The sequence below is a fragment of the Schistocerca piceifrons genome, chromosome 3, assembly GCF_021461385.2.
Source record: "Schistocerca piceifrons isolate TAMUIC-IGC-003096 chromosome 3, iqSchPice1.1, whole genome shotgun sequence".
Classification (NCBI taxonomy): domain Eukaryota; kingdom Metazoa; phylum Arthropoda; class Insecta; order Orthoptera; family Acrididae; genus Schistocerca; species Schistocerca piceifrons.
This window is the reverse complement of record NC_060140.1, coordinates 597,533,849-597,605,937: the sequence shown is the minus strand read 5'-3', so window position 1 is coordinate 597,605,937 and position 72,089 is coordinate 597,533,849. Positions and strand designations below refer to the sequence as shown.

The following is a 72,089-nucleotide window of genomic DNA, read 5'->3' as shown; positions in this document are numbered from 1 at the left end:
AAGAGCGGGTTCGCGCGACAGCGCGCTGGTGGGAGATTCAAAAGTACCGCATCTCAGGTGTCGGGTGCGTCTGTGCGGTCGGTGAAGATACCGTCCAAACCGCAGAAGCAAGTCGCCTGCAATGCAAGAAACGTTTCTGGAATTTACAGTAATCCTGTGTCCTAAAATGTCACTATAGCACGTTTAAACCCATTTTTTAGGAAAAATAACATCTATGCCTTCCACACGCAAATAATAATAGAAAACGAATACATTGGTATCAGACGCTAAGAGCTTAAGATTTGAAGTAGGAAATTTACATGTTTGCATGCCAGGATACTTTCAGTTAATTCCCAATATCTTCGACAGAAAAAGTATTTTGAATTCCATGGATTCCATATTCTGCATTAAGTATTGGCTGAGTCTGGATAACATGTGAGCATTTTATTAGTATTTCTTGTGGTTCTAGGTACATATCTAACTTTCGTTGGCTCTTGTGAAATCCACGTCTAGGTGGGGTCTCAATGCGTGACAAGACTCGTCTGTGGCTTGCTGCCTACAAGGCAGCCGGCGAAGTTGCTGCTCAGTTGCTGCCCAGAGGTGACCCAGTATGTGCGAAGTGCAATTAGACTCATAGGCCAAGTTAGTACTGATGAAGTTCAAACGAAGAGTTAGAACGGATCGATGTAGAGTGAGATGGATACTGAAGTGCGTTAATGATATCGCGATAATGCATACCACAGCGTGCAATATTATCTAAGAAGAATGAACACCCCTGAGAACGAAATCACAAAAGTTCGATGGATAAATATAGGTACTAGGAAATTACCTGTGAATTATCCTTTTATTTCCTTTCTTGACAAATGAAGGAAATACAAAAAAACGTTCTGAAAAAGAAAGGGGCATGCTGAATGACATACGATGTGGGAGGATTTCGCACATAAATTTAGAAATCTAGGTCGCACAATGTATGTAACTCATCCGTTTGGATAATGGTGATGACGAGCCTTATCTGCGACCATCAATAAGTAAAGAAACTTCGGAAGGCGAGCACACTAAGCCCCATCTGCATTTGCCACAGGACTATGAAGGAAGTTAGGTATTCCACAATTCTCAGCTTCGAAAATACCGCAATATAGGTCGATACCATGTCCCATTTGAATAGGATTTAAGCCGAAGATTGTGCAGCGCGGCAGCCTATGTGTTTTCAGCTGTGACTGTTTGTTGAAAATTAGAATATCATAGCACATGTGACGCAGTAAAATTCCACGCCTATGGACATGTGAATACACACAATTGCAGATTATGGTGGAAAAAACAAATACACTCACTGCAAGACTGGAAACGGGACACCATCAGAGTGAATGTGTGATTACAGATAAGAAGGACTAACGTCTATGCAACTTTAATGATAGCAGAGGAGCTAATAAACAGACGCATATGTCTACATACGAGAAAACTTTCTGGAGCCACAGTTCGTAGGAAATGGGATTAGTTATTTTTAGCAGCATTGGGTACTTTATCATTTTGCCTCAGAAGTCCTTAATTGGCTCTGAGCACTATGGGACTTAACAGCTATGGTCATCAGTCCCCTAGAACTTAGAACTACTTAAACCTAACTAACCTAAGGACACCACACAACACCCAGTCATCACGAGGCAGAGAAAATCCCTGACCCCGCCGGGAATCGAACCCGGGAACGCGGGCGCGGGAAGCGAGAACGCTACCGCACGACCACGAGCTGCGGACCCTTAATTACCTGATGCAATTTTTGCTGGGTTGGACGTCGTTCTCAAAGGCCTTGGACACCTCGTTCTCCAGACCTGGGGAGGTGGTGACGTGGAGGGCGGGGGAGGGCAGGGATTTAGGAAGGCGAAAGTATACCACGAAAAGACTAGCAGCACAACACACTTGAAACAACGAAATAAAGACGTAGTTGATCAAATCTCTCAAGCTATGATGACTACAGTGTTTCGGTGCATGGATGAGCTCTGGCAGCTTTGCAGTCACGTTGACCTGTGACGATTTGTGGTTCTATTGCGATACATGCTGTATTGTATATCGCAAATGTTTAATAAATGTGCGTTTCCAAAGAAATGCATGGAGATATTTTGATCACCCTGTAAGTAACTTACCAATAACTTCAATAGGAACTGATGGAAGCTAATGTGAAATGAGTAAGAAAATATTTAAAGAAATCGAAAAAGAAACTGTAGTCAGATTGGCAGATTCAGAACCCCAAAAACTTAAAAGAGTTTTTGGTGAAGGTAAAATAAAGCTGTTCCATTGCTTCTTGCTGGAACATGTTATAGATCATAATTGTGCATTGTTTATTATTATGTTTGAAAACAGTCTTCAGTTGTTACGCCTTTTTCAGATACAAACATGAAACATTTTAAAACAGTGCAATGCAAAGTATCTAAGTATCTCAGCTGCAACTTGCATGAAAATAATATGAGATGAAGCGGCCATTTGGATGCACTTTTGATAATATTGCTTTTGTCTTGACTACAATTTTGTTTTTCAACAACCTTACACATTTCGACTTTCTGTCATTTTCAAAGGCCAGAAAATACAACACAAAACTGTTATCAGGAGATATGAAAATATGATACATTTCTCCATTGATAATAGGCATAGTACAACGACTAGAATATGGTTTCCTAACTTACCAGTGATATGACAGTCAAATAAAATCGTTTATCAGATACACTGTATCATGTCAACATTATCGATCACGAGACAAGCACAAACTGCTACCAAGGGAAAATTTTTGAAGCCAAGTGGACTAAACCACTAGGCTGCGCTTGGTGCGTGGTACAAGTTGCTATTTGTTTTTGTTTACAACAACAATTTTTATGGTTACAATGTATAAAATAATTCCATGAGCCGACATTGAAATCATTTACAATGTTTTACAAAAAGGTAATACTTTTCAAAACAATGTGTAATAGGTTCTTTTTAATTTAATACATTGGAAGAACGCTCTGGTTGGCACTGGAGCCAAATCTCTGTTAACCAACATATCTTTTGGTTCTTACGACTTAACAGCACTTAAACTACTACCATTAGTAAAAGTTCATAAAAAGTTAACAAAAGTGAAAATTAGAGAGATTACTAGATGGTTGTAAGAGCACTGATTAAAGCTGGCTCATTTGAGATAATGTACATAAGATCTTCTGTGATTGTATAACCATAACACAGTTTTCTGTGAATAACAAACGTTGTAGATCGCCACGACGCAATTAAAGAATGGGGGAGGGCTAAAGGGGTACACAGTATTAAACTTGACATATTACAAATCCTGTGAAACTGTTTGTAATACTGTGACTACAAACGTTTATAAAATGACCACTTAAACAAAACAAAGCGAAAGCATTTTGAAATAACTATAGTACCGCTGTTGCCAACAGTTTTCAACTCGATTCATGCAGCGTGAAGCTTTTTTTATATCGAAATTTCATTCCCCCGCCCTGTATGGACAGGGGAGGGCTGCCATCGGCACAATGCGCCGCTCTTCAGCAGAGAGGCAATACAGTTGTTAAAAAGATGAAACAAAATATATAAAAAGATGATGAAAAACGGGAACATAAAAACATTATAAGTGGGGAGACAATGGGAGTTAAAACATACACTTACACCGAGACGTTCATTGAGGGACACAGTTAAGAAAGGTCCACGTAAAGATAAAGACGCAGATGGCGATATGCTTAGCACCTGAAATACACCGGAGTCACATGCACAAGATAAAAGTTGGCCACAGTATTAAATAACACTCCAGAAGGAAGGCACCTTGAACCCACTGTACGAAACAGAACATACACGATATAGAGAAAAAACTACCGGGCGGGACCTGCCGAGGGAGGAGAGGACTGCAGCGGGAAGCGCTGAGCAACCGTTTATGAACACTCTGTCAGACTAGGACCCATCCGCGTGTATGATACTAGCTATGTAGTAAATACTTCATCTTATACGCATTTTGCACACAAAACAAAACATAAGAGGAAGCCGTACAAATGTGCACAGTCCAGAATTATGCACCATTTATCGCCAAAAGAATACTGTATAGGGCGAACAGTAGAGTGTCTCCATCTACCGAAGCAGAAGTGGCAGAAGTAAAAGTGCTCCCTAAATAGACCGAAAAACCAGTTCTTGGTGAAAAGTATTTATTTATTTAGTATTTCTGACGAAAATTTTGTTTTACATTGAATAGCACTCCTTTGGGGCTCTGTGCAGAATTTTAAGATTAGTTTGAATTTCGTCGAATAAGTGGTTGTTTCGTAAAAGATGCCTTTTTTATCATAAATATAACAAAACTTGCTTTATACACCCCCCCCCCCCCCCCAATGATTCACCTTCTCCAATATGCTTATGACACCGCCCTCTGGCTCTCTATCCCACCCTTCAACGGCCCCAACGAACCCTCTAAACCCACCTATAGCCGTTCACTACTTGGTGCAACTAGTGGATCCTTCGTACCAACCCCTCCAAGACCCAGGCAACCATCACAGACCGCACCTCCCGCTCTTCCCGCCTCCATAATTTCTGCCTAACCATTTGTGCTCGTCCCATTCAGCTCACCCCCACCCTAAGATACCTTGGCCTCACCCTCGACTGATACCTCATCTGGACCCCTCATCTGCTGACAGTCCAGCAGAAAGCCCATACCCAAATCTGCCTGCTGAAATCCCAGTCCAGCCAGACATGGGGATTGCATCCTTCCACCATCCTCCACACCTACAAATCCGTCATCCGTCCTATCCTCCGTTACGCCAGCACTGCCTGGATCTCTGACCCCCCCGCCCCCCTCGCTTTTATAGTGCTCCCCAAATCCTTGAATACCACGCACTCCGCCTTGCCTTTTCAACCTGCCTTCCGTCCCCCACACAGCTGCTGTATGGCCTCATCCCAGTCCCCCACCTCCTCCTTTTCCTTCAACAAATCTGCATCGTTTACACTGTCCACAGGTTTGATCCCCCACCCCTGGTGTCCTCCATCCTGTCCAACCCCCCACGGATTGCCGCACTTTTGTCGCTGTATCCCCCTTCTCTCCACCTCCACACACTCCATATACTTCATCAGGGCAATTTCCAGCACATCCCTCTCCCAGATGATGATTATCGCTGTGATGTTTACCCTTCCTACTAACTGTAGCCTGGCCTTGTGTCCCCTCCCCAGAGCTACCCCTTCCCCACCCCTCATTTTCCCAGAGTAGTTTCTCCTCCTTTTCCCCTATTGAGTCTCTGCTCTCCATCCTTGGCTGTTTTCCTCTCATGTCCTTCCCTCCCCTTCTCTCCTCCCTCTAGCACCACCCCTTCCCCCTTTCATCCCTTCGCCCTCGTATCCCTACCCATGGATGATCCTGCCAGTTTGTTCCTCATCATCAGCGTCCTACGTCAGTGTTTAGTTTGGTGCCAATCTACAGTGACGTCGAGTGCTACGGTTTTAATCGCGTGCTTGACTGTATCCTCCAGCTGTACTTAGCCTTGTGTTCTTTCAATCGATACAGTTTGTGGTTTTTGTGTAATATACTTTATTTAGACTTTTATCTCCATTTTTACAGTCACCCTCTATTGTAGGCTCTCTTCCATAATGTTCTTTCTTTATGTATGTTCCACCAATTTTCTCCTTCATGTTGTTTTAAATGTCTTCCTGTTATGTACCTTCTGTCTCTTGGCTGAAGTGCAGCACCTATGCTGCTGCCATACGTGGAATTTAAATTCAATAAATAAAAAAAATCATTCTACAGATCAGAGCATGGAATATTACATCCCTAAATCAGGCCAGTAGGTAAATAAATTTAGAAAGGAAAATAGTTTGGCTGAAGTTATAGTGGGAATTAGTGAAGTTCGGTGGCAGGAGCAACGGGATTTCCGATCAGGTGAATCCAGCGTTGTAAGTGCAAAGTCAAATAGGTGTAATGCAGGAGAGGATTTAATAATGAATAAGAAACCAGGAAAGCAGGCAAGATACTATGTGCAGCATAGTGAACGCAATATTGTAGCCAAAATATGCAGAAAGCCCATGACTACCACAGTAGTACAATTTTTCATGCCAACTAGCTCCACCGATGATGAAGAGACTGAAGAAATATATGATGAGGTGAAACGAATTATTCAGATAGTTAAAGGAGACAAAAATTTAATTGTGATGAGCGACTGGAATTCGACAGTAGGAAAAGGATAAGAAGAAAATTAGTAAGTGAATTTAGATTGGGGAAAGAATAAAGAGGAAGCTGCATGACAGAGTTTTCCATTGATCATAATTTAATCATCGCTAGCACTTAGTTTAAGAATCATAAGAGAACGTTGTATACATGGAAGAGACCTGGCGACACCGGAAGGTTTCATATTGTTTATATAACGGTTGGACAGAGGTTTAGGAACCAGGCTTAAAATTTAAGAAATTTCCAGATGCAGATGTGGACTCTGACCATAATTTATCGATTTAGAACTGTAGATCAAAACTAAAGAAATTGTAAAAAAAGGGAAATGTGTGTGTGAAATCTTATGGGACTTAACTGCTAAGGTCATCAGTCAAAAAAAAAAAAAAAAAAGGGAAAATTAAGGAGATCAGATCAGGATAAATTGAAAGAACCAGAGGTTGTTGAGAGCTTCAGAGGGAGTATCAACCACCGGTTGACTAGGACAGATGAAAGGAAACCAGTAGAAGACAAATGGGTTTCTTTAAGGGATGAAATAGTGAAGGCAGCCGATGCACATATAGGTAAAAATGCAAGGCCTAGTAAGAATCCTTGGATAACACAATAGATACTCAATTTAATTGATGAAAGGAACAAATTTAACAAAATGCAGGAATTCAAGCAGCTGGAAGAGAATACAAAAGTCTAAACAATGAGATCAACAGGAAGTGCAAAACTGCTAGACAGTGATGGTTAGAGAACAAAAGTAAGGGGAAAGATAGATACCGCCTACAGAAAAATTAAAGAGGCCTTTGGGGAAAAGAGAAACATTTGGATGAATATCAAGAGCTCAGTTGGTAAAGCAATCCTAAGCAAAGAACGGAATGCTGAAAGGTGGAAGGGGTATATAGAGGGTCTATGTAAGGGAGATGAACTTGAAAGCCATATTATGGAAGGGGAAGTGGACGTAAGTGAACATGGTACTGCGAGAAGAATTTGACAAAGCTCTCAAAGATCTAAGTCGAAACAAGGCCCCGGGAGTAGACGAATTCCGTCATAACTACTGATAGCCTTGGAAGTTCATCATGACAAAACGCTTACTTGTGGTGTGCAAGATGTAAGAGACAGACGAAACAGACTCAGAGCTCAAGAAGAATGTCGCAGTTGCAATTCCAAAGAAATTAGTTGCTGACATGTGTGAAAATTAGCGAACTATCAGTCTAATAAGCCATTATTGCAAGATACAAAACGAATTCTTTTCTGAAGAATAGAAAGACTGGTAGAAGCAGACCTCGTGGAAGATCAGTCTGGATTCTGGAGAAGGGTAGGAACACGGTAGGGAATACAGAGCCTACTACTTATCTTAGAAGATAGGTTAAGAAAAGGCAAACCTACATTTATAGGATTTAAGGACTTAGAGAAAGCTTTTTATAATGTTTACTGGAATACTCTCTTTGAGATTCTGAAGGTAGCAGGGGTAACATAAAGGGAACGAAAGACTGTTTACAATTTGTACAGAAACCAGAAGGTAGTTGTAAGAGTGGAGGGACATGAAAGGGAAGCAGTGGTTGGGAAGGGAGTGAGACAGGTTTGTCTCCCACCTGCGATGTTATTCAGTCTGTACTTTGAAAAATCAGTAAAGGAAATCGAAGAAACATTTGTAATAGGAATTAATTAAAATTCAGGGAGAAGAAATAAATACTTTGATGTTCGCCGATGACATTGTTATTCTGTCAGAGACAGGAAAGGAATTGGAAGTGCAGTTGAACGGAATGGACAATGCTTTGAAAAGAGGATACAAGATGAACATCAGCCAAAGAAAAACAAGGATAATGGAATGTAGCTAAATTAAGCCAGTTGGTGCTAAGGGAATCAGATTAGGAAACGAGACTAAGTAGTAGATAAATTTTGCTATTTGGGCAGAAAAATAACTGATGATAAGCGAATTAGAGAGAATATAAAATTTAGACTGACAGTGTCAAGAAAAACATTCCTGAAAAAGAGAAATTTGTTGAATACAGATTTAAGAGTTAGGAAGTCTTTTCTGAAGGTATTTGTTTGGAGTGTAGACATATATGGAAGTGAAATATGGACAATAAGCTGTTTATATAGAATGAGAACAGAAGCTTTCGAAATGTGGTGCAACAGAACAGTGTTGAAGATTAGATGGCTCGATCACGTAACTAATGAGGAAGTACTGAATAGAACTAGGGAGATAAGAAAATTGTGCCACAACTTGACCAAAAAACGGGATCGGGTGGTAGGACACATTTTGAGACATAAAGGGGTCGCCAATTTAGTATTGGAGGGGCGGTTGGGGGGTAAAAATAGAAGAGGGGGATCGAGAGAGGAACACCGCAAGCAGATTCAGAAAGATGTAAGTTGCAGTAGTTATTAGGAGATGTAGAGGCTCGCACAGGATGGAGTAGCATAGAGAACTACATCAAATCAGTCTTCAGACTGAGTATTGCCGCACATGACAGCTTGAAGGTTTAGTATTTTGAAACTAGTGCGCTGGCATTTACAACTTTTAAAGTTCTTGGTTCATTTACTTCTGACTAAGAAATATAGTCTGCTGTCCTTCATCTTAGATGCTTTACTGACACTAGACGTGGACAGATCAGGAAGGGTAGAGGGTTCAACACTCGCTTTTGAATTCCCAGGCAATCTCATTTTACACTAACTCGTTGTTGTTTAGGAGAATTGCAACTTTACAGATTTCTGAATCCTTGTACTCATAAACGGGACAGCAAGAGGATTTTGTACGATGCGCTGACTGGTGAAGCAACACTGATTGGCAAGAACATTATGACCACATACCTTATACCCGTATGTTGACCCATGACGCGGGTAACAGTGGCGATGCGTCGTGGCATGGAAGCAATGAAGCCTTGGTAGGTCGCTGGATAGAGTTGGCACGACATCTCTGCACAGAAACCACTTAATTCCCGAAAGTTCTGGGCAGGGGGCGATGAGCTCCGACGGCACGTTTAACCACATCCCAGATGTCGGATTCAAATCTGGCGAATTGGAGAGCCGGGACATCAATTGGGATTCGCCATTGCGATCCTCGAAGCACTCCATCACACTCCTGGTGTTGTGACATGGCCCATTATCTTGTTGAAAAATGCCATTACCGCGGAAAACATGATCGCCATGAGGGGGTCTGCGTGGTCTGCAACCAGTGTACTATACTCCTTGGCCGTCATGGTGCCTTACACTAGCTCCCTTGGAGCTGTGGATGCCCTCGTGAATGTCTCTCAGATCATAATGGGGCCACCGCCAGGTTGTCTCCATCCGGCAGTACAGCTGTCAGGGAGCTGTTCCCTCCCGGAAGACGACAGATTCCCGCTCTCAGATCAGCGTAATAAAGAAGGTGTAGGGATTCCCCAGATTATGAAACGCTCTAGCACTACGCCAACGTCCAGTGCGATGGTCACGTGCCCATTTCAGTCGCAGTTACGAATTAGTGATATTAACATTGACACATGCATGAATTGTCAGCTGCAGAAGCCCATCGTTAGGAGAGTTCGGTGCACTGTGTGTTCCGTACATTTGTGCTCTTCCCAGCATCAAAGTTTGATCTCAGTTCCGCCACAGTTCGCCATCTGTCCTCTTTTACCAGTCTGCCCATGCTACGACGTCCGACATCTGTAACGAGGAATGGTCACCCAGCCCACCACGCCTCGACGTGGATTCACCGGCTGTTTGCGAAATCCTTGTTCCAAGCCTGCGGGCCACCACAACCTGCCCTCGGTCAGACACAGACAGAGTGCGTGCCTTCCCCATTCTACACACGGACAGCACGCCCACTGGTACTACACGCACCGTGCGTGTGTTTGACTAGCAGTCATTCCTCGCCAGGTAATGCTGCTATCCCCAAGACGCCTTTATATCGACTGTGGCGTGGTAGTCACAATGTTCTGCCTGATCAGTGCATGTGACATATTCTAGGTTGAGTGTACATGGAGTAGGATTGTGTCCTTTTTATAAAATAATATTCTGAAAACGAAAGTAGACGAAACCATGGTGTTGGAGGCTACCAAATGGATCAGCTGACGTCTACGGCAAGGCACGCTAGTTGGGCCACAACCACGTGTGACATCACGAAGTGAGTTACTGTGGAAGTGTTTTGGGTTAATCTCGGGGCAATGGTATGTACCAAATAAATTAATAATAGAGGATACTGATACCCCATGGTGCAAAACATGAGTCAGAACACTTTTGCAAAACCAACGAAAAAGGGAATGTCCAGTTTAAAAGAAAGGAAAATCTCCAAGTTTTCACAACGAAATTCTGTCTCGGAATCTGGCAGAAAACCAAAAGAGATTAGTGTTATATTTAAAGTACGTTAGCGGCAAGATGTAATCAATACTTTCACTGCGCGATAACAACGGTGACATTACTAATGACGGTATCACTTGTAACACCCCAAGGACAGAAAACCCCAATTAACAAACTTGGTGGAAACTTAAAGTAGGGAAGTGAGTCATCTTGTCAGTGACGCCAACTATTGACGATAAAATCTACACTGGTAATAATTTGATTAACACCTGTATCATGCAAATACTGAGAATAACATACAAAAAGGGGAGATAAAAGGAAAGGATTATCATAGATTCTTTATCAAACATCTAGAGAACAAATTCAAAATCATATGAACGAGGGTTAAATCCAAGAAAGTAATTCAGTCAAAGATAACATTTACCATGGAAGAAAGTTGTAGCCGCATCGAAAAGGAAATTCAGTGCGACTACAATGCAACTCGGATATGGAAATGTTCAGTTAGTTAGTTGCTCTTGAGTCACTCTAGAGTACTTTTGCGATAGTTGTCTGGACGCAAACGATATTAGATTGTTTGAGTTTTGGAAGTTTGATAATTCGTGAGGTAGAGACTGAAGTATTGCTCAGTCATTCGACTGATGAAAGTTAATCTTTAACGTTCTCAACGCAACTGTACAGTAAGACGACTGTTAGACTTTAATTGCGTGATATTGGTTTATCGGACCTAGCCTTCGTACTTATGAACTGTTACAAACCTTGAGAACAGTGGATCAACGACAGAAAGACCATTCGTAGTCTTGAGTAGGACACAATAAAGCGAAGACACGAAGAAAGACAAGTACGCCGATTAGTCAGAAGTTGTCGTCAACGTCACGATTACTGAACTGAAAAGAAGTTAATGTTGAATGATATATCGGTGGGCGTGTGTTGCAGGGACAAACAATTAATTACAGAAAGAACAATAAAATCTGAATCAAAAGTTAAATCTTACGTGTCGCCTATCTCATTAAACGGACAATACAATGTGTATTAATGCAAGTTGATTGACTCTTTAAACATTTTAAGTGACTAAGTGAGTACATGAATAATGGACAGTGATAAGTAATTAGTTTAAACCAATATTACGGCGCCTAAAAAAAAAAAAAAAATACTCCAACATAAGTTATCTCTGGAATTACGTGGGACCGTTGTTTATAACTTGACGTAGCAACGGCATAGCAACGAAATACTAGACAGGAAACTTTCATCCTCGCTACGTATGACGTGAAAAACGACCGTAATGATGAAATCAAGAACGAAGATTTTATTTCATCATGGAACTAACCGGGCATAAAAATAAAAATAAACGACTGCAGTTTACCAGTTCGCACAAGATGAGAAGACTATTGCGGACAGGTGACAGAATATTTCTAAACCACGCGAGCAGTTGTGATCTTACGAGAGTTACGGGTGTTGTTCCACTTCATACCGACGGGGACGAACATCGTTACGACTCGCGTCTCCGCCTGGCGAGTATGGAAGGAGGGAAGGGCGTCACACACTAAAGCAGAATTACTAACCTCGGTTTTCCGAAAGTCCTTCGCCAAGAAAGACGAAGTAAATATTCCGGAATTCGAATCTAGAACAACTGTCAGCACCAACAGCGTAGAAGTGGGTACCTTCGATGCAGCGAAGCAGCTTAAATCACTTAATAAACGCCAAGCCTCCGGTCCAGATTGTGCAACAGTTCGGTTCGTTACAGTGTATGGTGATACAATTGATCCATACTTAGCAATCATATTCGACCATTCGCTCGTCGTAAGATCCGTACCTAAAGAGTGGTAAGTTGCATAAGTCACATCAATACGCAACAAAGCAAATAAGAGTAATTCGCTGAGTTATAGACCCATATAACTAACGTCGATTTGTAGTAGGACTTTGGAACATATTCTGCGTTCGAAACTACGGATTACCTCGAACAAAACTATTTATTCACAATAATAGTCAGCACGGATACAGAAAATATCGTTCTTGTGTAACACAACTACCTCTTTATCCTCACGAACTAATGACAGCTGTCGACAGAGGATGTCAAACTGACACCATGTTTTTAGATTTCGAGAAGGCTTTTGACACCGTTCCCCACACGCGACTTCTAACTAAAATTGCGTGGCTATGGAGTATCGCCTTAATTGTGGTACTGTATTCGTGAGTTCTGCCAGAAAGGTCGCAGTTCTTAGTAATAGACGGGAAGTCATTTAGTAAAATAGAAGTAATATGTGGCGTTCACCAAGGAAGTGTTGTAGGTTCTCTGCTGTTTCTGATATATGTAAACGATTTAGGAGACAATCTGAACAGCACTCTTAGAAAGTTCGCTGGAGATATCATTCGCCGTCTTGTAAAGTCATCAGATGATCAAAACCAATTGCAAAATGACGTGTACACGATACCCACGTGGTGCAAGAAATGGCAATTGATTCTAAGTAATGAAAAGTGCGAAAACATCAGCATGAGTAGTGAAAGAAAAATGCTGTGAATTCAAATGGGACTGAAAGTACGAATTGGAACGATTATGTAGATAATGTTGTGGGGAAAGCAAACTTTAGGCTGCGAGTTTTTGGCTGATCAGAAAATGTAACTGGTCCACTAAAGATACTGCTTACACTACACTTGCACGCCATCTCCTGGAGTACTGTTGTGAGGTGTGCGATCCACACAAGTTAAGATTGACGGCAACCATCGAAAAATTTCAAAGTAGGGCAACTCGTTTTGTAATATCAGGAAACAGTGAAGATGGCTCTGAGCACTACGGGACTTACCTTCTGAGGTCATCAGTCCCCTAGAACTTAGAACTACTTAAATCTAACTAACCTAAGGACATCACACACATCCATGCGCGAGGCAGGATTCGAACCTGCGACCGTAGCGGTCGCGCGGCTCCAGAATGTAGCGCCTAGAACCGCTCGGCCACTTCGGCTGGCAAACAGTGAAGAGAGCGCCACGGATACCATAGGTGAATTTTGTTGTCAATCATTAAAACAAAGGTAGTTTTCGCTGTGGCATGATCTTCTCATGAAATGTCAGTCACCAGTCCTCTTTGTTGGTGCCCATCCACTTAGCGAGACATAATCGTCATAACAAAATAAGAGAAATAAGAAGTCACACAGAATGATTGAAGTGCTCGTTTTTCCCGTGCGCCGTTCGAGAGTGGAACGGCAGACAAATAGCTTGAAGGTAATTCCATGATCTCTCTGCTAGGCAATTAATTGTGAATTACAGAGTAACCATGTAGATGTAGATGAATGGCGAAGAGAATGTGTTCGCTTGCCCCCCCCCCCCCCTCCCTCTTCCCACAGTACAATTTTTTTCTAATATTTGGCTCTGAACCTGCCATCTTCTTATAAGAGGCACTGCAACAGGCTGTGTTTCTGTTCTCGGTTTCTGCTACGCTGCAACGAAAACTGCAACGAAAACAAAATCTGCTGCGGTAAAGTTGCTGTTTTACCTGTAACACCCTTTCAGATTGAACATAGAGACTTATTCGCAACAGAAAATAGGAAAATTAAGTCTTCTGTCTCACCGTTGCTGCTCAGTTGCCTGCGTGTTTCAGGTCAGAGGCTGAACAGGGAGCGTTATTCTGACAGAGATCTGCGCACCACACCCACTCACGCGCCTCCAGAGTCAGCCAATGAACGACGCTGCGCCTCATTGCACATACACGTAACAGTCTCTTATCCTGCCCACGTACGTACTGTAATGCAGAGTCATCGTGCCACACCAAGGTGCGTGGCTCACGCGTGATATTCGTAGGGCAAACGGAAAACTTGGCAAACACGTCGACAGTATTGTCTGAGCCTACGCTAAGCGGTCGCTGACTTGATTACGTTGAGAGGCTAAGCTTTTCTAAGCCATCATATTTTCGTGAGCGTTGACATTAAATACCCTCATCTCCGAGAAATTCATTGTATACTGATAGCGAGGCTGTGCAATCGGTGTAGAGGATAAGGTCTGCGATAGATAAAGAGTGATTACTGAGGTAATGCATTCATGTTAGTCAATACCGATGTACCACACCTGAATCAAAAAGCGACATTTGTTCTAAATAGTCAACGACAGTAGGAATAACTACTCAAATGAGATCATTTAAGTGTGTGCCAATGGCTATTCATACAGTGTGGTCATAAACTCTCTAAAAGGCTTGCAAAGTTGTTGTGGGGCATTTTGCGCTGAGAAGTGGCAGCCTCCCAGAGACAGTGTCAGCAAACGCATTGTTCGTCATGACTCCTCAAACTGAATAAATGCAGCTTTTGCTCGCCTAGCTTAAATGTATCGTTTCCGGAAAAGACACCTTTTTACTTTTAATGAGCATTTGAGCACACGGACCCACAGATGTCTGTGCAATAACGGATTTTAGCACATGCAAGTGCTTGAATCTGTGCGCGCGACTACCTGATTGCCTAATGTCAACGCTCATAAGATCAAAAAGGGCGCAACCTATTGATTTATTTTATTAACAATTACATCTCAGTAGAACTTACCCTGCAACACCCTTAGAAGCTTTTCAGACTGTTTCTGACCACGCTGCATAGTAGTTCAAATGGTTCTGAGCACTATGGGACTTAACATCTGAGGTCATCAGTCCCCTAGAACTTAGAACTACTTAAACCTAACTAACCTAAGAACATCACACACATCCATGCGCGAGGCAGGATTGGAACCTGCGACCGTAGCAGTCGCGCGGTTCCGGACTGAAGCGCCTAGAACCGCTCGGCCATCGCAGCCGGCACTCTGTATAATGATTCTAACTAAATCCGCTGATAGTCCACTGAATATGAGATATCTAGAATGCAGCGCTTAACACCTATCTCGTGTCTTGTTATAGAAGTGATTCGATGCCATATAGTCCCCGCTAGATGTAGCTTGTTAGACACTCACGACTCGTTGAAACTGGTGAGTGTTTGCACGTAAGACTCGCCCCGCAGCAATCCAAATGTAATTGATAGAAATGAGATTCTGACAGAGCCCGCGGGTCCGTGGAACTTTCACCTATACACACCGGCATTAATTAAATGTCCAACACATCCTAAGCGCTTTCTTACTCTATACCATTTACTTTCTAAGACTCATTCCATCGCCATGGACCTCATTCGCGGCTGTCACTCATAACATGTCGCAGCGAGCTGATGTTGTCATTCGAGAGGACAGGTGCATTTCGACTCTGCAGTTGGCGCTGCATCTGTCAATCAGAGAAGAAAGAGTGGATGCAATTATCCGCACTCTTGGAAATTCAGAAGTGTGTGCAAGATGGGTCCCGTAGTGTCTAACAGCGAATCACATATAGCACGGAAAGAAACATTTGGCTTCATTTATTGCAACGATTTGAAGCTGAGGGGGAGGCTTTCTTGTACCGGATTGTGACAGGTGATTAAACCTGGGTTCACCATTTTGAGCCCGAAACAAAACGACTGTCAATGGAATGGCGCCGTTCCCACTCCCCACAGAAGAAGAAATTCAAGACAACTGCTTCCACCGGTAAGGGCGTGAACACCGTGTTCTGGGACTGTGGAGGTGTGATTCTCAGTGATACGATGCCAAGAGTCGGTACTATTAATTCAGAGACATATGTTATCTCATTAACAAAACTGAAGACGCGCTTCCGGCGACTTCGACGCAACAGCATCCCAGGATATGTTTCTCTGCCACACGATAACGCTCGGCAAGTCTGAGGACTGCTGAACACATGGCAAAACAGGGTTGGATAGTGTTACCCGATTCACCCTACAACCCTGACCTAGCCCCCTCGGACTTCCATTTGTTTGGGCCATTAAAGGATGCCATCCGAAAAAAATGGTTCAAATGGCTCTGGGCACTATGGGACTTAACATCTTAGGTCATCAGTCGCCTAGAACATAGAACTACTTATACCTAACTAACCTAAGTACATCACACACATCCATGCCCGAGGCAGGATTCGAACCTGCGACCGTAGCAGTCGCGCGGTTCTGGACTGCAGCGCCTAGAACCGCACGGCCACCGCGGCCGGCGATGCCATCCGACGAAGACATTTTGTGGACGATGAGGAGGTGATACATACACGCCATGGTTTCGCGCTGGATGAAGGCCATAGAATGGGATGGAGATTACTTGGAAAAATAGGGTGTGTAGATTACATGGAAAGGGTGTGAGATTACATGGAAAAATAGGGTGTGTATATAAAACACCATTCTTTCGTGCGCGTAATTCTCACTATGTTCAATAATGAAGACAAAAAAATGTGGTGCAACTCTCGTAAGTGCTGATATTTCTGAGGTGACTGAGGACGATTTATAGCCTAATAATTATATATATTTCAAGTCATATGTTTCTAGGTTGGTTGATATTCCCAAATACAAATGTCATCATCATACTCACCAATTTACTACTTGATTAGCAGTTTCTTTGCGTCTCCACTTTATGCGACCATTGCTTGTTTCTTAATGCCAATGCATGTGCTGCCGCCCATCACATCATCCAGGATCTGAAAGCCCTTCCTGCCTCGCTGCCTCTCTCCTTCCTCCTACGTTTCTGTTTTTATGAGCCACTCTTCCATTCTCAATATATTCCCTACGGAGATTCATTTCCTTCTTTCTGTTACACCCAGTAATTTATTTTTCTCTCTCATTCGCAGTACATCTTCATTTTTCAATCAAGCCATCCAACTTATTCTTTCCATCCTCCGCCATGTCCAAATTTCGAAAGCCTCCAGCCTTGCTTCATTTTCCTTCCTCAGTGTCGGACGACACTCTCTATGAAACACTTTATTAACCTTTTTCCTTAAATCTATGTGCATATAGCTGCAGAATATTCTCTTCTGGGAAGAGCAAGGCACTAATACTCATTTCCTGCTAGGCAGGAGGTCAGGTATTGAAGTATGGTCGATACTGACAGGCATAATACACATAGTGGTGCAGTTAAGGCAATGTGGCAAATATCAGGACGTAAAATTTGTGAAAAGTTTGTGGAAAGACTTTTCAATGTAGAGAAAAAACAACCAGCACACTGATTAAGGTACCACATACAAAAATTCCTTCGCTTATACTCGTTACGTTCTGTACAGTATCCCATATGAACACATTCGGTTACCAAGGACGTGTTCAGCCATCTACAACTTCGTTGGCTCCCCTCTCATAATTAATGCAGTGTTTACACGCTACGACAGCATTATTCATTCTAAGAACTCAGCCCACCATGTCATTACTTCCGCCATTGACAGCCTTTTTCCGTTCTAAGGACTACCTAGTAAGTGGATTAAAGACAGGAAAGACCCACCGTGGTTTAATAACAAAATTCGGAAAATGCTAAGGAACAGGCCGTTCCGCTCTCAGTTCAAAGGACGCACAGGTAAGACAGGCATAAGATTAGTAGAGATTCGTCTCTGAAAAGATCTGTGCGCGTAGCATACAACAGGTACCACGTCATATACTGCCTAAAGATTTGGGGGGAGAACCCCAAAAAATGTTGGTTCTATGTAAAAATCTCTAAGTGGCTCTAAGTCTTCCATCCAGTCAGTCGCAGTCACTCATTGACCTGTCTGGTTTGGCAATAGAAGATGGCGAAAGAAAGGACGAAGTTTTAAATTCCGTGTTGGCGCACGAGAGCCGTACGTACGTACCGTCGTTTGATCATTGCACAGAGTCCCGTGTGGATGATATAGTAATAAGTATCCCTTACTGTACCACAAAAGTGATGCAGTTCACATCTCTGACAAATTTATCTTGTAATAGCCATTCAATTGCTTTCCGTTTGGCTACAGGTATTGAGTCAACATTTTCACTTTCGTTGAACATTTCCCTAGTGAGTTGTATTTCTGAAATCCTGACTGTCCCCCATTATTTTTGTGCCTCCTTCTTTTGTCTATCAACTGAATGATTTCTTCTGTTGCCCATAGTTTCTCTCTAGTTACCTGCATTGTACCTACATTTGTCTTTCCACACTTCTATGATTTCTCTTTTTAGAGATGTTCATTGTTCTTCTACTGAGGTGTCTACTGAGCTATTCATTATCGCAACCTATGTAGTCTCTGAGAATTTCAAGCGGATCTCTTCACTCATTACTACTTCCGTACCCTACTTCTTTGTTCATTTATTCTTTCTGATTAGTATCTTAAACTTCAACTTCCTCTTCATCATTAGTAAACAGTGACCTGAGACTGTATCGGCTCCTGGGTATGCCTTACAATCCAATATCTAATTTCGAAATTTCGCCTGACCATGATGTAATCTGAGATCTTTCCGTACCTCCCGGCCCCTTTCAAGTATACTTCGACCTCTTGTGATTCTTGAACAGAGCAAACACTATTACCAGCTGAAATTTATTGCATAACTCTAGTGATCTTTCTCGTCTTTCGTTCCCACTACCAAGCCAATATTCTCCTGTAACCTTTTTTCTACCCCTTCCCCTATAACAGCATTCCTATCCCCCATGACTGTTAGATTTTCATTTCGCCTTACGTAGTGAATTACTCGTTCAGTATCCTGGTATACTTTCTCTGTCTCTTCATCTTCTGCTTGCGACGTCGGCATGATTACCTGAACTAGTCTTGGAAGGACTGATTTGCTGTTTATCCTGATGAGAACAATCCTACCACGGAAGTGTTCACCGTAAATTACTTGTGTCCTACCTTCCTATTCATAACAAATCCTACTTCCTTTATACAATTTTCTGCTTCTGCTGGCATTACATTATACTCGTCCTTTTCTCTTCATTTCACTACACTGACTAGATTTTTCAGATTTTGTAGCTCCCCTATCACCCTCAAACTTCAGACATTCCACGCCTGAATTCCAAGAGCGCTTCACTTTCGTTGATTATTTAGTCTGTTTCTTATGGTCGCCTCCCGCTTGAAAGTCGTCGCTGAGAAATCCGAATGAGGTACAAGTCCAGAATCTTTCGCCAATTGAGAGATCATCAATACACTTTTTCAGGTACAAGTCGTATGTCCTGTGGATACACATTAGATGCCTTCAATGCAGTGATTTCCATTGCCTTCTGCATTTTCATGTCGTTGATAATTGCTGCCTTTTCCGTCTTTTAGTGGCAGCTTCCCACCCCAAGGGCAAGTGAGTATCCTGAACCCAGTCCATTCGTCCGCCCTTTTTGACAAGGCCATTCACAGAATGGTGGTGACATCGTATGCCGGAAGTCCCATTGCCTATATTTAAACAGAGGCGGGATTCGAACCCGGGACCCAAGACGTTCTGATTACTACTCAAAGACTCTACCCCTAGACCACTACTGCCATATGGTAAGATTTGACATTTGTGACATGTAAGAACAACATATGATATGGCGCACACCAAATGATTGGAAGAACTTCGAAGCATACAGGGTGATTTTTTCCACCGTGCACAAACCCTAGGGATAGATCGATGATAGGATACGGAACAGTAAAGGTCTAATGATCTTATATCCGGAATTGCATGGTTTCCATGTTACAGACGATTTTCTCAATCGCAGATTGTCACAGAGACCGCGGTCTAATATTCGCTGTTCCATGCAGTCAAAGTTACGGTATGCATGGTGTCCTCCTAGAGGGTCTTACTGTCCCTCATACGTCAAGCCCTAGCGCCCTCTCCTGCCCGTTAACAGGTAACGTTGAAACAGATTCATTTTTCTTGCTGACTCACTTTGTACTGGTTGTGATACAGCGATGTACACATTGGTTCCGCATTCGAATTGAGCTTGCCGAGTTGGTGTTTACGTAAGGAAAGGCAAATTGTAACGGGCGGCGAGTAGAAAGGTGGTATCAAGAGACCTGTCCCCGCCCACAACAACCACAGCATTCAGTATTTGCAACAGTTATTCGCCGTTTCTATGAGACAGTGTCGTTTCTGGAAGCAGGAAATCATGAAGGACGTAGTCGAGATGTTCGGACACCAGACTTGAGGGAAAATGTTATCAAGAATGTGGAAGGCGACCGCTGTGTCAGTACCAGGCAGTTGGCCCGCCAGTATAGGGAAGCCAAACGACTGTGTGGAACGTTCTCTGTAACAACTGTTGCCACCGTGGTCACTTACAGCACGTGCAGGGCTGCCTAGCGACAGACTTTCCACATGGGGAGCAATTTTGTCGCTGGTATCTTCACCAGGCCACCACGATTCACATATGAGTCGCTTTTACGTTGACTGGGATCTTCATCTTTCGTAACATTCATCTGTGGTATAGTATGCAGGAACCCCAATCTATGGTGACAGCGAATCATCAGCATTGGTGCAACCGTAATGTGTGGACCAGTCTTCCAGCCACATCGCCTAACAGGCCGGAACTATCGCCATTTCTTGCCGTTGACTTTGCCTCCCCTGTTGGAAGAAATGCCATTGATGATTCGAAGGGTTATGTGGCTGCTAAATGATGGTTCCATACTCCAATTGGCCATGAACGTCCAAACGCATCTCAATCGTAACTTCCCTGGTGTATGGATGGGACAAGGAGGCCCATCTGCATGGTATGCTCATTCACCGCATCTCAACTCGTGGTTATGGGGCCATCTCAAAAGTATCGTGTATGCAGAGCCCATTCCAGATATTGAGAACCGCGCGGGGCAGCCCCGAGGTAGATTGTATAAAGGGTGGTCCATTGATAGATCACCAGTCCCCTAGAACTTAGAACTACTTAAACCTAACTAACCTAAGGACATCACACACGTCCATGCGCGAGGCAGGATTCGAACCTGCGACTGTAACAGTCGCGCGGTTTCAGACTGTAGTGCGTAGAACCACTGGGCCACCCCGGCCGGCTGACGGACATCATTTTGAGCATTTATTACATTAATGTGGTATTTACAGGTAATCACGCTCCAACAGCATGCGTTCTCAGAAATGATAAGTTCACAAAGGTACATGTATCACATTGGAACAACCGAAATAAAATGTTCAAACGTACCTACGTTCTGTATTTTAATTTAAAAAACCTACCTGTTACCATCTGTTCGTCTAAAATTGTGAGGCATATGTTTGTGGCTACTACAGCGCCATATATCAGAAAGCGAAAAAAGTGGTCCAACTAAAATATTCATATATCTTTACGTACTACACGAATATGTAATGAAAAATGGGGGTTCCTATTTAAAAACCGCAGTTGATATCCGTTTGACCTATGGCAGCGCCATCTAGCGGGCCAACCATAGCGCCATCTGGTTTCCCCCTTCAAGCTAGTAAGTTTCGTTCTTTGCAGTTTTTTTCGTTTGACGCTTATTTCGTGAGATATTTGGCCCGGTCACGATCAGTGGACCACCCTGTAGATGACGTTCGTAGCACAAAAATTTTGAAAGAGACTGTAGCCGTTTTGTCCACTGCGTAGCTCATTTTCTACATGCCATGTATGGTTTTTCCATTACGTGGTATTACTTTTGAAGTACGAGTAAAATAGTGTATAATAAATGAAAACACTTTGTGAATCGCTATATTTATTTTGCAACTTCTTCACCCGGCTTGCATGATGGTTCTTCGTATGATGATGAACAGGTCTGAACGGAAACCGGCAATCAGTACGATGGATTCTCACCCTATTTTGAAGAAACATCAATATCTCTAGACCTGATCATAATTTGTTCATCTGACAGAAGCCGGTGATCAAAACAATAAATATACAGGTCCTGATGACGTTTTCTTTTACTGTACCGACTTCATGTGTTAGGTTACAAAACAATATGGAAGGGTGGGAAGAAGTATTTCTCGTTTTTCTCTCTTTATCTTGTTATCGTGACTTTGCACATATCTGTCTGTAATTTTCATGACAGGTGGGGATACAAACGTCACTAAATGTTAATTGTGGACCTGGTTATGAAGTAAAGTCTTTCGAGAAGAAGATTTCATCTGTAAGCTCGGATCAAGCACTAGTAAATTTCAGGGTCAGAGTACATCATGAACCTGATATTTGTCCTGGATCTTTTTGGGATTCACGGTATTTGCAAGTTAAGCTGGCACGGCAAGCCTACGCACGACGTGGGCGGGAAGACACACATATAAGGCGTCCGGGCGCCATCCTCCACGCCGCTCCCCGACGCCGACACTTCCATCATGGTGCCCGCCCGGCGCACACTGGTCCTGCTCCTGCTGGCGGCAGCTGCCACACTCGTCCAAGCCCGCCCCGCTGACGAAGGTAAGCAAGACTTCCTTCTCTCTCTTTCTTACCATCCACCTCTCTATCTCTCTCTCTCTCTCTCTCTCTCTCTCTCTCTCTCTATCTCTCTCTCTCTATTCCTTCTCCTTCCATCCACCTCACCTCCCATCTGCTATTGAAACAAATGGTTTTACATTTCTTTTGAATTCTCCCGTTCAGGACGCGTGGCAGCTATATCGATCAAGTAGGCTACGGTATTTGCTTCTGACTCCTGTTTCCTTCTCTGTTCGTTAAATGTGGTCCTCTGCATATCACTACTTTCTTCAGTTCTTTTTGCACATGACTCGTTTTCTTCCTTTTTTGAGTTAACAATCTGGCTCTGGTTCTGCATTGCATTCTACTGTACAACAATGTCTTCAGTTCTGCATAAACATCAATTTCATATCTAACATAGTATTATTTTCATTTGCAATGATTTCTCTCCACAATTACCTTTCCATGTTGGTTTTCACATTATTCCGTGGTAATCTCTCACCTTGTTTCAATACTACGTCTTAAATCTCGCGAAATTTCCAGACGTATTATCCTACTTTACATGATTCTTTTTATCAAATTAAATTTATGTAAAGAACATGTAAATCTTCATTTCATATCTACGAGAGTAACACTCTTCATTTTCAACATTTATTACAATACATATTATAGTTTCTTTTTCCAGTTGTTATGGTAACTGTTCGTTACCCGTTGTTCTTGAAAACAGTTATGTCTGTGATTTCATCTTACAGTGTTTCCCTACATACTTGTTCAGACTTTTCAGTTGCTTGCCGTAAAGCTTCTAAATCACCACTTACTATTACACTTAAACGTTCGTTAACATTTCAGATGTTGCTATTTTTTAGTATTGCATGCACACTTTCAGCAACATTATTAATATCCATTGTCTCCCACATTGTTGCGCAACGTTCTATTTCTTGATGTTGCACGCACGATTCCTGACGAAACGCAGTTATTTATTTGTTCTCCTTGTGGATACAGACGGAAAATCGAGCAACTGCAGTACTTTTGAGAGCTACATTCTCACTAAATAACGGTCTTGTGCTTCATATAGCTATGGTAAATTTGAGGCTTTTGAAAAGAGAACTGGACGCTCTGGGAACCTGCTATAGGAGAAGGCATTGCCCTGTAAGAATGAGTACCTGAATCTGCTCTGCTCCTTTCTTATCTGTCAAACACTTGCATTTTTAGCTGCTTATAAATTGTTTCTCAGTCTGTACAAAGAATAAAGCTTAGAGAGACAGCTGTTAATTTACTTCCAGCTCTCGTAGAGCTACTTTACCGCAAAAACCATAATAATCTATAGCATAAAAAGTTCTCGGTTTACTTGCCGCGTCAAATTTGGATAAAATCCCAAGCTTTCGATGACTACCTCCGTCATCTTCGTTTTTTGTTTAATCGCGACGATTTGGTCACCGATAATTTCCAATCAGTGGAAGCAATATGGGGTGAAACTTACGGTTGATGATAAGGCAATTAGAGACGAAGTATTATTTCGAGTCGCATTAAAATGTGGAAGGAAATCGGCAATATCTTTTCGAGGAAATCGTTTGTCATTCGGCTTAGATGGCTCTAGATGGTAGAATGGGAACTGGAGCCGTACTGCTACGTGAATGAGAGAGACAGAGAGACAGAGAGAGAGAGTGATAGCACGCGCGCCCTGTCGATAAGGCACTGTGAAGATCACCAGGTGATACAATTCTCTGATCCATACTGTTGAGACGAATCTAGACGTCAATTTCTTCCGAATAGTTCTACACCTGTAATCTTATTTTCTGTTAATGTAAATGTCTTTCGTTGAACCCACTATCAACCTACCACAAACGTGAAACAGTATTATTATCGAATCCGAACTTCACGTTCAGTTCTTACACACTTCAGTTCACAATGAACGCCATCAGAGCAAGAAGGTGGTGTTTAACCTTAGCTAGCTCAACTTGTCCTACAGAAAAGAAAATGATATTACGTAAAAGCGTATGTATAAATGTAGCCCCATAACGAAGCAAAGTATTATGTACACTGATGTGTATCTATAAAGGTAGCCCCATAACGAAGTAAAGTATTATGTACGCTGACGAAACCATTATGACCGCTTGTTCAGTTGCGTGTTGGTCCACCCTTTGCAACGTTATTTAGCAGCGATTGTGCATAGGATGGATTCTACAAGTCCTTCGTAGGTTTGTGGCGGTGTGTGATATCGAAATCTTACATATTTATTTTTTGAGTAATATTCTGCCTGGTTTAATGCTGCCCGCCGCGAATTCCTATCCTGTGCCAACTTACGCATCTCAGAGTATCACTTGCAACCTACGCCCTCAATTATTTGCTAGATGCATTACAGTCTCTGTCTACGAGTACAGTTTGTACCCTGTACGGCTCCTCCGGTAGCACGGAAGTTATTCCCTGATGCCTTAACAGATACTCTACCATCCTGTCACTGTGTGTCTACGCTTAGGTCACCCAAAAATAGCGCCCAATAAGAGTCCTAGGCGGTTTTCTTCCAAGTTCAGCTCAACGGAATTTAGTGGCCAAGATATCAACGTTACTTCAATGTCAAGTTCCTCAAACCATTGGAGCACTATTATCTCTCTGTAGCACGGGCAGTTGTTTTGCTGGAAGTTGCCATCGCTGTCCGGGAAGACATCAAGCATTACGACATGCGCGATGTGATGCCCACATAGTCCACAGCTGTCACAGTGCCTTCGATTACCACCGCAGGTGTCATTTGACATCAGATAAATATCCCACATTCCATAACACTGGCCCCACCGGCCTGCGTCCGCAGCACACTACATTTTTCCAGCAGCCATTCGGCTCGATGAAGGCGGATCCGGCCATGACCATCGACCTGGTGTAAGAAAAGAAACGAAAGGAACGTGATTCACGCCACCACGTTACACGTTTCCATTGCTCTACGTTACAGTCTTGATGCGTGATGAGGCTGTGCCCGCTGCGGTCGCAATTGGCGATTTTTTGGTTGAACGTAGGAAAACGTGAGGGCCCTCCGCTGTGGAGCCCCATGATCAATATCGTGCGCTGAATGGCGTGCTCCGAAGCCCTTGCGCCTGCACCACCGTTGTACTCTGACGTCACACATGCCTCAGATCCGTATCTATCCTGACTTACCTAGCTGACAAGCATCCTATCACCATATACTGCGATGAACTGTGGACACGCATCCCTTCATCGCCTATTCGTGTTTTCGCGGTCCTTCAGCCACTTTTCTCAGATGCTCCTTCTCAAACGCTGTCGATAGCAATTTACCCTTTGCCGAAGCCTCTTATGCCTTTGGCTTTCCAAATTAGCGGCCAGTCATCGCTAGAATGATCTCGCATTCGTCTCTGTTTCACTTACGTGCTTTCCTTACTGCGCCACGAGCCCGCAACACTTCAGGACGACATTCAGTCTCGCGTTGGGTAGTAGTCACAATGTTTCCGCTCATCGGTGCAGAATACCTCGTCTAGAACAAGAGAGTAACGTAATCTCAGTAAGAAAATAATGAATAAACTGGTTAAAACGAGTCTTTCGGCCAGCGAGCTCATGGTTGCTTCTAACACGTTTCAGGATTCCTGCCCAAAGGTACGATGATTTGAAAAGCCTAGTCATTACTCATAGCGACATACGAAATAACTGAATTTGGAAGCGAGGAGCAGCATAGTTGCTAATCATGAAACTTGTTTAGTATAGATCCTTACCTCTCAGAAATCGAGATAAAAGTTGGGGCTGCGAGACATGTAGCCAAAGGGAAAAGCCGATCATAGTTTTACAGGCACAGAATGGCTCACCATGCAGCTGTGAGATTTCAGTGCAATGATTAATGCTGTGTATTATTGACTCATGTCCAATTCCTAACCTGGAAGAACTAATGTCGAAATTAGCTCGTGGTTTGAACTTTGTCAAACTGGATCGTAAAGAAGCCTGTTTGTAAATCCTTTGGATAAAAGCACACACAGATGTATGATGATGAATACTCGATTTGGTGCATACCATTACAAATGGTTACCCTTTGGAATAGCAAGCAAACCAAGTTTGTTCCAGCAGTGTTTAGAATACTTAATGTGGAAAGCTCCAAACACTGTGCACTACCTTGGTGACATATTTATCAATGGTTTCAGACACAACTCCAGAGGAACCCTTGCAAAATTTTGAATATGTTTTCTGAATTCTACAAGCAGGAAATCTGTAATGCAACAAAGACACATGCATCTTCTTCCAAAGCGAAGTACAGTACTTAAGATACATATTATCTGCACATGGCATCAAGCCAGAGCTGCAGCAGACTAACATCAATAAAAAACTTCCTGGTGCCAGAGACTTTAGGCAGTTACATGCCATATCAGGACAAATGAATTATCAGCAGAAGTTCCTCCCATATGCAGCTACCATCTCTAGCGGTTCTAGGCGCTCAGTCAGGAACCGCGCGATTGCTACGGTCGCGGGTTCGAATCCTGCCTCGCGCATGGATGTGTGTGATGTCCTTAGGTTAGTTAGGTTTAAGTAGTTCTAAGTTCTAAGGGACTGATGACCACAGATGTTACGTCCCATAGTGCTCAGAGCCATTTGAACCATTTTGCAGCTACCATCAATGAATCACTGCACACGTTTTTATGAACTGACATTAAACAGAACTGTAACAGTGACTATCAACGCATGTTTAACAAATTAAAACAGTTTTTGCTTGACTCCAAATGTCAACTTCTTAGCACTTCGGGGTTGTAAGTTCAGAAGAAGAACGTTTGGAGCACAGTGTTGTCTGATAGTGAATCATGGACAGTAAGAAACCGGAACAGAAGAGAATCGATGCAATTGAGATGTGTGCTACAGAATAATGTTGAAAACTAGGTGCACTGACAAGGTAAAGAACGCGGAGATACTCTCCGGAATCGCGGAAGAAAGGAACATACGGAAAACTCTGACAAGAAGAAGGAACATGAAGACAGCACATGTGTAATGATATCAGGGAAAAACCTCCATGCTAATTGGGCAAACTCCGTAGACTGGAATACACCCAGCAAATAACTGAGGACTTAGGGTGCAGGTGCTTCCGTGAGTTGGTGATTGGCGCTGGAGAGGTATTCGTGACGGGCTGTATCAGACCAGTGAAAAGACTAAAACAAAGCAAAAAGTAAGAAACAAAACTGGGCATGAACTATGTGGGACAGTCTAGTTCCCCGTTCTGACAGTTTCCTCTTTTGTGATTCACTCATTGCTGCGGTAGGACAGAGCCAACCGATGTATCATCTAGTTGGTTATTTAGCCCGACATCTTCACCCTGAGCTGTGGATCCGGAACAAGTTTACCATCTAGAAAGACTTTCGATCTTAATTTCTGTTTTGCTCTGGATGAGTAAAGGCAGTCGTTTGGGTTTTAATGTTTTCACCTTTGCATTCTGTCACCTATTTATGGGTTCACACGCACAACAGAAATTCTTCATATGTTTTCTGTGGTCTAAAATTTACGAATTTTCAGTCTTTGCTTCTGACTAAACTTTTGTTACAGTACACGGCAGAATACACTGCTGGAGTCTGCATAGGAAATAGAAATTAGTTAACATCAGCAAAATTCGTTCATATGAAACGTCTGGTTTTTGATAATGAACTAAGGAAGTTGTATATAGGTGCGCAGACAGAGTGTATATCCCCTTGACTAAAAGTTGCCATCACTTTGTGAATGTGGTTCACAATCCGTAATTTGAGTCTCTCGACGAGAATTGTTGACAAGCGTCTCCTCCGCTTCACAATATTTCGCAGAACGTTGCTGTAGTCCTGCAAATGACATCTTCACAGCAAGTTTTCTTTAATTCCTTAAGCCGCACAGTACACGGAATGTCGTGTCTTACAACCATGTGGTTATTCTATCTTAATGATACAACAGAACAGCCGTATCTCTCTGTCCTTATCTGTTGTTTCCTGCAAACTGTGGCACTGTAAACTGCACGCAGAGAGATTAATACAGTCTGTACGTGGATGACCTGCTCTTCCAGCTTAGCGCATAGAGCGCTTTCTTCGAGACAGAGTCACGAGAGAGGGCCGTACAGAACCTACGCGCTGGGTTATCGACCACTGTCATAGGACAACGGTCGGCCTGAACGTGGTTTTCACGCGATAGAAGCAAATGACTTTTTCTCAATCTCCCCTCCATAAAAATTTCACACGCAATAGTTACAATACGATAACACTCGAAACGTGCTCGATTCACACACACATCACGTACACATGTTTCGACCGTTACATTAACGGATACGTGCGGTGGAAGGAAAAGAATACTTTCACAAAGTTAAAGTAACTAACTGTCAGACTTTGAAATAAAATGCGAACGTTAGGACCACAGAAAATTTCTTCGACCGAATTCTGTTCTCGCAAGAATGGCATTGGCTTATTTAGAGAGAGAGAGAGAGATAGAGAGAGAAAGAGAGAGAGAGAGAGAGAGAGAGAGAGTGAAATAAACGAGGTACCCTCCGGTACTATAAGAAGCCTCTACATCTCGATTAAATGATGATTACGACGACCGCTAAGTGTCTGTAAGAAAACTTTTCCTTTCCCCTGATGTTCTGAATAATAGGCTGACAGCGCCAGATCAACTATTTTATGAGCCTGCATGACGATCTTCACCTGTGGCGGAAGATACGTCTTATCTTGGTTCACCCTTGGATTAAAATAATGACTGCTTTCTAACTAGCATGTCCTCTGATAACACAATATTTTCAGTATTGTCATCTATCTACGCTTGCATGGTCCTGTAAACATAATTTGAAAATACGATCCACCGTTATGTTGCTAATGGAAGTTCTGAATTCGAACAGTTTTTAAGAGGAAAGGTTTACATGTTTCAAAGATTCAAAGTAGGAAGTTTAATCTGCAAAACACACAACAATTAAACACAAACCGACGTCGTTTTTTGCTTCTTCGTGGCGTACTTTCTTTCTGTCAGCAGTCATTTCATTGTGTCACATGTGAATTTCCGACACATCTAAACTGACTACTAGCCAATTGGACTAGGGTATTTGCGTGAGAATCTATATTTGAAACTCGTTACAGCCGTTAGTGTCGCCACTTTAAGAAGAATCAAGACAGACAAAATATCTCTGGAAGTGTTTTTGCTGTTGGAATAGAGCTGTTTATGAAGAGAACCGTAAATTTTCCAGGAAGGTGTTGTCTATACCGTTGTAAAAACAGCTGCTTGATTGGTTATTTATGCCTAATCATCAGTAACCATGTTGCTTCCTTCTACGAAGAATGTTCCGTCATTTTTTATCTCGATGGCTTTCCTCTAGTCTTCAGTACACTTAAAAACCTTGGGCCTAACTGTGAATTTCTTTTCTTTAATACCTTTCATCACTTTTACTACTTAATAAAGACAGAGTACTACTTTGAATAGGAACATTCGTACACTTCGTTACATTCCTAAGAATGGACTGCAACCCATCTTTGAGTCACTATCTAACACCAGAGATAATTAATACCGTGAGTATGAAATGACTCCGATTCAGTAGCTGAACTCATATCCAATTATTGTTGGAAGCATTAAGAATAAGCTGTAAAGTGGCCATTTCGAACTGTAATGATTTCGGGTTTTTACTACAAGCAGTCGCCCCTCTCAAGTGTTTCCTCAGTGGTAGTGCTTTGTGTGTTTCCAGATGAGCTGGGCCGCCAGATGCACCAGTTCACACCCCGAAGAACAGGCCTAAGGACCTACGCATCGACAGTGTCAACATCTGTGGAAAGTCGTAAGTAAATGGAGTGTTAACTTGTCTTTAAGCTCTTGCTTAAGAAACTAATATATATATATATATATATATATATATATATATATATATATATATATATATAAAACTTTAAATGAATTTTTCTTTCATCAAATTTCATGAAGTTAGTAAAGCAATATCAGTTTCACAATATTTTTGTCTCTTATGTTGGTTCTGGGATTTAACCTGAATATTTGTCGAGGTGTTCATATCACATAATACAGCAACAAGCTTTACATTAACGAAAAAATTTGCCACACCTGTTTAGTTCCATATCATTGTCCGTCTGCGCTAGAAATCTAGTGCTGTGCGAAAGAAGAGATGTTTTCGCCTTTAGTTCGACATGCATCTCTATATTTTGACAGGACAGACACTAGGAGTCTGACATATTATGCTTCCTTTCCACTGACAGCATATGGGATACTGAGTTGGGCTAAGTCAGTTAGTGTAGAAAATGTTTTGCCAGATTTTGGGTAAATGGAATTCCTTAACCCTTTCAGATCCTCTGGCTACAGCTGTGTAAGTTAACTTTTACTGTCTCTTAGCTGCAACAAAAGTATTTTTTCCCAATGGAAACTTTGCAAGTGTATCAGCGCGCTGCTTCTTGTGACAACCATAATAGGCGGATGTGGTTGGATCGCTATATTCCACCGTATAATTGAATATTGTTTTGTTATTTTGCACTGTAATTATTGAATGCTCAGTTTACTATTTATTACAGTAGAGAATATTTTGTAATTAATTATTTCAGTCCACAAAATGTAACCAAGTGTACAAAGTACGTTTTGAAAACGGGTACAGATTTTTGTATAAACATTGCACCTAAAATCATTAAATAATTACCTAAGAGCATTACCACGTACAGAAAAAATTTCCTTGCTGCAGAAAAAATTCACGTCCGAAAGGGTTAAGTCATTAGCAGCGCCCCTTCAGTGAACAAAGAAGAGGCAGAGAGAGAGAGAGAGAGAGACAGACAGAATTCATGTCACGAACAGGTACTTCACAATTATTCGAAAACTATGTGGTTGTGAACAACGTTCATTTCCCACTTAACAATGAAATGAACAACCTTAGCTGTTTACAGGCGTTGACATACGTCTACGGGGAGAGATGAAAATGTGTGCCCCGACCGGGACTCGAACCCGGGACCTCATGTTTACAGGGCAGACACACTACCCATCTGAGCCACCGAGGACAAGAAAGATAGCACGACTGCAGGGATTTATCTCTGGCACGCATCCCGCGAAACCCCCATTCTCAACGTATGTCCCGCACTACATTTGTTGTGCTCCCGCCCATGATGGATAGAGCGTCTACCATGTAAGCAGGAGATCCCGGGTTCGAGTCCCGGTCGAGGCACACATTTTCATCTGTCCCCGTTGACGTATGTCAATGCCTGTAAGCAGCTAAGGTTGTTCATTTCATTGTTATTTCATTCTAACGAGCTGCTTGGTCACAAATGGTATGTGTTCTTTCGGACATGTCCCCTTTATTTCAACAACAATAGATATCTGTTAGTGACAAATTTTGTGGGTAAAGCTGTCTAGAACGCTGAACGCAGTTGTATGGCTCTGAGCACTATGGGACTTAACATCTATGGTCATCAGTCCCCTAGAACTTAGAACTACTTAAACCTAACTAACCTAAGGACATCACACAACACCCAGCCATCACGAGGCAGAGAAAATCCCTGACCCCGCCGGGAATCGAACCCGGGAACCCGGGCGTGGGAAGCGAGAACGCTACCGCACGACCACGAGATGCGGGCTAGACGCAGTTTTATTTATTACGACTTTTCTGCTACTTCTGTCATCAGATCATAGCTTAAAATTCATTTTCGCCTACTCCCCGCAAAATTGCAGACATAGATGAAATGACTCTAGTTGTGTCGTGAGAGATTTTGATATTTGTTTCAGCAACTGGAACCCTTTCTTTACTAACATACCCAGCGTGTCTGCTGTAATGAATCGGATTTCTGGGAGGGGACTGCTGAGGGAGAGCTGACTACGAGGAAAGGATTGAATATTAAACGGAAGAGTAACTTTCTAAGAGTCGGGGCGAGGAATGATAGACTTTTGAACGTGGTATGGAAGCTGCAATATCTGAAAAGGGAAATGCAAAGGCTCAGTGTAGATGTAGTGGGGATCTGTTAAGTAAATTGGAAAGAACACAGGGATTTCTGGGCAGACGAGTGTAGAGTAAGATCAACAGCAACAGAAAATGGTGTAACACGAGTAGGACATTTTATGAACAGGAAGGCAGAACGGAGAGTGAGATGCTATGAACAGCTCAGTGATAGGGCTGACAGCAAAACTACACCGATAACAATCGTTCCGGTGTACATGCCGACGTCGCAAGCAGGAGAAGAAGAGAGAGAGGAAATATATGACGATATTAAAAGAGTCATTCAATAACAATACTCACAGGGGAGTGGAATGCAGTTGTACGGGAAGGAGGGGAAAAGTGTCTTACGGGAGAATATGGGCTTGGTAGTGGGAAAGAGAGAGGAACTTCTGCAACAAATTTCAGCTATTGTTAACGAATAATCTGCTGAAGAATCACGATAAGGAGGAGGTCAACTTGGAAAAGTCGGGAGACACGAGAATATTCCAGTTAGAATAAGTTAGATTACATCGTGGTCAGGCACAGAATCCAAACCCGTCCGAAGACTAATCCGACTGATGACTCGAAGAATAAATGAATAAATAAATCAGATTATTCCGCCCAAAGTTCCTGATTTTAAGAATGTTTCGTACAATCGACGGAGGATTCCAGTACATATGTGTTATACACAGCTAAACATTAAGTATGAGCTGTTGTCTCTTCTCTGTCAGAATCGGGATTGCGTTCTGTGTGTGTGTGTGTGTGTGTGTGTGTGTGTGTGTGTGTGTGTGTGTGAGTAAATCTCACCCAAATGTTCGAGGTAGGACTCGAATCCTAGAGCTCTGTTTCACGCAGTATCGACATCTTCACGAGACGACGACTGTTAATGTAGAAACGGAGATTGAACACGACTGTAAATACCTAGAACCTGATACAAAGGGGGAGGGAAACAAGAGTAAGATTTTTGCTATCGGAATAAAGCTAATAAAGTTCCGATGACTGCTTCCCGACGACCTCTTGCTTATGTTTCCGTTTGGCCTGGGTAGACTATTGGCTACCCTTGTCTTCATCTATCGCCTGCGCTCGGGCGTCCTACGAATACACGTGGCTAGGAACGCGTCAAAACAAAATTATTAGCTCTGAGGTGTTCACGCAACCTCCTATTTTCTCTTGCAGCATGGCGTTAGGCTTATTCAGCTCTCTGTTTGTTCTACTTATAGCATTTTGGAGCATCTACTTTTAGTTCCTCTTAGTTGTTTTCATAACGCATTCAGCTTTTTCCAGATTCCAATTTTCGTTGTTAATAAATTTGGAGTAAATTGTTAATATATGATAAGGCACTTAACCCAACTCAGCAAGTTCAACAGAAACATGTAACAACCATGCGTGTGCCTAATTCAGTTACTAAGCTATGACTAATTCCTTTCTCCTTCAGAGAGCGAATAGTGCCGTACCAGTTCCCAGCTCGATGACAGACGTGGGCAGACAAGAGAAACACGCATGGCGAAAAGCCGCCTATGGTTTATTAGTTTAGTATGAATGACACATATTTCCTTGCGTGCAGCATATGTGGTACAAAGAAAGCAAAGGCTTCGTGATTTGGCTGAACTCGAATAATATTTTTAAAGTTTTAAAATATCAATGCTGCTTTTTCATTTTCGCTTTTTACCCACAGTATTTTTGCTTTTCTTAAATCGCCAGTTTATCTTTGCAACGATTTCTATCCTTATACCATGATCGGTTTCGATTATTATTATTATTATTAAGCATTACAATCCATGAAGGCTTTTTGCTGCAGAATGGACAATGTTGAACCACTTTGCTCTGTCTTTACAAGTAATTTGCCACTGTCTGTCATGTCCTAGTTTTCTGAGATCGTCTTGAATATTGTCCAAGTATCTCATGCGTGGGCGTCCAAGAGGTCGTCTTCCGGTGGGAATCTCTTCAGTCACTTTCTTGATGGTCCTGTTTGGTGGTGCTCTGATGACATGCCCTATCCATTTCAGTCTTTTGGCTTTAATTTTGGCCACTATATCGGAGTCTTTATATAATTTGTAAATTTCATTGTTATTTAGCAATCTCCATTCATCACTGATCCTATCTCTTATGGGTCCAAATATTTTTCTCAAAATTTTTCGTTCAAATACTCTTAATCTGTTTTCCTCTTTTTTTGTGAGAGTCCAGGTTTCAGATCCATAGGTGAGTACTGGTCTGATGGCCCAAATGGACCTCCAAAGATATAAAATATGTCATACAGTAATCGCTTAAAGAATTTGTGACAACTAATCGGTTTCGATTAGTTGTCACAAATTCTTTAAGCGATTACTGTATGACATATTTTATATCTTTGGAGGTCCATTTGGGCCATCAGACAATGGAAAATATCTCGGACGTCGAACAACGGGTCGGTATAGTTTTGAAAGAGATTTCGCCATTCTGTGTTTGGATTCTACTCCTGCATTTCGGTTTGGGAGGGAGACTGATCTACTGGACTTCTTGCTTTGCCTGGTGTTTCTACAGTGATGGAGATTATGGGTGAGATATTTTCAGTTATTTGCGTGTTGTTTAAGAATCAGGGTAGAGTTTATTTCAATCAAGCATTGTAAATAATTGTGCAGTTATCGATCAATCATTCTGCGTACAGAACTTCCAGTAGTATCCTTCGGCATGCTGAAAATAAGGTTCTTAGTTTACTTACTTTTCGGGAAGTACAAACTGATTCTTAGATCGGGTAGTATCTTTTCAATCCATCTTGCAGTATACTCAAACCTATGATTCTCTTCCATATTGTAAATTATTTATTGTACTGCTAGAAGTCGTGTACTTCAGACACGCAGATTCGTTACATTTTCGAGAAAGGCATATTGTGTTAGCTACATTGAGAATTTATCTTGGCTTCATGAACTTGCTTGGAACAAGAGTACCATAAGGCTGTTTAGCCAACAGTCCTGTAGTCTCAGCAATAGTCTATGTCTTCCAAGCCAAAATGTTAGCATCTGGAAGTGCTTCAAGGCCACCATAATCTGCTTGATTGCCCCATACAACAGCAAGTATCAACCAGGCACTACCTCCATACACTGCTTGTACATCACAGGTCAAGTTCAGATGGAGTCCACGAAAAACATTTGGACCTCCAATCAATTGCTGTTTATTCATACATTTTCTCTGATTATTTTGTTAAACGGAAGTAATTTCGTTTATTATCTTAAGTGACATAGCTGCACATTGTACCGCCGCCATCTTGCTGACGCTAATTGCTTTAGGCCTTGTTACATCTATGTTCAAATTTAGCATGCACAGTTAACTGAATTAATCGTACACTATGACTGCAAACTGTGGTGTGCGTGCTGTAAGACCTTCGGTACACACACCATCAGATTATTTGACTTGTCGCTCTAATGAAGTAGGCGAGTGTCAGCAATATGTCTCCTGGTCTTATCGTGACGTGTTTACCTTCTGTCATTAGTTCAGACGATAGAAATGCCACTTGTACGCGTAGAGTAGCAGATTGACGGTGACCATCTTTAAACAGAACTTGATTAATTTTCACACACATTTATTAAAATAATAAAAATCATAAACCTTACTTAACTTGATTCTGGATGCTATTTACAATTGACAATCTGAAGTTCCTTTGGTGTTGGTACGTTAATCTTATTCTCACATATCTCTGATACTTGACAATGTGTCTATTTATTTATCTTCATGACTATGTACAGGAATATGGTAATCTTATTAGGCGCCGACTGAAGCTTGACTATAGACTGGTACAGACTAATGCAGACTGGTACAGACTGGTGCAGACAAATGCAGACTAATGCAGACTGACTAATCGGAGGTCTGTACACTCGTTATAATACCTCGCTCGTTCGGGTATCAATGCGGGAGTGTGATCCGCGAGGAGAAAAGGTTCTACGTTAGCAGCAATCTCATTGGCTGCGTTACATATTAATACGTGGATTGGCGGAAGCAGAATTTGGTCCGTCTCTAAGACAGCGCCATCTCGTAGTGCGCAGACGGACGAGCGCTGCGCCTGCGCTGTTGTGCTTAGCGGGGCGCGCTCCAGTGGGAAAGTTGTGTACGCGCTGACTACGCGGAACTATGTACACAACACAAACCATCAGCGATAAACATACTGGTCTCTGCTTGGCCTGCCGGCTGCGGTGGCCGAACGCTGGCATGGTAGCTCAGCGTGTTCGGTCAGAGGGCTAGCTACCCTCTGTAATAAAAAAACTGAGTGAATGGGTCAACGAAGAACAAATTCAACGAACAATATAGAACAATATGAGACAAAAAAAGCGGTTTTAGGCGCTTCAGTCCGGAACCGCGCTGCTGCTACGATCGCAGGTTCGAATCCTGCCTCGGGCATGGATGTGTGTGATGTCCTTAGGTTAGTTAGGTTTAAGTAGTTCTAAGTTCTAGGCGACTGATGACCACAGATGTTAAGTCCTATAGTGCTCAGAGCGATTTGAACCTTTTTTTTCGATTAAGTTTACAAGAGGAGAAACATAAGTCGTCAGATATTGTTCTGGAAGACTGAGAATACGATACAGTGAATACAATGCAGTGTTCTGTTGTATTAGATGTATGTTGTGTGGCCCACTTCATAGCGAAAGGGTTTACATTTCCAATACAATATTAAGACTATTTCTTAAACTATGTTCTGATCTGTATGGTTAAGAGAAGTGTTTGAATATACCGACAAACTGCAGGGACGGTTTCCTAACTGGATATGGAGGAAAAAAGTTCCAATGAATATGTGTTCGGAAATGCATCGTCGCCACAGAAGATGGCGCTGACGCATGACAGTTCCTCTAACAATATGCCGTGTGTTCCTCGTGTGTTGTAAGTAGTGTGATTGAAGCGGCATTCTGTAAGCAGCAGAATGGTCCAGTATTTATGTCAGGAACAAGCCTAGATGGTTTTTGTCTACGGCCAAGCAGATGGAAAATGTCGAGAGGCAGGACGGCTATAACAAAAAAACCACCTTCACAGACACCAACCGCATCATACAACATTTCAAGCCCTTTTGGTGCGTTTGAATGATCATGGGTCTATTCAGATAAGACGAAAGTGCAAGAAGGCGGCTGTGCGTACACCAGATTTGGAGGTCCGGGTTCTACACAACATTGAGACAAACACTAATACAAGCTCCAGCAAATGGCCCGCCAGCATGGTGTAAGCCAAAGAACGATTGTGTGTATTCTGCATGACACTGCATCCCGTGGATGCCGCTTTGAACATCTTTCGTGACGTGGATGCGATGCAGCTCTGTAGCCTACTGTGGTGCTGGACAATCTGTTGTCGTTTTCCATTTCTGGACACATGTTCACAGGACCTTTATCCTCCATTTCCAGTCAGGCATCCGCCCTGCAGTTTGTCGGTTTTATTATTGTTCTTTTCCAGACTAAATATAACGATTGCAGACACAAGGGATCATGCTCATAGCACGGCTTTTATCTGTAAGCTGATAGCATAGACATCATACAGTATGATTCAGCTATCCCTACCTATGCGTTTTACGTAACTAGGCAATACCTTAAAAAACAACTACCGAAATTTCCGTATTCTCTCGCTCGCTATGCGCAAACTATTAGACGTACAGAAAAAATGAACGGGTCCTTTCTGTAGGAAATTTTGTGTAGTTAAATTTTATACAGAGGCCATAGTTTTCGAATTACTTACGAAAAACGTACAAAAGTTACCTTCAAACGCGTTTTGCCTGAATAACTCGGAGACCGTGGCCTCCAGCAAAACTTATCCTAGTAAAAAATTTAACTACAAAAAGGTCCTGCTCATGTTTTCTGGATAATTGCACTTATCAAGCGACAGAATATGATAATCTTATACGTGGTTGATAAAGACAGTGTGGGTGACTGAAAGTTATAGCTAGGAGCGTCTGAATCACCCTGTATAATTTTTGTGCTGGTTGTTGCTGAATGATCAGCTACTGTTTGGCTGATATCTAGTTGCGCGAAAATCATTTGCGTTACGAGTACATTTAGTATGTGTAGGTGTTTGTAGTTCGTTAAATATTTGTAGATAAATCGCGTTTCTAATTTGTTTCCTAGAACATAGTTATTCACATATTATGGCATAGCTTATAGTGTAGGCCTTTGTTGAACTGTACATGGTAATAGTTCATTCTTATTATATGTCACACGCTTAAGAAGTCTTCTAAATTCTGCATTCCGAATGACAGATAAGGTGAGCTAACTACGTTGCAATATGATACCTGTTGTTGGTGCTGGCAGATTATTACTTACTAGTGAAGCTCAGATTCTGTCTGACAAGCCGAACACGCCCACAGGTGCCCCGTACTGGACCCTGCGGGCGCAGCAGCGACTGGTGAAGAGTCTATTCGCCTCCCAGGTGCGGCAGCCGGCCAAGAATGTGATCATGTTCCTGGGCGACGGCATGTCCATAGCGACGCTGACCGCCGCCAGGATGCTGCTGGGGCAGAGGCAGGGCCTGTCTGGCGAGGAGGCCCAGCTCAGCTTCGAAGAGTTCCCCAACGCTGGACTGTCCAAGGTCAGCATTTCGTACAGCGCGCCTCCATGCATCGTTGATTACACACACACGTATTCTAAAGGCTAATGCCTTGTCGAAGCAACCACTTTCCTCCGTCATTGCCTGTCAGTTTCAGTTCCATGTAATTGTCGCATCCTGGCCTCTTCTCGATGCCTTCGAAGAAAAAATTACCACGAAGCAGTTATCCGAATGAGACGGAAATTGGTTGAGTGGTGTACTTGGACAGATAAGCAAATAACTTCAATTTCAAAAACATTGCATGATTTATTAAATAGATAGAGCTCAACGAACTGAACAAGTCAGCAACGTGTTGATCCTACTGTGACCGTTATGCAAGGTGTTATTGGCCTAGGCATTGACTGAAACAGTTGTTGGATGTCCTCCTCAGAGATACTGTGCCAAATTCTGCCCAATTGGCGCGTTAGATTATCATATTCTTAAAATGGTTCTCGGGCCCTGTCCGCTGGCCAACTATGATTTGGTAAGTGCAAAGACAAGCGGTGGAAACAATCGCCGTTTGCGAACGGGCATTATATTGCTGAAATGTAAGCCCAGGTGGCTTGTCATTAGAAACAACGAAACGGGGAGCAGAATATTGTCGACATGCTACAATGGTGTAAGAGTGCTGAAGATGACAACCAAAGAGGTCCTGCTATGAAACGAAATGGCACCCCATATCATCACTCCTGGTCTTCGTCTTCTGCCTGGAAATTCATTGAGTAGAATTTTCTTCACCGATCCCGCTTTGAAATGAGCCCCGATGACAAGCGAAAACGTGTTTGGAGGCGCCCTGGACAGAGTTGTGATACCAACATGACTTTCGCCCGCCGCACGGCCCGACAACCAGGAGTGATAGTCAGGGATGCCCTCTCTGTTCATTGTCATCATGAACAGCACAGGGGTACGTCGACGATATTCTACGTCCCCTTTCGTAGTCCTTCACGGCGAGCCATTCTGGGCTTACATTTCAGTAATATAATGCCCGCTCGCCCACGATGAGAGTTTCTTCTTCTTGTCTTCTTGCTTGCCAAACTCTACCTTAGCCAGCAACATTGGCAGATCCCTCATACATTGAGAAAGCTTGGAACATTGTGGGCAGACCCTGCTACCGCCTCACGGTTTTCACGATCTAACGCGCCAGCTTGACAGAATCTCTCAAGAGGACTTCCAACAACTCCTACAGTGAATGCCAAGCCGAATAACGGCTTACATACGGACCAAAGGTGGACCAAGGCGTTTTGACTTGATCAATTTGTGAAGTATTTTCTCTTGGATAAACCATCAAATTTTTCTGATACTGTGATTATTTCTTTGTGTTACATGTACATCACAGCTACTGATTTTCATCCCATTTGGATAATTCCTTCTGTGGTAAATCATTTTTCTTTTCTTTTTTTTTGCCTTAGTGTGTACTATATCCTCAGCGGTCATATTCCATTCTTTACCAAGACATTCCCTTCATGAATAGTAATTACGAAGGTGTGGTGTCTGATGACATGTCCAATAAATTCTATTTTTCTCCTATCCATTTCCATTAATAATCTTCTCTTTTCATTGATTTCCCTCTAGGCTTCCAGATTGCTTTTTCTATCCGTCCAGCTTGTTTTTGTGATTTGCAATTATATCCACATTTCATCTTCTTCAAGTACATTTCCTTAAAATTTACTCAGAGTCCAACGTTCATTTCCACAGAGCAGTGTATTCCGTACAAATGCTTTTCCAAAGGATTTTCTGTCGCCTGTATTCACATGTTTGCTGGTTAAAATGATTATCTTGGTCATAAATGCCTGCTTTGCCAGTGCTACCCCTCACTTCATTTCCATTAAGCATATCCTGACTACTGTTAATGTAATACCGAGATAATAAAATTGTTTTACATTCACAGTTCTCACTTTATCAAGTTTTAAATTTGTTTTAATGTCTCTCACATCTTTTTCTCTCCACCATTACTTTCCATTGGTTAAGAGTGTCTGATATGACTTGCAACATTATGTTCATTTCTTTTTCGGAGTAAAAAAAAAGTCTAGTACACTGTATCATTTTACATTGCCTTTTATTCTCTTAGGCGTCTCCTTCATGATCTGAATAGGATCCTCAATGGAAACATTAAATAAGTATGGGGATGCTTGTCTAACACCTATCCTAATTTTGGCCTCTTCTTCTAAGTTACTGATATTCAGTTTTTTGCTTTGTGTTTGATACAGTTGATTAATAACTCTTCTATCATGCCAGTCAAGTCCTATTTTTTCATAATTCTAAAGAGTGGTTCCCAGTTCTCATCGTCAAAAGCTAGTGATAAGTCAATGAAGGTCAGGAAATTTTTGTTCATGTCCTCCTTCTCTCCAGCAGGACGTGCGAGGCCAAAATTGCTTCTCTTGTTTCACTGTCTTCTCTAAATCGAAACTGATCTTATTCAGCCTACTTAGCTACTTTTCCTTTTACCCTGATTTTAACGATATTCAAGAGTAATTTTGAGGCATTTGATTACGTCTTAGCGTTCAGTAATTGGTCTATTCAACTGCCTATCTTAGGTGTGGTAAGGGTACTTCATTGTGTGAAGCCTTCTGACATGATTCCCCTTCCTTGGCAGTCATTTAGTGATCTGATTAATTGATCTTGCATGTTGTTACACAGATTTTTCAGCAATTTTACAGGAGCGTCATCAACACCAGTTGTTATTTCTTTTTTGAGAATCCAAAGGCTCTGTTCAAATTCATGTCTCATGATTCAGTACATTGCACTTCTCCTTCACACTCATTTATATTCTCAACTAAATTATTTTCGTTCTTGAATCCCTTATTATCGTACAGTTCTTCTATGTATTCTTTCCAACAAGCAAATATCTCATCATCTTCCGCCATTAATATCCCCTCTTTATTTTTAACTCCTATTGATGTAGTTCTATGTTTATACTTAAGGGCTTTGATCTTATAAACCTGACCCTGTTCTCCCCTTTTTTCGATCTTCTGTGTCTTTAGCAATACTTTAAGCACGTTTCTCTTTTGATTTTCTAGACTTGGTTGTAATGTGATTATAATTCCTGTGTGGTCACTTATACTGTTTTCGTTCCTGAGCTTCTTCCTTCTCTGCATTTGATTTAATATTTGTACTACCATCCAAGATTTCCTCTCTTTTAGTTTCCATTTTCCTAAGACCTCATTAGTTACTTCCATTATTACCATCTTGAAATTATTGCTCTGTACTGGCTCATCACTTCCATTACGTACTTTATCGGTTAATTTTTCAAAAGCCATCCTTATTACTGCTTCTTCTCCATGATTATGACGAATTTCGCATTAGCCATGCACTGGAGAATGACTGTTTGTATAGAATGTTCCACAAATGTCGAAACTATCCTAATGCCAGAAGCATGTGCAAACGTGATACTTTTGGCAAAATCTGCTTTCAGTAATCGCTTATTTAAGGGCAGTCAATAGAAATTCGAACACCAACCACAAAGAAACTGTGGAATAGTTTCATTCAAAAGTAATCAACTCGCCCGCCAACACATTTATCGCAATGGGAGACGAGATGATCAATTCTTGTTTCGTAGAATGCTGTCGGCCACTGATGGATCCACAGTCGTCCGAACTCTTTCACTTTCTTGTTCCACTAAAATCGACGTTCGCGCATGTCTTTCCTCAGCTCATCAAAAATGTGAAGTTCACACGCTGATCGATCTGGGTTGTACGGAAGATGTTCAGTGTTTCCTAACCACATCGCTGAAGATTCATTAGCCTTCGTCCGATTGACTGTGTGGGGGCGGACATTATTGTGCAACAGTATGATTCCGTCCGACAGCATTCCTGAGCATTCTGACTTTAAGGAGCTCCACATTTTCTTTTCTGCGAAGTGTCTTCATAGCGCTCGAGGAAATCGACGAGCAGAGCTCCCACGCAGTCGATAACGTCCGTCCCCACACTACCAGTCGGACGGAGCCAACGCTTCGGCCATTTGTTTGGGAACACTGCAACATCCTCCGTACAGAATATCTGGAAGTAGAAAATACGATTTTATTTTCCTAAGTTTTGCAGAATATTGTTTTGATAACATAGTACAACAGGGGCAGATCAGATATAGCCGCGCCGGCCGGTGTGGCCGTGCGGTTCTAGGCGCTTCGGTCTGGAACCGCGTGACCGCTACGGTCGCAGGTTCGGATCCTGCCTCGGGAATGGATGTGTGTGATGTCCTTAGGTTAGTTAGGTTTAATTAGTTCTACGTTCTAGGCGCCTGATGACCTCAGAAGCTAAGTCGCATAGTGCTCAGAGCTATTTGAACCATTTAGAGATAGCCGCTGACAGATGGACAACCGCACCCACTCATGCACTTCCTCGTTCGGATCGTTCACCGTCTGATTTTCACATCTTTGGTTACCTGAAGGAAGACATACGTGGACGTAGGTTTCAGTCGGACGTGGAAGTGTAAGAGTGAGTGTGATCGTGGATCCGTCAGCGGCCGACCGCATTCTGTGGAACTGGAGTTGATCGTCTCGTGTCTCAGTGTCATAAGTATCTTTACGCTTGGGGTGATTACTTTTGAATGGGACCATTCCATGGTCCTGTTGTGGCGGGTGTTCGATTTTCACTGTACTGCTTCTCATAGATGATCCAGAGATGGGAGACTTCGCAATTTAGAATGACAGGACAATCTAAAAAATTAGTTTTTAATAGAGTTCTCGAAAGTCACGATTCCCTACCTGAAATAATATTTGGTATGTTGCACCGATTATACGATGTCATCAAAACAATTCTGAAGAAAACTTAAGAAAAGAAACTCTTACTTAGTATTTGCAAATGTTCTTGAATTTAATCTTACCGTGAGAAGAAAACTACTTATTCTACCTTCAGTTCAAATTAAACTTACTTTTTTTCAATTTTTCAGGTGCACATTCATTCATCTTTTAATTTGTAAATAAATATATGTAGAAACTGTTACAAAAGAATGAACCGAGTATTTGCCTGATTTCTATGTACTCTGATAGACATTCAAAATGTTTTGCAGCTTGATTTTTGCGTGTTCGGAGACTCTCTTCAAAATGCACTTTTAGTACCCCTAGTTCTCTACAAAGATGTCCGCCTTCTTAGCTGGGTGGTAAGGTGCTTGCCTCACGTGTAAGCGGGCCCGGGTTCGATTCCCGTCCGGGTTGGAGATTATCTCCGCTCGTTGACTGAGTGTGGTGTTATCCTCAGCATCGGCACGCAACTCGCCCAATTTGGCGTCGACTGCAACGACTTGCACACGGCGACCGCAATCCCCAGGATGGGGCCTCCTGGGTAACAATGCCATACGCTCATTCCATTTCCCTACAAACCCAAAAGCAAAGGAACTTTTCGCAAATTCGATGTTACTTCATTTTTCGATATAGGTCGTTACATACACGCAGTGTCTATTATGCTTTGCAAAAAATTTCGTGTGTTGGCCAAGGAATAATGAGTACATATAGCGTAACTGAAATAAGAATTTCTAAAATAATTTCGAAGTAAAGAGATTTTTATAAATTAAAATTATTGTTGTCCAAGGCAGACACTGAGAACTTTGGCTGTAGTACAAAAGTAAGGTTGTTAATTTAAACAGCATACACGCCAGTTCGTCGCAGAGATCTATGTCTACATCCACACTCCGCAAACCACCTGACGGTGTGTGGCGGAGGGTACCCTGAGTACCTCTATCGGTTCTCCCTTCTATTCCCGTCTCGTATTGTTCGTGGAAAGGAAGATTGTCGGTATGCCTCTGTGTGGGCTCTAATCTCTCTGATTTTATCCTCATGGTCTCTACGCGAGATATACGTAGGAGGGAGCAATATACTGCTTGACTCCTCAGTGAAAGCTTGTTCTCGAAACTTCAACAAAAGCCCGTACCGAGCTACTGAGCGTCTCTCTTGCAGAGTCTTCCACTGGAGTTTATCTATCATCTCCGTAACGCTTTCGCGATTACTAAATGATCCTGTAACGAAGCGTGCTGCTCTCCGTTGGATCTTCTCTCTCTCTTCTATAAACCCTATCTGGTACGGATCCCACACTGCTGAGCAGTATTCAAGCAGTGGGCGAACAAGTGTACTGTAACTTACTTCCTTTGTTTTCGGATTGCCTTTCCTTAGGATTCTTCCAATGAATCTCAGTCTGGCATCTGCTTTACAGACGATCAACTTTATATGATCATTCCATTTTAAATCACTCCTAATGCGTACTCCCAGACAATTTATGGAATTAACTGATTCCAGTTGCTGAACTGCTATATTGTAGCTAAATGATGAAGGATCTTTCTTTCTATGTATTCGCAGCACATTACACTTGTCTACATTGAGATTAATTGCCATTCCCTGCACCATGTGTCAATTCGTTGCAGACCCTCCTGCATTTCAGTACAATTTTCCAATTTTACAACCTTTCGACATACTACGGCATCATCCGCAAAAAGCATCAGTGAACTCCCTATGTTATCCAAAAGGTCATTTATGTATATTGTGAATATCAACGGTCTTACGACACTCTCCTGCGGCACACCTGAAATCACTCTTACTTCGGAAGACTTCTCTCCATTGAGAATGACATGCTGCGTTCTGTTGTCTAGGAACTCTTCAATCCTATCACACAATTGGTCTGATAGTCCATATGCTCTTACTTTGTTCATTAATCGACTGTGGGGAACTGTATCGAACGCCTTGCGGAAGACAAGAAACACGGCATCTACCTGGGAACCCGTGAGATAATATACCACGTAAGTTTCCGCACCATTTAGTGTTTTATTAACCTCAAAATCATTTCTGAATGTTTCTCTGGAGGTCAAAAAGAAAATTCGTAGATACTGAATCTCTAACGGAAAACGTTTTGTTACTGTTAGTACACAAAACCATTATTGAATACGTGGTCCCAGCAGGAATGCAAGGAAATCTGTAACAGATAGCTGAAGATGGTTTAGAAAGCTGTATTTATAACAGCATAAGAATATTAATATCCTCCAATAATATTTCTATTTTTGTATCTGAACTTTATTCAGTTCGTCACTACATATAAGTTAGTTTTGATTTTAGCGTCGAATAGTGTCAGCATACCAGAAACACTTATTCATAAAATGTGTTTACTATTGGGTTCTTCATTCAGTCATATCAGTTTTGAAGTTCGTCTCTTTCCTTCAAGCACGTTCCAGGCAATGTGGTATTTAATATCAACTAAACCGTGAGTTGCTCAAACGTACGTAATTAAATATAAAGGCTGCCACGTTTTCTCAAGCAGTTGTTGTAGTTGATAAATATGATCGTTCATATTCAGAGGTGTCTTTTTCCTCCGACTTTTCTCATGATTTTATAAAGAATATGAAGGTATATTTTGCCTGGAAGACGATAAGAGTACTTTCATACAGCATATATTGCATGAACGTCGTGATTATTGTGTGCCTTCGTGTTCAAATCATCAGTCGTTATCGTAACTTATATTACTTATTTCTGTGTTTTCCTTCCTGTTTGGCGCTCGACTTGCATATGAGCCACATAGATGGAAGCTAGTATTTTGCGCCATGGTTAAGACATTTTTATTTATTCACTGAAAGTGAAAACAGTGAGACATTTAAATTCCATCAGTATCAGCTGGACTCTAGAACCAATCTAAAAGCTGTGGATGTATGTTTGCATGCACTTATGTGATGTATCTGGGTAGGAACAGTTAGGAGCGTAGTTTAATACGGTTGGTCCGTAAAATGCACTGTTAGTTCGAAATTCCCAACGAGTAATTAAATAGATGCCGTGTTACCTATTAAGTCCACAAGTGTTCTTCTTCTAACAGACGTTATCTCAACGGAGGTAGGCAGTTCTGTTTGCGAAATTTAGTACGTGTGATCCGAGACGCCCCCTCTAAACTAAAATCTGTCTAGAGGCTGACTGATGAAATAATGGAATAATTACTCGTACATGCCACATCATTAGTCACAAAGAAGGAGAAAACAAAAGAAAAAATTAAAATTCCTAAAATCTCAACTGCCTTCTCAGGAAAAGGCCTCTAACAGTGTAGCCTTCTCTTTCTCTGAGAATCATAAAAGTGTTTTTCCATCGGTAAAGAATTTTCAGACAACTTACTTTGGAATAGCCGAAATATTACTACTAACTGCAACGAAATGAAGGTCGAAACTAAATGGGACCACAATATCTTTCTGTAAAATATTCATAGAAAGTGGTATAGAGCTTAATTTAGAAGTTAAACATTCACGACCGGTAACGTACTTGGAAATTTGTTGTTTGGACGCTTAAGAAATTTATTTGAGTTTGAACATCTCATGTGGATAATTTATGTCCATATATATTTTTGAGTTTTTGATTTAGAAATTTATTAATTTTTAAAAGATTATTACTGGATAGCAGTCTGTTTTCTAGTATTGTATCTTTATTCGATTTTTCTGGTAAGGCTATCAAACTGAAATTGTCAGCTGTAAGTCCGGCGTAAATTCAGTAAAGAAAGCTGAAATAATGGTATGAGATGTATAATCTATTCTCTTATATATCTTGCGATATCACCCCTTTGACTTGGTGGATTTATTGTAACAATACTATCGCAGTCATAGACTGGCATATTACAAATGTTTCTTAAAACAAATAGCTGCACTTACCTGATTTAACAAGTTTGGTTTATCCTATTAATTTTTAGCAGAAGTCACAAACTCAAAAATTTCATGTGTTCTACGAAAGACTTATTCAGTATGAGAAAAATTAGATGAATGGAGACATTGGTCCTGATTCTACTGTCATATTGCTTATTTTTTAGGAAGATTAACAGATCCTCCAGCATGTACAAATGGTTTAGGTTTCTAAGGATATACTGTGGTGCTGGTTCTGCAGTATGAAACTACAAGGCAACTGTGGCACTATCCTACTTAAATAGTGGTACAGTGCCTAGTGTGAAATACCTTACGGAAAGATATTTTTGGAACTGCTTACTATTTGTTACTTACGGTCGACTCGAGGTCTTCAGGTTCACTAAGAGGACTTGCGCTCAGATGGAGCACAGGGGACTGATGTGGCGCCTGCCACTTTGCTCCACAGACGTACTGCGTGGACGCACAAGTGGGCGACTCGGCGTGTACCTCTACGGCGTACCTGTGCGGCGTCAAGGCGAACACGGGCACCATGGGAGTCACGGCGGCGTTGACCAGGGGCGACTGCGACGCTCAGAACAATACCGCCAACCACGTCGACTCCATCATCAAGTGGGCGCAGGTCAGTGCGGCAGCATACATTCAACTTTCCACTTCATGGACAAGTACTGCTGTTAACATTATACATGTTATACATACTTACTCAGTTTACGTACAGTACCATTGGCTACGTAACACTATTACATCGTGATGTATGCGGTTTGTAATCAACAGCATACCAAAAGAGCAAGCAGATTTTGTGTCGCAAAGAAGCTGTTGCGATAGATCATGTCGCCCATAATCTGGATAGAGAAAGGGTTTCAACAACACCTCAAAATATTTGTTGTATTTATTGATATAAATTCAGTCTGTGATGCAATTTTTAATAAGGAACTGCTACTGAAGGTATACCAGTTTATTCCCGAGTACATCTCACTCGGAAATGAAATATTTTCTATAGTCTACAACAAGGTGAACCAAAAGGATCTGTACTACCTCCTCTAACGTTTAATACAGAGAGTAACTCTTCTACGTGTCGTCAGGCGCATTTTCTCTGGTGTTTCGGCAGTGTGTGGCTGAAGTCGGCAGAAACACGTACTGCCTACACGTCTTTCATGGGAAGCCCAGTGTCGACGAAAAGCGTCGATCTGTTTCTCTTTCAGAGCAACATGATTTTTGATGCGGAAATTTGCGTGACCACTTGATTGAGCGGTCCTACATTAATCTAGTACGATCTGTATTAAAGACGAAGAACAACCAGAACTCCGGCAACGCCCACAACCGCCCAGGTTCGCTCTGACTGCTACGCCAGTCAGCAGCGCAGTTCAGTTGAGACTAGAGTACTATCAATTCTTCGCGTTTCACTGTTCCTGTCATTGCGTATCGATAAAAAAATCGCACTATATTAATTTGAGATAGCTCCATCGAATAGGAACCTGAAACTGCATTTTAAAAAACAATTTAATTCGCAACGGGAAACAAGCCGACGCTTTTCATCAGGATGACCCCAACTACACACTGCAAAGATGAAATTGCAAATATCTCCCGAAACACCAAAGAAAATGGGCCTGATGCCTGTCGGCAGAGAGAATCTGTGTGGACAGCGTATCGATCATAAATTCCTAGCGATTGATAACCAATACTTTTCGAAGGCTATTGAAGATGAAAGGCGACACAACGTTGTTCAAACATTTCTCACGTATAGTGAGCGTAGGATCCTCTAAACGCGCCATATTCTCTGCGGAAGATAAACGCTGTTGAACGTAATCAATTTGTAAGAAATCTAATGTTTATTTTTTTCATCTGTAATAATTGTACCCTATTACAATGGTAACTAAATTACATTATACACCATTTTTTACAATAACACTTTTTTAATGAAAGTGATTCTGGAGAGCATAATTCGAATACGAAGAAACAGATCCGCATCACCTATCATACTTCTACAATATCAACACTTAGTTTTTAAAAATTGAGTTTTTTAATGATTTGAAGTATGAAATTTTATACATTATTTGAGTTAATAATATGAATTATAGATGGATTATTACGACAAGAGATCAACAGTGGTCCAGAGAAACTGATTAGTGTTTCCGAAAAAAAAAAGTCTATTACTATCTCTAAATATCAAGTTGGGTCTAACAAAGCAGTTTGATTAAGTTGGATCTTATAAAGAAGTTTGTAAAAGGGACATCCAAATATGGACAGTGTTACAAGTATCTCTGAGAAAAGTATACTCATCTGTCGACGCCAGAATGAAACATTAGTGGAAGCAGTAGCTCTGCGCTAAGAAGACTTCATTTTCTGGAAAAGTTACGACTGCTATGGGGTACGGAAAAGGAGTTGTTCTACGGATTACGGTAATCAGTCTTTCATATTCCGCAAGACGTATGGTTCGACAGAAAGAAACCTCTCACCGTCGGTGTGCACCAGGCCGCATAGGTGCTGCAATAATAAGAAATCAGGAAAATTTCAAATATGAACTGCTGTGTTTTCCGATGTCGTTCATCAGGTTAACTGCTCTATGAAGCCCAGACACCTTCACTTCTAAATGATACAAAAGAGATATGTGACTAATGGAGACTGTAGTGGAGGGCTCGCAACAGCTGTTTCCCTGACAAACCTAAACCAGAGAGAGTTTCCACTACTGGAAATAAAATTTTGGAGGAATTACAGTGAACTAAAAGAAACCAAATTGTAAACATGGCAGCGAAACAGCAACTGTGTAAATCTGAAGAGGTTGACAAATAAGCCAGTCAATTGCAAACAAAGGTTTATTAGCCCTTGACCCAGGTTTCGATGTCTGTAAAAATATCTTTGGTATGAATGGGTCTTCTTACATCACATGATGGCTCCATATTATCTAATGTACCATCATGTGATGTAACAAGGCCCACTCTTTCTGAGGAAGCTATTTTTACAAATATCGAAACGTATGTCAAGGGCTAATAGACCCTTATTTGCTACTGGTTGGATGATTTTGCAACCTCTTCTTAAAAGAAACTATGTACAAAAATAAGGCTTTTCTGTTTCATTTATCCGGAACGTTAATTCATCAGGAGTCTAAACAGTAATTAAATTCTGACCGAAATATTCTCTCCCTGCAATCGTAGGACAATATGGAAGTCATCCATAGAAATGATTTACTTTCTTCGTTGTATTTTCGAGTTTCCTCTCAAAACTTGAGATATTTTTTGAACTATTCGAAGCTTGACAGTGACATCTGTGGTAACTTGTGCCTGTAAAAAGACTGCGACGACGATGAAAAATTTTATAGTTCGTCGTCATAAACTAATGTCGACTCTGAATACCTCTGTCCAGTACCTGACATCCATGAAACGCACATACGACGCAGATATCACACGATGTCTTACGTATCATAGTGGTAACGATGACCAAACTTGACAGTGACGTGTTGTCTGAAACACGCGTTGTGTAGCATGCTACTACGTGTCAGTGGTCTGTCTGCAGGACGCAGGAAAGGCTACGGGTATCGTGACTACGGTGACGGTAACACACGCGTCCCCTGGAGGAGGTTACGCACACATCGCGGATCGCAACTGGGAAAGCGACGCTGACGTCATCGCTGCTGGAGGCGATCCAGCGATCTGCCCGGACATCGCGGACCAGCTGGTTAACGGCAACCCAGGTCGTAACATAAAGGTCAGTGGCAGACGGAGAAACACTCTTTACTTTACTGACATTTAAAATTAGATTTTCTTATGTGCAACATATTCCTTCTTCTTCATAGATTTCGACAACTACAGTATGATCTAATCTGTATGGTGTTTCGATGTGAGAAACGTTTGATGTTCAGTGACAGCTTACAGAGTAACTCGTTAGGTTTGCTACCTCGCTTTTTTGGTGGTTATACCTCACTAACAGTATCTTAATTTCAGTGCGTGTAATGGAGATCCTCGTGAAACAAGAGGTTGGTCATGTTTATACGGAAAAATTTCCAGCCGTTCTCGGTTGTAGAGCCTCTAAACACAGTTAAGGGCCGTTGATTTACAATGGCGTGTTCCACAGTTCCTTTTCTCGGCTGATCTGATTAATCAGAAATGGTTTGCGAAAGCCTGCAACTGGGCAAAAATGGATTTCTTTATAAATAACTTTACTACTTCCAGTTACGATTTTCTTTTGTTTATATTTTACACTGCTTATTTCGGTAAATAGGTACCAATTTTCAAGTGCATTCTCTATGCGTACTATTCTATTTTTTGTACCGTTTTTATGTGAGAGGTTCTGCATTCTTTTGTTATCTTTAAATTTTATTATCATCCTTAGGAGCAGGGTCTCGTAGATGTTAAACGTCACATACAATATTCTGTGCACAGTGTACATCATGAATAACAAATTTAAGTCAGTTAATGTAAGTTTATTATTCACAACATATAATGTGCACAGAAATTTGTGTGTGATGTTTAACATATGTGAGGCTCTGCACTGTATAGTCAACGTATATTGTGAACAGAAATTTGTTTCCGATGTTGAACATGTGTGAGACTGCACAAATAGAACATAAGACCTTAAAGTCAACAAAATGGGAATCATTTACCGAAACTGGTTGTGACTGGTGGAAGAAAAGTTATTTACAAACAGACCCATTATTTTCAGCAGTGTCAACTGTATGTGCGCAGAACTGTTTGCAGACAATGTAGACGTACAGCTGTTGACATTTAGTTATCTTGCCGCGTGGGATTAGCCGAGCGGTCCAGGGCGCTGTAGTCATGGACTGTGCGGCTGGTCCCGGCGGAGGTTCGAGTCCTCCCTCGGGCATGGGTGTGTTTGTCCTTAGGATAATTTAGGTTAAATAGTGTGTAAACTTAGGGACTGATGACCTTAGCAGTTAAGTCCCATAAGATTTCCAACATTTTTAGTTATTTTCTGTCACTGACCCTGGCGTTCCTAGTTTTGTTAATCTCTACAGGGGAACAGTTTTGTACTGTTATTCACTATACGGTAACAAGGAGCCCATGTGAAATCATACTGACCGAACAGTCCTTGTGGAATTTCTAAATTACACTCCTATTAGACACATTCTCTCCATAAACTCAGTAACTGATAATCAAACAATTTGGTTATATTGCACAGCTCATTAATGCCTATTATGACGTGCTAATTCTTTAATACTGCCTGCACTAATAACTTACTGCTTGCACTAATATCTTACTTAAGATTAGTCGGATTAATTTTGACTGGAGCCTGCACAAATAACTCCTTTTTACGGAATCTGCTATTTACGGTACACATGTCACATTTAAAAGCCAACTGCTCCAATTTTGTACTACAAGCTGGAAATTAACAACGTATTTAGATAATTACTCTTAAAAAACACAGTGTTTCGTATCCCTTGACTTTAGTTGACCTACGGGAAATAATCGCCCAATTCCTTCTGTTTCAGTTTCTAGTTCACTTTTCTTCCTTACAACTATCCTTATTTTCCACAAAGTCAAAGCATCAATATGGTCAACCGAAGTTTCTGTAGCACAGCATTAAACCGTCGCTGTGTGCAAGATAACTGGTTTGTCGAGTGTCTTATCTGCTCTCTCTTCATCTACTTGACATTTTTTGTGCAAAGTATCCGCGTCACTTAGCTGTTCAAATTCTGGTCCACAGCCATAATTGATGATCAACTATAGCACATCTTCACAGTCAGAAGTCTGTATTCGAAACGGAAATATTCTTTCTAATTATAACAGAATAGTTGAGTATTCGTATTTTATTTGTTCAAAATTCGCCGAACAATGGTACTTTCAGCTGCGTCTCCCTTGTGTAAAATTTCAGTTGTTTCCCAGTACTTTGGTAATTGTCTCGCTTCGACCAAACAGAATGACCCAGTTTTATGAAATAACGGTCCAACAGTGCTACATGCATCCAGTTCACCGCTCAGATATCATTGTTTCGCCATGTGTTCCAAACGGAAACGCTCATAGCAAATACTTCATGATTTCGTTACGTTTGTTGACAGGTAATTCTCGGAGGAGGCCGCAAGATGTTCTTACCTAACACGACTGTGGACGAAGAGGGCGCGAGTGGTCGTCGCTGTGACTCGCGCAATCTCATCTCTGAGTGGTTGGACGACAAGTCGGACCGTGACGCGACGGCCAGCTACGTGTGGAACAGAGACCAGCTGCTGGCCGTGGACACCGAGAAAACTGACTACCTGCTCGGTAAATCGGCAGTGTAGACAGCAGCCATAATATACTATGTGATCAAAAATATCTGGGCACCTGGCTGTAAATGACTGACAAGTTCGCGGCGCCCTCCATCGGTAATGCTGGAATTCAGTATGGTGTTGGTCAACCCTTAGCCTTGATGACAGCTTCCACTCTCGCAGGCATACGTTCAACCAGGTGCTGGAAGGTTTTTTGGGGAATTGCAACCCATTCTTCATGGAGTGTTGCACTGAGGAGAGGTATTGATGTAAGGCCTGCCACGAAGTCAGCGCTCCACAACATCGCGAAGGTGTTCTTTAGAATTCAGGTCAGGACTCTGTGCAGGACAGTCCATTACAGCTACGATAGACCACTCCGCCACAGGCCGTGCCTTATGAAAAAGTGCTCGATCGTGTTGAAAGACGCAGTCGCCATCCCCGAATTGCTCTTCAACAGTGGGAAGCAAGAAGGCGCTTCAAACATCACTGTAGCCCTGTGCTGTGATAGTGCCACGCAAAACAATTGGTGCAAGTCCCCTCAATGAAAAACACCACCACACCATTACAACCTCGCCTCCGAATGTTACTGTTGGCACTGCACAAGCTGGCAGATGAGGTTCCCCTGGCATTCGCCATACCTTCACCCTGCCATCGGATCACCACATTGTGTACCGTGTTTCGTCACTCCACACAACGTTTTTCCGATGTTCAACAGTCCGACGTTTACGCTCCTTACACCAAGCCAGGCGTAGTTTACCGACGTGATCTGTGGCTTATGAGCAACCGTTCGACCATGAAATCCAAGTTTTCTCACCTCTCACCTTACTGTCACAGTACTTGTAGTGGATCCTAATGGAGTTTGGAATTCCTGTGTGATGGTGTAGATAGATGTCTGCCTAGTACACATTACGACCCTCTTCAACTGTCGGCGGTCTCTGTCAGTCAACAGATGAGGTCGGCGTGTACGCTTTTGTGCTGTGCGTGTCCCTTTACGTTTCCACGGCGGCGTGCAAGCACCAAGATACAAAGCAGTGGCGCAACATAATTGAGGAGCATCTAGAGACAAAAAATGCACACTGTAACTTACGTGTAATGTAAGAGGAAATGTCGTTCATGTAAATACCGTTACTCTCATTCTGTAGGGTGATCCAAAAGCACTTTAACATTTGAAAATTCACTCTTTCACGGAATAATGTAGGAAGAAAGATTAAACTTTATACACATACCTTAAATGAAATGAGTGAAAATTCTGGCCATCAGAATGGTTGTGGACAACAACTCGTCAGTGACGCTTATAATCGCTCCTTCCGTGTAGTAAGATGTTAATATTTGTTGTAGTGAACATACAAGTCAAAAGAGTGAAAGGGCCATTATAATGATGGAATGAATGAGGAAAATCGGCGAAACCTGTGTGGTAGTCCTTTCTTTAACGCGATGATGCTTGATCGTGGAAAGATGGTTAATCAGTTTTGTGCTTCAGAATTTGCAATGAAATTACGCTAGTAAATCGGTGTCGGACTTCGTTATCATGTAATTACATGAAGATAGGTTCGTTTTCGGGAACGTGCTGTGAGCCCTTAAGGCTTCGACACTGGCAGCCAGTTCATTCCGTAATAGTGCTGAAAAATATTAGAAATGGTTAGATGAGGACAAGGAATAAATTTAACAATACACGCGAATAAAGTAAATCTTCAAATTCATATAATTAAAGTTCTTTTAACACTCTTACATTACAATTTATTACATCTGTTCACTAAGATGGCTACGACAGGAGAGAGAGAGAGAGAGAGAGAGAGAGAGAGAGAGACTAGTATTTGCTATAAAACAAGATCCTATCGTAAATATGTCACAGAACTAATCTCTGAGATCGGAAAGCTGTTACATTACTAAAAGATTGTGAGATTGCATACCCAATGAGAATCGTGTGTAAAATGAACTGTTATCCACCGATTATGTGACGCAGAGAACATCTCCGCTGTGGGGACCAGAAAATGTGGAAGATGACGATTGATTGTCTAATGTGTTGTGGAACGAATAAGTCCATTTCACACTCCATGGGTCTTTAAACACCCTCACCTGCAGAATTTCGGCTACCGAAAATCATAGAACTGTCGTGGAAGTCCCATTGTATGACGAGAAACTTACGGTGTGGTGCGAATTTACATCAGTTGTGATCCGACACTCTTTCTTCGAGGAAATGCGGGTAGCTACTTTTGAAACGGTCAGAGTGGCGGGCGCGAGGTAGACCAATATGTTAGAGAATCGCATCACCCCTAGTATGGCTGATAAACACCTGCTGTAATGCACGACTCTTATGTAGGATGGCGCTCCATCCCGTATCTTTCACACGTATGAAAGACCTCTTGCGCACATCGTTCGGTGAGGATCATATGCTGAGGCGGCACTTCCGTCACGGCTTGACCACCCAGGTCCACGGATCTCGGTGTGTGTGATTACTGTTTTTGGGGTTACCTAAAGTCGCAAGTATGCAGCATCGTCCAACATCGTTAGGGATGCTAAAAGACAACATCCGACGGTTATTTATCACCATATCTATTGACATGCTGCGCAGTGCTGTTCACAACATTGTCCGACGACTACAGGTATTGTTAATGATTGACGAAAGAAATGTTGAGCATTTTATATGAAGAACATTATCTTTGATAATATTTCTTTTGTGCCATATGACGCGCCCTCTGTTGCTCATTTTGTGCACATTTTCCGGTTTCGATTAAATTCCATCACATTTCAAGCAAGTGTTTTAATTTTTACCTCTCTACCTACGTTACTCCGTGGAGTATTGAATTTTCAATGTTAACTGACTTTTGGAACACCTTATACTTCGGAATTTATAATAAGAATAGAGAGACTATTATTAATAGGGTGTATCAAGAATCGTACATGTAGCGAAAGTTGAGAGACGAAGATGAGCTAATATTAAATAAATTCATAATAAATTCTTAATGATACTGAATAATGACGCAGGTTAGAATTACGAGCTAGGGCGTTTTATAATATTTACAATTACGTGTGGCTCAAAAGCCTGGTGCACGTCTCTCAATTGGACATGACTCTGACCCCTTACGAGTCCACAAAATACAACGGTAATCCAATCGGGAAAAATGGGCTCTACAGATTAACGTGGAATCCGAACCACGTGTCCTTCCTGGCGAAGCTTCGCGTAATTGAAAGACAGAATGAGCAATTGCATGGTCCGACTGGGTTTTGATCCAGCGATATTTCGTTTTCCAGGCACGGTCTTCACCGCTGCTCCTCCTGGCACGAGGTGCACTGTTTAAATGAGTAGTTTCGTGCCCTTATGTTTCCCTTCAACACCACAGTATCATTACTGCTCTACAGAGGTCTCTTCCACAGTTCTCCATGCGTTAAGATCTCCAGATCTTGTCTAGGATTCCCAATAGAAGTTTCTTGGTCCATTTATCATCTACTCGCATTCTAAGTGCACTGCCCACTACCATTTTGTTTTCATACCAGTCACAATTATGTTCTCCAGTAGAGATGGTCCTTGACATATTTCCACAGTGTAGTGTTTCTCCCAGCAATTTCGTCAGCGTAGCCCTTACTTGAATGTGCAGAAACCTTTGTAGAATACTATAGCACTCGCGCACTATGTAAATTGTTACTTACGTGTCCAGTAGAACAACTAACTCACTAATAGGTTGAGAAACTGCTTGAGATTCCATTTGACAAGTGGAATGACTGAAATTTGCTATCACTCTAACTTGTATGTAGTTGGTTATAAGGTGCTTGCGAACAAGTTTTCCAGCCTAACGAAGATGCTGCTTTAAACAAACATTTAGAACAGTTTCTAAAATTTCATTTCTGACAAGGAAAGCAAATATTGTAGAAGAAATTCAGTTCAAGATGTACGTAACGGTCTTACTTTTCTGTTGCCTCTCAAAGGTCTGTTCGAGTCATCTTTCATGCAGTACCACCTGGACGCCGACAACGCAACGGAACCCCGTCTCAAGGAGCTTACGGAAGTAGCTATCAAGATGCTGGAGAAAAATAGGAACGGATACTTCCTGTTCGTAGAGGGTAAGTCCATTCATACTCATACTTTTCAAATCACTCCGAAACGTTTGGCAGAGCGAACGTCCCTCTGACCTATGTATTAGGTAGCGCAGGAAGAATAATGTGATGTGGGTTTTTCATCGTCACCACCACCTCAAGGAAGTTTCAGCAGTTGCGAAATCAAAAGGTGAAAGCTAATGTAAAAATGTGAAATAGCCGTCTGAAGATGAACCTGTCGGTTCGAAACCGAAAAGGTGAGATTTAAATAAATTCTTAGCATTGTAAAAAGTAGCTGGTTGCTGTTATTCTCTATGTAAGAGTCAACCTATATTTTGTACACACCCACGGGCTCAAAATGTTACTTATCGACAGTGATAGACATCCTTGGGGTTGTGAAGCAGCTGAATGGGTTGAAAATAAGTAAATCGCCAGGTCCTGATGAGACTCCAATTCGGTTTTACAGAGAGGACTCTACTGCATTGGCTCCTTACGTAGCTTGCATTTATCGCGAATCTCTTGCCCAACGTAAAGACCCGAGCGACTGGAAAAAAGCGCAGGTGACGCATGTATATGAGAAGGGTAGAAGGACGGATCCTCAAATTTACAGACCAATATCCTTAACATCGGTTTGTTGCAGGATTCTCGAACATATTCTCAGTTCGAATATAATGAATTTCCTTGAGACAGAGAAGTTGCTGTCCATGCATCAGCACGGCTTTAGAAACCATTGCTCCTGCGAAACGGAACTCGCCCTTTTTTCACATGATATCTTGCGAACCATGGAAGAAGGTTATCAGACGGATGCCATATTCCTTGACTTCTGGAAAGCGTTTGACTCGGTGCCCCACTGCAGACTCCTAACTAAGGTACGAGCATATGGGATTGGTTCCCAAGTATGTGAGTGACTCGAAGACTTCTTAAGTAATAGAACCCAGTACGTTGTACTCGATGGTGAGTGGTCATCGGAGTGGCCCAGGGAAGTGTGGTAGGTCTGCTGTTGTTTTCTATCTACATAAATGATCGTTTGGATAGGGTGGATAGCAATATGCGGCTGTTTGCTGATGATGCTGTGGTGTACGGGAAGGTGTCGTCGTTGAGTGTCTGTAGGAGGATACAAGATGACTTGAACAGGATTTGTGATTAGTGTAAAGAATGGCAGCTAACTCTCTATACAGGGTGTTACAAAAAAGTACGGCCAAACTTTCAGGAAACATTCCTCACACACAAAAAAAAAGAAAATATGTTATGTGGACATGTGTCCAGAAAACATTACTTTCCATGTTAGAACTCATTTTATTACTTCTCTTCAAATCACATTAATCATGGAATGGAAACACACAGCAACAGAACGTACCAGCGTGACGTCAAACACTTTGTTACAGGAAATGCTCAAAATGTCCTCTGTTAGCGAAGATACATGCATCCACCCTCCGTCGCATGGAATCCCTGATGCGCTGATGCAGCCCTGGAGAATGGCGTACTGTATCACAGCCGTCCACAGTACGAGCACGAAGAGTCTCTACATTTGGTACCGGGGTTGCGTAGACAAGAGCTTTTAAATGCCCCCACAAATAAAAGTCAAGAGAGTTGAGGTCAGGAGAGAGTGGAGGCCATGGAATTGGTCCGCCTCTACCAATCCATCGGTCACCGAATCTGTTGTTAAGAAGCGTACGAACACTTCGACTGAAATGTGCAGGAGCTCCATCGTGCATGAACTACATGATGTGTCGTACTTGTAAAGGCACATGTTCTAGTAGCACAGGTAGAGTATCCCGTATGAAATCATGATAACGTGCTCCATTGAGCGTAGGTGGAAGAACATGGGGCCCAATCAAGACATCACCAACAATGCCTGCCCAAACGTTCACAGAAAATCTGTGTTGATGACGTGATTGCTCAATTGCGTGCGGATTCTCGTCAGTCCACACATGTTGATCGTGAAAATTTACAATTTTGATCACGTTTGAATGAAGCCTCATCCGTAAAGAGAACATTTGCACTGAAATGAGGATTGACACATTGTTGGATGAACCATTCGCAGAAGTGTACCCCTGGAGGCCAATCAGCTGCTGATAGTGGCTGCACACGCTGTACATGGTACGGAAACAACTGGTTCTCCCGTAGCACTCTCCATACAGTGACGTGGTCAACGTTTCCTTGTAGAGCAGCAACTTCTCTGACGCTGACATTAGGGTTATCGTCAACTGCACGGAGAATTGCCTCGTCCATTGCAGGTGTCCTCGTCGTTCTAGGTCTTCCCCAGTCGCGACTCATAGGCTGTAATGTTCCGTGCTCCCTAAGACGCCGATCAATTACTTCGAACGTCTTCCTGTCGGGACACCTTCGTTCTGGAAATCTGTCTCGATACAAACGTACCGCGCCACGGCTATTTCCTCGTGCTAATCCATACATCAAATGGGCATCTGCCAACTCCGCATTTGTAAGCATTGCACTGACTGCAATACCACGTTCGTGATGAACACTAACCTGTTGACGCTACGTACTGATGTGCTTGATGCTACTACTGTAGAACAATGAATCGCATGTTAACACAAGCATCGAAGTCAACATTATCTTCCTTCAATAGGGCCAACTGGCGGTGAATCGGGGATGTACAGTACATACTGACGAAACTAAAATGAGCTCTAATATGGAAATTAAGCGTTTCCGGACACATGTCCACATAACATCTTTTCTTTATTTGTGTGTGAGGAGTGTTTCCTGAAAGTTTGGCCGTATCTTTTTGTAACACCCAGTATATATATAAAAATAAATTAATGCAGATGAATAGGAAAAAGAATCCCGTAATGTTTGAATACTCCATTAGTAGTGTAGCGCTTGACACAGTCACGTCGATTAAATATTTGGGCGTAACATTGCAGAGCGATATGAAGTGGGACAAGCATGTAATGGCAGTTGTGGGGAAGGCGGATAGTCGTCTTCGGTTCATTGGTAGAATTTTGGGAAGATGTGGTTCATCTGTAATGGAGACCGCTTATAAAACACTAATACGACCTATTCTTGAGTACTGCTCGAGCGTTTGGGATCCCTATCAGGTCGGATTGAGGGAGGACATAGAAGAAATTCAGAGGCGGGCTGCTAGGTTTGTTACTGGTAGGTTTGATCATCACACGAGTGTTACTGAAATGCTTCAGGAACTCGGGTGGGAGTCTCTAGAGGAAGGAGGCGTTCTTTTTGTGAATCGCTACTGAGGAAATTTAGAGAACCAGCATTTGAGGCTGACTGCAGTACAAGTTTACTGCCGCCAACTTACATTTCGCTGAAAGAACACAAAGATAAGATAAGAGAGATTAGGGCTCGTACAGAGGCATATAGGCAGTCATTTTTCCCTCGTTCTGTTTGGGTGTGGAACAGGGACAGAAGATTCTAGTTGTGGTACGAGGTACCCTCCGCCACGCGCCGTATGGTGGATTGCGGAGTATGTATGTAGATGAAAATAGCAAAAAATTAATCAAGTTAGGTATCCTATTTTTCTCGAGATGGCAACTAAAACTTTGTGACTACCTTCCATAGTTGGCTGTTATGTGTGTGGTGGTAAGTATCCGCAACTGGCAGTGTATAACGTCGCACGGTAGAATAGAGCAATAGTTGTTGGATAGACAGTGACGAGTGAGCTTCGAGTGACAATGCCACTCGAGTGTGTTGTTGATCTCGCAGCATTATGCAGTGAACGTATATCGCAACGACTGATACCACTCTTGCTTGGGGATTTACAGGAGGCAAGATCGACGTTGCGCACCACTCGACCCTCGCTCACAAGGCGCTCGACGAGGCCATCGAGTTGTCGGAGGCGGTGCGGGTGGCGCACGAGCTGACGGACGAGCGCGACACGCTGATCGTGGTGACGGCCGACCACGCGCACACCATGTCCTTGAGTGGCTACGCGGCGCGCGGCAACGACATCTTTGGTGAGTGACGGCCACACGGGCAACTAAAATGAATGCGGCACAACCGGCGCTCAGCTGAAATCAACCGATGAATTATGGCGCGAACGTTAACATCAGGCTAAGCTACAGATCAGACTGTTAGCACAACTGGTAACTGGCATTCACATTTTAAGGATTGCCAACTTCAACATAAACGAGACCTCGGTCTACGCTCCATATCTTCCTGACAACACAACCAAACCGATCGACTGACACCGAATGCCAGCTGTACCACACTCAGTTTTTGCGACTCATGACAGCCACTGGAAACATGTGTCTCGGTACGAGAAATCACTACAGGACTAAACGAATGTTCTGTTAACTACTTCAACCTGCGATACTCAACTTTAAAACGGCAAGTTTAATACAAAGCTATTAGTTCACAGGCAAAGGGATGTTTCATCTCGTCCGAGAACATTTTTCATACTGAAGAAAAGAAAAGAAGGCCGCAGTTCTTGAGATTTCCACAGGTGTGAAGACTGAAAAAGTGTGACTAAAATGTTCTCAATCCACATGGCTGCTACACTTTACCTGGTTGTTGCTAACGTGTGTCATTATTGGAATAAGAGCGGTGACCAGCCAGCATGAGTGTGTGGACGCCAAAAACTGAGAACTGAGTTTGCTAGGGCGGCCCCGCGGGTCGTTCGTACAGGAAAAAAGCTGTTTACAATGCAGAGGCCAGACACTTTTGTTGACCCCTTAGGAGCCATGTCTAGACCGTAGCCACCAGATCCGTCCATGATAGATTGCGGTCAGTAGCGTTCCAGTTTCAGCCATTAATTAGACCACTTTATTGGTAATATCGTCGAACGATACTGTTGGCAAAACCTAAAAAAAAGAGCAAATAACTTGCTACAGATTTTCCAAGTAGGTACCGAAACACTTCCCTTGACAGTGTTTCACAGCAGAAAAGTAATAGCATTTTGCCCGTCTCTGACACAGAAATGTGTGTGTGTGTGTGTGTGTGTGTGTGTGTGTGTGTGTGTATGGGCCGGGGTGGGGGGAGGGGGGGTGAGTGTACATGAAATATGAACAAATTTTCATTACAAAAAAGCTATATTGGTAGGATATCACCCCTCATCACATCTATTTGGAGTAAACTACACTATTTATTCTGCATCCAGATGCACATCAAGCAGAAGAAATTGTGACCAAGTTATAACAAAGAAAAAATGACGTGGAATTACGTCGTTAACAGTCACTTCCAAGCATCAGAATCCACGTAATGGGATTACTTCTTCCTGCCTGTTCAGTATTATACCTGTCTGTCTATAGGCGATAGTGGCATCTAGTTTGTAAAACGTGTTGCTGACGCTTTCATTTAGTTACTACGAAATTGGAATCAGGATGTAACTTTATCTTCTTTAGAAAGTCTTAATGAGAATCCTTGATGTCTCTCGCCTGATAGATATTATCAGCTTACTGTGCAATGTAATCAATGACAGAGCATTTTAATGTATTTTTCTCTCCAGTGGGAGTTAAAAGTTCGGCTACCGTAAGATAAGGGGAAGTACTCAAGGACGAATATGCGCGACTAAGCTTCAGATTTGCATTTCTACTCGTAACAACGTAATACACTAGCCACTAAACACTAAAATTGCCAACACCATGAACGGAGTATGGAACTGATGTCAGACTGGTATGAGGTGTACAGTACCACATGCTCGTAGATGTGAATGATTAGTATTTCAGCGCACATTCTATGATCAAGCAAAGATTACACAGCAGACGTTCAGATGGTTCAAATGGCTCTGAGCACTATGGGAATTAACAGCTGAGTTCATCAGTCCCGCCGGCCGGGGTGGCCGAGCGGTTCTAGGCGCTACGGTCGCAGGTTCGAATCCTGCCTCGGGCATGGATGTGTGTGATGTCCTTAGGTTAGTTAGGTTTACGTAGTTCTAAGTTCTAGGGGACTGATGACCTCAGAAGTTAAGTCCCATAGTGCTCAGAGCCATTTGAACCAATCATCAGTCCCCTAGAACTTAGAACTACTTAAACCTAACTAACCTAAGGGCATCACACACATCCATGCCCGAGGCAGGATTCGAACCTGCGACCGTAGCAGTCCTCCGGTTCTGGACTGAAGCGCCTAGAACCACTCGGCCACAGCAGACGTCTCATTCAGAAATCGCATTTGGATGTAAGTTGCTAGTGAGAAGATCGTGTTATTGGCAAGGGGGGGGGGGGGGTGCAAGTCTTCGTGTCAACAGGGACAAAACATTTTCCCCATAGCTGTGATTTAGAAATTTTTTGAAAATCTTTGTCTGCTCATCGGTTTCTCCTGTTAGGCTATACACTTTCCTTTTATTACGTGGTCAATAATGTAAAAAAAAAAAATGGTTCAAATGGCTCTGAGCACTATGAGACCTAACATCTATGGTCATCAGACCCATAGAACTTTGAACTACTTAAACCTAAGTAACCTAAGGACATCACACAACACCCAGTCATCACGAGGCAGAGAAAATCCCTGACCCCGCCGGGAATCGAACCCGGGAACCCGGGCGTGGGAAGCGAGAACGCTACCGCACGACCACGAGCTGCGGACTCAATAATGTAAATACTACCAGGATAACAGTATAATTACAATAAATCCTCCTTTTACATTCTCAGGTTTTACATTTTCCCACTACTTACATCATTTCCTGTTCGTCCCCCGGTAAATACTATGCTCGCAACATTTCCCTGTCATTAAGAATTTCGTGCAGATACCATTTCCCACGTTATGTACTTGTGAACCAATACAACACTCTTCAATACATATGTTCCCATTCGTGCAGAACCTATAGTATAGCTCATAAGATACAACTGAATATTTTTATGATGTTATTCCATGTTTCACAGGTTTGTGTCTAACTTCTATTTAAGGCACAACAGCTCATTCTTTTAATGTTGGCAAGAACGAACGATACACATACTAGAAAATACGCAACAGTGTTGCCCAAGAACAAATTCGTATATGTTTTAAAAAATTCAGAGTTTATCTGCTTAATGTATCTGTCACGCCACTCTTAAGTTGTACCAGGTATGGATACTGAAACAAACATATCACTATTTTGTACTGACAGTGTACCAAACGTTATGGCCATTTATAAACTATTGTGATCTGTTTAAAGTGCACAATCCAACTGTTTCTGCAAATTTACAACGATTATCTATCTACAAGCACGTGTTGTCCGACATCAGACGTTCCCTCACTTTCGAGAACCTCTGCATGTTGACTTCGGTACACTGCAATACACGGTTTTAGAGCAGTTTTCGAACATCCTGAAAGAATGAAATTTTTACTTATTTATCCTTTTCATTAGTTCATTTCCAATTCTCTATAAAGTTTTTCATTAAATAACTTGAACATAAACAAATAAAAATAAAATTAAAACTGTAAAATCAGTCAAATTTTTGTGAAATGATTTGTCTAAAAGTAAGAAATAACATAATGAAACATTTTCTGTGTCTTTAAATGATGCTGGATATCGTGTACGGCAAATGAAATGTGTTAATGTTTGTCTAATGATTTTGTTTCTTACTTTCACACATATTATTTCACGAAGAATTTTACCGACGCCTTTTCAAAATATTTTATTTATAATTCACTTCAATTGTTGTACATTTTTACGTCATTTTATCTGTCTTTTCAGTTTAGTTTAAGGGATAATTTTCCAGGTTTTTTCCGTCATGTAACTCCAGTTTCTCAAATTCATCAACTAAATGAATTCTCAGTAGAGGCAGCTACCCCCACTGACGCCCTCTCTGCGGGCGCCCCTGATTATGGGTGATCTACCAATGAGGAACGTCTACCGACATGTGTCGGATTTCGCCAGCGACAGGATCGCAGCCCTTGAAAGCTGCGGTTAGTCGTGTCGCTATATTACTGCTATCATAGATCGTGATCCCACGACTTTCATGCGAATGTGTAATTAATGGCTCAGTAGAGTTCTACTCAATGCCATGAAATAACTCAAAGGCCCACATCACTAGCGTACGACAGAAAAGACGTCATTCCACCAGTCGTTTTAGATCCTACGTCCATGTCACATACGAGGGATGTTCAATGAAGATTGATCATATTTTCTCACAACATTCCTTTACTCGTCCTCATAATTTTGATGGTCCTTCTCAACATAGTCTGCTTTGGATGCGATGAACTTATCCCAGCGTTTCTGCCAGTATCTAAACACAAGCCTGAAATTAGTTTTTAAAGGTCCTTCAGAAAACCGTTTCCGCAGCCTTCAGTAATATTTCTGATGATGGAAGATGCCTCCCATGAATCAGCTAAGGGAGTAGAAAAATATCGCACGGTACTGAATCCGCCCCAGGGGAGGGTGATGAAGCACTTCACTGTAATTGCTCCAAGATATTCAGTAGAAAAAATTACAATATGGCAAGGTAAGTTACCTTTCTACAGCATCCATCCAGTTTCGCGGCTATGTCTCCTCTTGCACCTGATATGGACTGCAGGATATCCCTGTAGCATTGTCCAGTTATTTATGTGTGTGCAGATACAACACGCTGGTAAACGATTCCACGAATACCAAAAAATGAAATGACAATAAGTCTCCCAGGAGAAGCATCATTTGCTTTTTTGAGGGTGTGTAATGAAGGATATTTGCACACTGAGCTCTGCTGCTTGCTCTCGGGATCAAACTGGTCAAGCTTCGAAAGAAACGCAGAATCTTCCTCTAATATCAGTGTTTACTGCAATCAGACCTCCACGGGAATGATCTTAAAAAATTCAGCAGGCTTGGAGTCCACTGTGCAAAAACTCGCCTCATGTGCAGATTTTCTGTCACCAACTTGTGGATAGCACCCTAAGATATTTTCAGTATCTTGGTAAGTCTTCCTAAGGCTATTCGTCTTTGGACTCGGTCGTTTCCGCATCAGGCTCTCTTATCTCAGACTGATACGTTTACCGTAGCTTATAATCCCCGAAAGTCTGTAACATCATCAAGGAATCACCTTGACAAACGTGGAATCAACATGCAATGTTGTACCTGCATGTGTCATCCAAGCAGAATGCGGCTCGATGTCTAGCCACGTTAGAAGCGGTGTTATTAGGAGAGGCCGCAACTATATATATGAAATTTTGCGTCCTGCATTCTCACCAATCAACTACGGATTTACCAATATATTATTCCTTCTACACCACATGTGCAGAGTAAGCAAGACTTCTCATACGCTATTTTTGTTGATGTTGCAATTTGAATTCAGCAATATTAGTGTTGCTTTTAACACTAATACAGGGATTATTAAGTTACTTATTCTGAACATATATGTACTAGACACAAATACTCCTGTATTAACAGCTTCTTTGCAACTGATATATATATATATATACCACCATTGCGCAGGATTTGCCGGCAGTGACTCCGAATCCATGCCGTATCAGACTCTCGGCTACGCAAACGGTCCTCAACCTTACCTACAGACGACGGAGGACGGATCAAGGAGGAATCTGGCCGAAGTCGAGACTGGTAAGTTTGCATCTGCGTCCTGCAGAGAACAGTGCGTTGTGCGCATCTTTGCATACTAGAAAGATATTTGTAATGGATTCAAATCAAAAAGTTAAGAGTTTGGCAAAGGGGAAATTTTCGACTAGGCTAACTGTAGGCTTATATGTACCTATAGTCTCTTAATACGTAGTGCAGTTTTATTTTTTGTGTAGGACATAAGTTGCAGACACGTGACTCAAGAGCAGAAGTAATCTGAAACAAATGACGGTACCGCTACTTTATATGTCCTGGAGAATCGATACATCGGTAGCTGTTTCGATATTTCTTTGTTGAAGTACATCACTTGAGCATTGAAAGTTTTCCAGGTGATGGAAAAAGGAGCCGTTAGCAAATTGAAATGCAAGTATCAAAGAAAACGAAATTTATTGCAACATGACATCTGTTTCCTTCATCTGTATGCCAGAGTGTTTCTTATTATGTTAAAGGCTTATCTCATTTCACAAAATGTCTTACATATCGAACACTAACGGCCTTCATACACTTCCTTTATGTACTGCGTTTTGTTCTGACAATGCTTCCCGATGAAGAACATCTACTGTGTTCTGTCTTCTCGGAAATCTTCAGTCTAGTCGCTTATGTCTCCCTATATTTACCTAACAAAAATATGTTAGTTAGGCAAAGATGAAGAACTCTATCGAAGTCAAAAATACCAGCCTGAGCTCCCTCTGGATCTCGCGAAAAAATTGGGCAGGCACGCTTTCATGTAATCAATGCTTGCGGGATCATCGTTGATACGACAGAGCACACGTTTGCACTTTTTCTTTTTTTAAGAAAGTCATCATATTCCATCGTAAGAAATGTTATGTGTCTGTAAAGGAAATTGACATGAATGAGTTACAAGTGTACTTCTGCATCTCTGTGGGCTTTTTAAATACTGTAGCTAAAAGTAACTTTTTTGACTCAGATGGTGGACCCTATTCTTCAGTTTATTTTGTTGTCTTTTGAGACGTGTGGTGCAGCTCGCCACGATTTCCTCTCTTGTGCCAATCTATTCATCTCAGAGCAGCACCTGCAATCTGAGCCCCGCAATAAACTTTTGCAAGTTGAGGGGAACTTATAACATTTTCCCACCACAAAAAATTGCGGTTCCCCTACTATGAGAATGATAGTTACATCTGTTTGGAGCCGTCTTACTCCTATTTCTTTTTAACCAGTCTACAATAGTTGAAACCTCCAATATGAACTCCTTACCTCCTTCTGTAAAGCATGTTTAGTTAATGTGATTGACATCTAAGTATCAGGAAGAAGAACATATACATTAGACAGTAATTTTAGCTTGTAAGACAAATGCAGGAACGGGAGATAGCACACGCCGTCCTGTAGAAAGGATGAAAAATGGAACGTAATCTAGATGCACGATCATTCCATCTGAGGGTGAGAGGCTCCTAGTATCACCGGGATTCTCACCCTCGGATGACGAGCAGCACCGGCAGCAGGTGTGGCTACTCAGGAATGAGAGGCTCGGTATATTTATAAAGATTTCCTCGAGCTTCCTTCTTTTCTAACTTATTCGTACATCTATAGAAAACTTTAAGCATTTGTGTTTCACAGTTAATTTTAAATTTCCGGTTAAGTAAAGCTGCAACTTCGTAAAGACAGGAACAAACCAAGTAAGCTTCGTTTTATGTACTTGCACAGCTTAGTACTATGTGGCAACACGCCCTGTCTTAGTCATTAGCTGTCAGGTCAAATTTAAATGGCAGCCCAGGAAACAAGTTGATAATCCAAAGGGCTGTGCTTCTACAGGTGACAAAGAGTACGAGTTCCCGTCTATGGTGCCGCTGTATGTGGAGACACACGGTGGGGACGACGTGGCCGTGCTGAGCCGGGGACCCTGGTCTCACCTGCTCACCGGTGTCTTCGAGCAGAACTACATCCCCCACGTCATGGCGTACGCCGCTTGCGTTGGTAATGGCCTCACCGCCTGCAACAGGTGAAACTTCTACACTATCTTCCCTCACTTACTCTCCAGCTTTTGTGTTAGCCTCTCTAGCCACAAGGTAACGCACTGGTCAGTACACTGGACTCTCAATCTGGAGGACACGACGCAAATCCGTGACCGGCCTTACAGATTTAGGTTTTCCGTGATTTGCCTAAATCTCGTAACTCAAATGGTTGGTTCCTATGGGAGGGCACGGCCGATTTCCTTCTCCATCCTTCCATAATCCGAGCTTGAGCGCCGTCTCCAATGACCACCTTGTCGACGGGACGCTGAACACTAATCTTCTTCTCCTGTACTAACTAGAACTATCGTGAGTGTACACAGGATATGGGCAAGGAGTAGGGAACGAGTGGGGGACTTATAGTGTCGGAAACATTGTCAGTTACCATTACCTTCCTTCAGCTCGGTAAACCTTGACAACTACCACCATCTGTACTGCTCTTACTGTTTATCTCTCGGCCGCTACAATTTTACCATCTACTCTTCCTCCCTAGAGATTGACTGTAGCTGGAGAGATGACACGTGTCCTATCGGCCTTCAGTTAAAATTCCGGGCTGAGAGACGGCGGGAAGTGTGTGAAGCTAAACCCTGTTCCATGACGTTTCGACTTTTACTGTGAGAGACATCTTTGGAGAAGATGTTTCCACAGTCGGAGAAGCAACGTCAGGAAATTGTTTCATATATAGATCACAGCCTCTCAGCCCGGAAGTTTTATCTGGGGTTACAAAATAAAATACACAGTATTGATGTCCCACAATTATATTACTTCACCGTTCTTGTTGAACCGGTTTCCACTTTCCATCCACAGACAAGACTAAACAACACATTACATTCAAACAATTAAAGTATGAGAATATAAAGACTAAAACATTAGACGAATCAGTACTGAAAAAAGTCTCATGTTATACGAACAAAGTAACTGGTAGATGAGATGGACTGGCACAAAATATAACCCAGTAGTGTGTGCCAATACTCACTTTTGGCTTCTACGTTCTTATAACCCTCTAGTTTAATGCAATATAAGGTTTATTTGATCATAGCTTCGTTGTTATTACAATATGGTACTGCCTAGAATGAAATTTTCACTCTACAGCGGAGTGTGCGCTGATATGAAACTTCCTGGCAGATTAAAACTATGTGCCGAACCGAGACTCGAACTCGGGACCTGTGCCTTTCACCGGCAAGTGCTCTACCGACTGAGCTACCCAAGCATGACTCACACCCCATCCTCACAGATTTAATTCCGCCAGTACCTCGTCTCCTACCTTCCAAACTTCACAGAAGCTCTCCTGCGAACCTTGCAGAACTAGCACTCCTGGAAGAAAGGATATTGCGGAGACATGGCTTAGCCACAGCCTGGGGGACGTTTCCAGAATGAGATTTTCACTCTACAGCGGTGTGTGCGCTGATACGAAACTTCCTGGTAGATTAAAACTGTGTGCCGGACCGAGACTCGAACTCGGGACCCCGAGTCCCGGTCCGACACACAGTTTTAATCTGCCAGGAAGTTTCATGGTACTGCCTTTTTGCACAGACAATAGTAAAAGGTGACGTATCTTAGGAAAAATAATCTTTGTACAGCTATAGACTCTCGCTGATGTTGATTCAACAATCTGTTTGGACTTATGTTTTCTGAGGATGGCTTCACAAAGAAGTAAAAAATATATATATTATCGTGGAATATGAATACTGTGTATTTTAATTTTTAATATGTCTATGTTTCTCCATGTACCGATGTAATATTCCATAAATTTTGACTGAGGTAAACAACGGTCGTGATGGCCTAGACTGTCTTACTACTCTGTTCTTTCTGCTGTAAATAGTTATCATAAAAATGTTCAAATGCTGAGGTCATCGTCCCCAGACCTACACACTTCTTAAACGAACTTATGCTAAGAACAACACGAGGACCCATGCGCGAGGCAGGACTCGAATCTACGGCGGTTATCACATTTCCTACTTCCCTAGAGTATTGAAATTACTACCTCTCAATTTCATACTTCACTAGTCCACTGTACTTTCAGCGTTCTTTCATAGCACCACGTTCGAAATGCCTCCACTCTGATCTCAGCTGTGTTACCGTAATCCTCACTTCATACCTAAGCTATGACGAGCGTCAGATGTATCCTCTAAAGAATTCCTTCCCCTGTTCCGTCTTCTTCATGCCACAATTTTCGCGCTTCAGAAGAGTCTCTTCACCGAATTATGCATTTCAACATTGGTCGATATCATACTTCCTCCTGGTGAACAATGACTTCAAATTGTGTTACTGACACTTGCGCGCACTGATTTTATATTAACAACGATGTCATATGTCATTTTTTCTAGGTTGCATGCGGTTTTGACCATAGCATAATAATAAACGTACATACCAGCTAACGGTACTATACCCAGTTTCCCCATCAAAAGAAATGAGAAAAGTCTCACATGCTGTGTAAATGTCTTTTACCCAACATAGCATAATCACTTACATAGCATCGAGATTATGTCCTGTTTTCAGTATTCAGTGTCACATAATGTTCCAGGACGGACAACCGTCTTGTGTATCTTGACCTTCAGGGTTGTTGGCATATCGATGAGTTCCCAGAACTGAGTTGCTTTGGTTCTCTGTTGAAGTTGTCATAATTTTGTACATGGAACTCCTTCTATTAGGGGAGTCCCAACCTCCCACATTTTATGGCGATCAGTTTCCAAATTGACTAATATGATCGCATCGTGTCTGAACGTATTGCTGCAGCACTCAAGATATCGTAGCCATGCAGAAATGTTCTAGCATTTTTTTCTCTGATGCTGATCTCCTCTGACGGTGTCCATTACCAGCATGAAGAATAAAGATAAATTTATGAGTCCTGATTCTACCCAAGTATGACTCGAATGCTGTTGCGCAATGCACCCAGCTTTTCGTGTTCATGTAGAGAATTGTAATCCATTCGTTCAGGAGGAGTTTAGCGTTTAACTTCGTGG

The 72,089-nt window shown here is 42.1% G+C and overlaps 1 protein-coding gene across 1 annotated transcript; it reads left to right on the top strand.

Annotated features, from left to right (window-relative positions):
- The first annotated feature begins 38,756 nt into the window (after positions 1–38,756).
- Positions 38,757–69,120, top strand: LOC124789614 (membrane-bound alkaline phosphatase-like). Its single transcript, XM_047257031.1, has 8 exons — positions 38,757–38,915; positions 47,944–48,117; positions 51,006–51,197; positions 53,506–53,707; positions 57,616–57,750; positions 61,464–61,655; positions 67,022–67,144; positions 68,930–69,120. The coding sequence occupies exons 1-8, from the start codon at positions 38,784–38,786 to the stop codon at positions 69,118–69,120; spliced, it is 1,341 nt and encodes a 446-aa protein (XP_047112987.1). The 5' UTR covers positions 38,757–38,783.
- Positions 69,121–72,089: the final 2,969 nt, after the last annotated feature.

What these genes read in the sequence shown, in the direction of transcription:
- LOC124789614 (XM_047257031.1), top strand. Translation starts at nt 38,784, where the DNA reads ATGTTCCTGGGCGACGGCATGTCCATAGCGACGCTGACCGCCGCCAGG. An exon ending in CCAACGCTGGACTGTCCAAG is followed by an intron (nt 38,916 to 47,943) that starts GTCAGCATTTCG and finishes TTTGCTCCACAG; the next exon opens with ACGTACTGCGTGGACGCACA. An exon ending in GCGCGGCAACGACATCTTTG is followed by an intron (nt 61,656 to 67,021) that starts GTGAGTGACGGC and finishes ACCATTGCGCAG; the next exon opens with GATTTGCCGGCAGTGACTCC.